Genomic DNA, 71,724 nt, shown 5'->3' with positions numbered 1-71,724 from the left:
ACAAGCTCATTTTCTTCTATTATCCATTTCCCCCATCCCAATCATCGAAACCACAACTCACAAGTGCACTTTTTTCTGTTTCATGCAAAAAGTCTATAAGAGGTTTCCAGTCAGCCACAGATGTGGATATTGTCTTTAATCAAGGAAGTCAATTTAGCCATCTCTGCAAATTCTACCATGTTCACCAACCATTCCTCTGTTGTGGGTAGTACTGAGTCTGTCCACTTTTCATGTAATAATTTTACTGCAATTGTCATATATAAAAACAAAGTTACCTACATGTCTTTTTTTCTAGCTGTTTGCCTAATAGACCCCCATATAGAAGCCTCTGGTTTCAATTATATATTAGCCTTTAAAATCTTTAAAATCAGTGTACAGAAAACCTTCAGCTTTGGACCACAATAGAGACCAGAATAAACACTGTTTATTTATCACTGTTGATAAACAGTGTGGTCATTAAGTGAGGCATCACATAACTGCACCTGATTTTATGATCTTTTATGCCCTGGTTATTACAAAAGACATCACATGACTGCTACTTGCAACTTTCCCCATTGGCTTTGCTTTTCAGAAGACAGCTGAGAATGTTGCAATTAGTGATAGGATGACCTTATTATTTTTTTATTTTATTTTATTTTATTTATTTGGTTTATTTGTATGCCGCCCTTCTCCAGGGGGGACTCAGGGCGGCGAACAACTCAAAGGGGAAAGGGAACATAAACAACAATACACATAATTAAAATACACGAAAATCACACAGCCATACCAGTCGAGAGGGGAGGGGAACTCATCAACCCCAGGCCTGCCGGCACAGCCAGGTTTTGATGGCTTTCCGGAAGGCCTGGAGAGAGGTGAGGGTCCGGATCTCCGCGGGGAGTTCATTCCAAAGGGCTGGAGCTGCTACAGAGAAGGCCCTCCCCCGGGTAGTAGCCAGATGGCATTGGCTGGTGGACGGAACCCAGAGGAGGCCGACCCTGTGAGATCTGACGGGTCTTTGAGAGGTAATTGGCAGCAGGCGGTCTCTCAAGTACCCAGGTCCAATACCATGAAGGGCTTTATAAGTTACGACTAGCACTTTGAAGCGTATCCGGAGACCGATCGGTAGCCAGTGCAGCTCGCGGAGGAGAGGTGTAACGTGGGTGTACCGAGGTGCACCCATAATTGCTCGCGCGGCTGCATTCTGGACGAGTTGAAGTCTCCGAATACTCTTCAAAGGCTGCCCCATGTATTAGCGAGCCGCAAGCATCATAAAGGTATGATGTCCCAAAGGTGCTTTTTTTCAAGAGGCAACTGGACTTTCTGTGTTTTCTTTGAAGACATTTCATTTCTCATCCAAGAAGCTTCTTCAGCTTTCTGACTGGAAACAGAGCTGAAGAAGCTTCTTAGATGAGAAGCAAAACATCTTCAAACAAAAATCAGAAAGTCCAGTTGCCTCTTGAAAAAAAGCATCTTTGGGACAGCCATGACCTGGATGACTGAGAATCTCCATAGACAGAAAGGTATGATGGTTGCCAAGCAACCAGATCCCAAGTATATAAGTATGGGGATGATGTGAAGGCTGTAAGTCACTTTTTTCAGTGCTCTTGTAATTTCAAACATTCACTAAACAAATTATTGTCAAGTGAGAACTACTTTATATATTTGCAATTCCAATTTTGCGGGAATTTTTTTCACAGCCACCAGACATGATAAAATGTTGCTTCATATTATTCATATTTCTAACATAAATTTAAGGTACCTTTCTACATTGTTTAATTATAAATCTAAGGCAACCATATACACTGTAAATTTAAGATACTTTTATGCATTGTAGACAAATACCAACAGCACATCATTTTATAAACATTCTCTTTAAGCCTAGAATACAATACAATTTGCAATCCTTCAACCTCATTTTCCCATTGATCCATCTTGTGTATTTTGACAAATGGTTAAAACAATTCTACCCATGTTTGATATCAATATTATACAAATAATACAAACCCCATCCATGTATGAAAAGATAGAAATGCAAAAATAGAAGCAGTTAGAAGCTCTTACATGTTTGAAGCAGTTAAGTCATTAGAGAGATTGTGGGGTCAGTGGCTTAACAGTTGTCAAAGGTGAATGTATATGAATCGCCATGAATAACAAATCTTTAATTGCTGATTACAAAACAAAGATAATTTTCCTCTGTGCCTTCCAGGAATGAACATTAATCAAAAGGTACCTCCATGTGAGGAAGGGCTGTGTGCTGATTCAGTATTACTCCCAGCTTTGTGCAATCACACAACTTAGGTTCATTTTGAAATTTGTGATTTTCTTTTTCCTGGCCTTGGCTGCTTTTTCTTGGAAACTGGATCAATGCTAATTCAATGCTTTGGCACTGCTGAGCTTGTGTCATTGGCAGAGATTCTTACAACACCCTGTGTCTTGGATCCTAGCTAGAAGGGAACCACAGCTCTTCTCACACCAACCTTTAGCCTGTAGGTCCTGGGGCCTGCTTTGTTTAGAGTGATTCTCCCAGTCACCATAGCATCATGCATCAGGATAGTCAGAGCTTCCAAAGTTCTTAGCTGCTAAAAGCCATTCATCATTTCACTATCATAGCCTTGCAAGAGGTCTAAAATGCAGGAGAAAAGGTGCCTTTCCACATGGAAAACTTTCCTTCATAGCAACTTTTCAGATTATTTTTTGCAGATGATCGAAGACCGACAGTGTCAACTAATGACGCTTTTCTATTGGTCACTGAAGGGAGCAAGGATGGCCTCATGTGTTTGCTGCCTATTCTCAGAATCTCAGGCCAGCAGCGGAATAGATGGACACAAAGAGTCTGCCATGCTTTGGAGGGATGAAGGGAAGGGAAACAGTGGAAGTGGCCAAAGTTAAGCCCTTTTAGGTTATATTAATTTAATTTGGATAGTTAAGCTTATGACTTACTGTAGTTTTCCCTTCTGAATCCCACGAGACCTTAAATGTATAACTCTCATTGAATAATCTCCTAAAAGGTTTACAGTTACACAATATAATCCAATTAACCAAATCATATTAAAAATGCTTTTATCATCATACTTTTATTGCCTTGTGCTTAAATATTAAGCTTCGGTATCCTAATTTCAGTCTATTATGAGTCCTATGATTCATTTTCCTCAGTTTAAAATTGGCAGAAAATGAAAAGGGGACACCTTTTCTCTAATACCTGTATTCTCCTTCCACCTGTCTTAACTGACTCCTGTGGAAATATAAATCTCAGATCTGTTGTTGCCAAAAATAAAAAACATTTATGGAAGAAAATCTGCCCCGTGTGTAGGCTGATATTATTGGGCCTTCCCTTCCTGCTGATTCATAGTGTTCTCCATCTCTCCTGGAGTGAGGATTCAGTGGTCCTTTTGTGAATCTCATTTTTGATTTTCTGATGAATGAGTTATTTAGATGAGCAGAGTGTGATATACAAAATAAGATGAACAAAGTTTGTTGAAAGCAAAAAATGGAAGAGGAGAGTTTGGCTTTAAGTTCTGCCTCTCCTAAAACCTCGATGGCATTTGGAAATGTTGTGCTTCTGTTGGGTTGGCGTTGGAAAGGTTTCTAGTAAATAGTAAAATTGTACCTAAGCAAATTACAGGTAATCCTCGAGTTACGACAACTGAGACCAAAATTTCCATTGCTAAGCAAGAACCTTGTTAAGCGAGTTTGCCCCATTTTACCACCTTTCTTTAGTGATAGGATTCAATTTTTTTACTATTGGATCTGTGGGTGTGGCTTGGTGGGTGTGGTGTGGCTTGGTGGGCGTGGCTTTGTGGGCGTGGCAGGGGAAGGATACTGTAAAATCCCCATTCCCTCCCAATCAGCTGGGACTCAGAAGGCAGAGAATAGATGGGGGCAGGGGCCAGTCAGAGGTGGTATTTACTGCCGGGCGTGGAATACGAGACGCCTAGTGGGCCACTTTTGGTAAGCAGAACTGGTGCTGTGGGATGAACTGAATGCTGGGTTAAGGCACCCGATGCCGACGCTCATCAGACCCTAGAGAAGGCGTTGGTTGATATGGACAGCAGGACGGTGGCCATGGAGGTCACAATCTGCTAAGGAGTGGATTCGCCAAACTACTCAAAATTTCCGTGGCACGACATAACTGTGAACGTCAAAAGCGCGCCGACAACACTGCGGCGCTAAAACCGCTATGTCAAAAGTGCGCCGACAACAGCGCGCCGACAACAGCGCGCCGACAGAAGCGCGATTTAACTTAAGGTAAGGTTTAGGGTTAGGTTTAGGGTTAGGTTTAGGGTTAGGTTTAGGGTAGGTTTAGGGTAGGTTTAGCGTTAGGTTTAGGGTTAGGTTTAGGGTTATTTTTAGGGTTATGTTACAGCGCGCTTGTGTCGGCGCGCTGTTGTTGGCGCGCTGTTGGCGCGCGGTTTTGACGGTGCGGTTTTGTCACCGCGCTTTAGTCACATGCGCTTTAGTCTACCGCGGTTTTGTGGTGGAACCAAAATTTCTGCTACCGGTTCTCCAGAATTGGTCAGAACCTGCTGAACACCACCTCTGCCTTTCTTGCCCCAGTTGTTAAGTGAGTCACCGCAATTGTTCAGCTACCAACAAGATTATTAGGTCAATCCAGCTTCCCAAATGACTTTGCTCAACAGAAGGTCAGAAAAGATGATCATGTGACCCTGGGGCACTGCATGGCAGTTGCCAAGTATCTGAATTTTGAGCACACGATCACAGAGCTGCTGCAAGGGTTATAAGTATGAAAAATGATCATAAGCCACTTTTTTTCAGTGTAGTAACTTCGAACTATCCCTAAACAAATGGTTGTTGGTCAAGGACTCCCTGTGTTATAACTATGTTTGCAAAGAGCTGCGGTTTACATGCGGTCCTTTTAAACTTCTGCTTCTCTTTCTTCCAGTTTCCCATCCATGTACTCGATGTAGATGATGCCACATTTGTCATTTTTTTTGTTGAGCTGGGGAGGGGGGAATGGTGAGGGAGGGGACAATGCAACTCTAAACCAGAGTCTTGGATTGTAAAGCGTTTTTTTCCTCCCCTTTTCTCTTCTGTCTCTCTTTTAAAAATACCTACAGCTGAACTAATTTGATGAAAGGGAAAAATAAAATGCAAGCCAGACTAAACACCCAAAGTTCCTACCTACAACCAGCACTAAGGCTCTTGCAGGCCAAAGTCAACACATGTCAATTTTTAACATGACAGGACTTTTAAAAAGAGGGTTGAGTGCTGAACGAGAAGCGGCTGGAAAACATTATTAATGGATTCTGTCAATTAAAGGCTGGCAAGTCAAGCTTTTTAACCAAGGGCGGTGCTTTTTTATTCTTTAAACTTGGAGCAGCAATGATTTATGAACTATTTGTTTATAGCAGAGACACACAACAGTGTTCTGTAGCTAGTGCACTATTGTTACTGGTTGGAAATATATTATTTGTGTGTGCACCTTAGAACTGATTTGCATAAACAGTCTGTGCAGTTATGACTTTGTATTTCTGTCCTCCTCAAGGTGGAAATGGCCATTCATGAAAACTAGAATGGCCCTCGTACTTACCTCAGCTCAAGGTGCAACAAAGATGAGATTTCCCATAAGGCTATCAGACAGCAACAGTCCAGGGCTGGGTTTGGGGAGGCTATTGACCCTCCATCTCAGTGGTGGGTTTCAAAAATTGTTCAAACCTACTCTGTGGGTGTGGCCTCCTTTGTGGGAGTGGCTTGCCACCCATGTGACCAGATGGGAGTGGCTTGCCGCCTATGTGACCGGATATGAAGATGCCGATGACACTTGTCAGAACCACCTTAAATTACCTCACACACAGCACTGGCATGCATAAGAATATGATGCAAACTTGTTTTTTAAAAGGCTTCTTTGGTTTGCGTTAAAACAACTTCAAAACACGCAATGTTCTGATTGCACCACAAACGCAGTAGTCATCCTTACCTTTCACAGAGGCACTGAGTTTTATAAATATGAGCATGATAGTGTAGAATAATCATATCCAAGAACCAGTGGTGGGTTTCAAAAAATTTTGGAACCTCTTCTGTAGGTGTGGCCTGCTTTCCGGGTCCACTGGTGGAACCTCTTCTAACCGGTTCGGTAGATTTGACGAACCGATTCTACCGAATAGGTGCGAACTGGTAGGAACCCACCTCTGCTCCATCTCACTCAAAGAAGTATGGCAAACATCATAGTGATGTTTTCCAAAGGATCTTTTAACTTCCCATCAGTTATGAGGCCAACCCTGTGAAATGCCTGCAAGCCATCTTTTCTTTTGGACTTCAGGCCTGCCACACTTTGTACTGTCTACTTTCTATTGTGGAAAAATGGGAGGGCAGATTATAAGGAGTTGGGTGATATGTAGCCATAATAACATTCTTCTTAGACACTCAAGGTTATCTTTGTTCTGTACCTGGCCGGAACTGGATGGGAGGAATCTGTCTTCATGGCTGTAGAAGATTGGACCATGTGATGAACTTGTAGGTGTTGAGGCAGGATCTTGAACTTTCAACTGGGTGGGAAAAACCTGGAAGCTTTCAGATTCAGGTTTTCCTAGATGTGCCAACATGGCACATCTAATAAATTGGAACTTTGAGGAATCCTTTGCCTCGGACTCTGATTTAATTTTAGATGCTATTTGGAACCCTGACATCCTGATCATCTTGCCATGTTGGATGATAGGGAGTTATACCTCAAATTACATGCACCTCAATTCCCTTTTGTTTTTGTGTGTGCTTCTTTGAGCCTTCAGTATGATTACAAAGAAGCAATTGGTGCTGTTTCCAACATTCTGAGGTTAAAAAACCCACAAAAATGATAGTGTGGCTTTGTCCACAAACTTCACCCCCGTACTCTCTCCAGTAAATGAAAGAAAAGGGAAAATCTTCTTTCATTATTACAAGTGATGCTTCTTTTCCATATTTTGCATTTGTGTCTTCCACACTGTTAAAAAAATATATAAAGTGTGACCTCCCCAAGCTGCCTAAAGTTTTCCGCTGCTAAACTGAGAGGAATTCGTTCACAAATAGAGTGATGCTGTATACTGACTCTAACTTTCGAGATGATGTTGATGTTATCCATTCAGTCATGTCTGATTCTTGGCCACGTCTCTAACTTTCAAGGTAGCATTATGCCTTTTTGCGATTGTTAAAATGAATGATCCAGCAATCAAGAAATACACCACAGATTAGCATTTGATGGAGTAGCAATGAAGCCTTAGAAGATGCATCCATACTTACGAAGATTAGAATTATAATGCCAACATATATACTACAGAGAGATCACTTTCACCTTTGAAAATGCCAACCATATGTAAGTATGCATGTATATATGTATGTATGCATTTTCACCAGTTGCTGGTAAAACTTCAGGATACCAAAGAATTAAATCAAGGCTAATTCTGGTATTAACTCAGAAATTCATCACCATTGGATTGACACAGGCCATAAAAACCTGCCGTTATATAAAGATTAAACCTGTTAAAAAAATCTTCATGGCATCTGATGGATGCAAATGTTAGACTTTGAAGAAGCTGGATATAAAAAGAACATTAATGTTATTGAACTGTGATGTTATTTAAGACATTTGAGGATACCATGGATAGCTAGGAAAACAAATACAGTAAGTAGATCATAGAACAATCAATTCAGAGTCTTTATCTAAAGTACAAATGCCCAGGATCAGACTATCATATTTTGAAGACATTATGCAAACCCCCAGTTCTTTGAAAAGTACATTTGATAGAAAAAGAAGGGAATTGTTAGCAGTAAGATTGACAGACTCAATTTTTATAGTAGTAAATGAACCTTTGGGGGACTTAAAAGCCCAAGCAGAGAGCAAATCTCTTGGTCACTAAGAGTTGTTAACAATTGGATGGCAATGAATCAATCAATATCAATCAGTTTAAACCAGGGGTAAAATGCTACCGGTTCGGACCAGTTCGCTCAAACTGGTAGTAAAAAAAATGCTATCGTTTTGGGAGAGCTAGTTTTTCCGACGATCAGCTGTGACACATGATTTATATTAGCTAGAAAGCAGGATTTCCTGCTTTCTAGCTAATCTAAATCATGTGGCACAGCGATTTCCCCCCCTCGCTGTTCACTTACCTTTGCACGCACACTCGATAGCAGGCTCCACCCACCCACCCAGATGTCATTTGGATGCTCTGTGAATGTGCAGAAAGTCCTACACATGGGTGGAGGTGGCACGTGCGCGTGCCACATTGCTACCAAATTAGTATCAAAGGTAACTGTGGTGGGTTGCTCCTGGTTTGGCCCAGATCAGTCAAACAGGTAGTGGCGGCGGCGGGAGGCTCTGCCCACCTGCCCGGACACTTTTGCACATGAGCAAAAGTATTGCGCGCGAGCGAACCAGTAGTAAAAATAATGGAAACCTGCCACTGAAAGGTAACAGGATTTCACCCCTGGTTTCAACCATCAGAAACTAATGAAAATTAACGGAAAATCTCAAATGTTTCTTCCACTGCAAAAAAATATATTCTTGAACTGTTTAGCAATTTCTTCGTCAAATGTTCCTAAGCTTCCTGTACTTTTTGGAAGTGGCAGAAGCTGCTTCTGCACATCTTGTTATGTCATATTTCTCATCTTTTCACCACTCAGGAGCTTCCCTGGTTGAGCACACTTCCCAGCCAGAAAACAGCCACATGGCAGGCCTTCCATTCCAATATAATTGTGTGCCTCCCTTGGAATTCTCTGAAGCCTTTGAAGCCTGCAGTCCACTGGGGGAAACCATAGCACAATGAACTATAGCACATTTATATTGTTACAAGGTGGTCTGTTGGCCATCTTGTAACAATATAAATGTGAGAACATGATAGCCCTTTCATGAAATTTTCACTGTCAATCTTTTCTCCATTGAAAGAAATTTCAAAAGCAAACTCTCTTTCTTTCAGTTGAACAAGAATTGATAGGAAACTGATCCCCCCCCCCCGAATGGCGGGAATTCTGAGAATATATGCAAATTCACATTTCTACGGTTCATTAGGGAGGACTATGGAATTAATTTAAAGCTCACTGTCAAATAGAAGAGACTTTTCATATTATCAAGTTATTTGTTTAAGAAATGTACAGATTCCTCTGAGATGAGCCAAGGTGGCGCAGTGGTTAAATGCAGCACTGCAGGCTACTGCTAGATCAGCAGGTCAGCGGTTCAAATCTCACCGGCTCAGGGTTGACTCAGCCTTCCATCCTTCTAAGGTGGGTAAAATGAGGACCCAGATTGTTGGGGGCAATATGCTGACTCTCTGTAAACCACTTAGAGAGGCCTGAAAGGCCTATGAAGCGGTATATAAGTCTACTGCTATTGCTATTGTTATGAATAAAATACAATAAAAATCTGCAAATAAAAAAACTTAAATATTTTAATAAGCTGAATGCAAACTTTGAGAAAGTATTTCGAATATTCAGAAATCTAAACCCATCTTTAGTTTTGCGGGAGTAAACCTGCCTGTCCACTTCAGATTATGAAGTAGATGCCAGGCAAGTTTTTTTTTTTGGAAACTTCAACTTTCCATGGAAGAAGAACTAGGAGAAGGATCAAAACTAAAAAATATCTTGTCTCAATGCTTTGTTTTCTTTGGCAACAGAAACATTTGGAGGGAAGTACAGAGAAATTAACTCTCTGATTGAGCAAGTTATGAATATAAAAGTAGCAGAGGTAAGTTCATTTCATTTCATTTCATTTATTATATTTATATGCTGCCCTTTCCCCCCGAAGGGGACTCAGGGCGGCTGACAAATCAAATCTGGGAAGGGGGGGGTACAGACAAAAAAATAAAAAACGAACATGACAATACATAATTTAAAAACACACAACAGTCATACCATTCGAGACGGGGGCAACAGCTCTTTAGCCCCAGGACTGTCGGAACAGCCAGGTTTTAACGGCTTTGCGGAAGGCCTGGAGGGTGGTGAGGGTTCGAATCTCCATGGGGAGTTCGTTCCAAAGGGTCGGAGCAGCCACAGAGAAGGCTCTCCTCTGGGTAGTCGCCAGTCGACACTGGCCGGCGGATGGAATTTGGAGGAGGCCTAATCTGTGGGATCTAATCGGTCTAGTGGAGGTAATTGGCAGCAGGCGGTCTCTCAAGTACCCAGGTCCAATACCATGAAGGGCTTTATAAGTGACGACTAGCGCCTTGAAGCGTATCCGGAGACCAATAGGCAGCCAGTGCAGCTCGCGGAGGATAGGTGTTACGTGGGTGAACCGAGGTGCACCCACGATCGCTCGCGCGGCTGCATTCTGGACAAGCTGAAGTCTCCGAATGCTCTTCAAGGGCTGCCCCATGTAGAGCACGTTCCTATCGGTTTGCACCAGTTTGACCGAGTAGGTAGTAACTAGTCTGCCCATGCCCCCAAACTGGCTCCGCCATCTTGTTTTTTGCTTCTGCATACACACCGAAGCAATTTTTTCACCACTGCGCATGCACACGGGCATGCAAAGCACGTTCCTGAGCAAACTGGCAGTAAAAGAATCTGGAACCCACCCCTGAAAAGTGGGTGTATGTTTCACACAACCTAGAATATTTATGCATCTCACTTATAATCATAGATTTAGTTAAATCCAGAGGGTGGGCTGCTATGGGTTTGCCTGGGTTCGGGAGAACCCATAGCTAATGTTATGGCTGGCTTGTAGAAACTCCAAATCCCACCTCTGGCTGGCCCTGCCTGCCCTGCCCCTCCCACCCCACCCATCCCCTCCCAGGAGTCTCCACGCAGCATGTTTTGGATGTGAGGTAAGCGCAGGGCCTGCATGGAGGCTCAAGAAGGGGGGGGAATGGGCCTCCTGGAAGTTCCAGAAAGCCGGAAATGGGCCTGTTTCCGGTCTCCAGAGCCTGGGGGAAGCAGTTTTCACCCTCCCAGAAGCATGCAGAAAGCCTCAGAAGCCTGGGGAAGGTGAAAATCCCCCCCCCCCCGCTATGGTGCCAGAGACTGACTAGGCTACACCAATCATGGCCACGCCCACCCAGCAACCAGGCAAAGAACCCGTTGCTAAAATTTTTGAAGCCCACCCCTGGACCTAAAGCATTTGCACTGAGCTTTAGTGGATCTCAAAATGGAAAAAAAAATCCCGCTTTTCTTTATTAGGGAAAAATGACAAGGGAAGGAAAAAAAGAAAAGCAAACTATATATGAGAAAGTTTCTGCATTATGCAGACTATCCATCAATGCGGTATTCTTCTGGCAGGACAAAAAAAAGCCTCAAAATCCTTGAAACATTTGTCACAACATTTTTGGAAAAATTCTGTCTTTGGGATGTTTATAGCAAGGTCTTTTCAGAACAGTCTGGGTGAAATAACCTCTACTTTGACTTAATAAACTTTCAGTTTCTGAGCCTTCTTCACCTTGGAGTCTGGAGTTTTGTAGAAATTACTTCCCAGAGTCCAGTTACAGTCTGGAGAGGAATGATTTTCTACAGAGAGAGGAAAGAGGGAGACGGAGGGAGGGAGGGAGGAAGAAAATGGGAAGAGAGAAAGAGAAACCCCACTAACGCTGTTTAGGGGTGTTTAGTGTTTTCCTTATCTTACAGAGCAACAAATTGCTTGAAACAGTCACATTCAAAATGAATGATAAAAATCTAATCCCATTTGAAACACTCCCAGGAGATTATACAGATCAGCTGTCTGTGAAATGAATTACAGTTTGAAAACTCAGTAACTAAAGGCAGAAGCAAATGAATCTTGATCGCTTCATGTTTTGTTTTAGACTCCTTTCCCGTCCTCCCTCCCCCCCCTAGGATCTCCCCCCCCTTTTAAAGTGGAACTGAAAAAGCCAGGGAAACATTGCTGGTTTCTTTAAGCGACACAACTGAATCTGGTCCAAGCACACACACATCAAATATACACAAGAAAACCATTTGGTGCAGAGTGGAGAAATTGCACACTCTCTCTCACACATATTATAAGATTTCAAGCTTTTGTATCACAAGGACAAGATGCTGGCAATGTTAAGAGCTGGAAGTTATTGTTGGCATGGAAAAGTTCTCTGCTTGCAGAAAAGAAGGCTGGGCGATGGGGAAGGAAACATTCCATGAAATGGAAATGGGCATCAAGGCAAAATTGCTTTCCCCTGAAGAAAAGGAAACATCAGGAAATGCCTGGTCTCAGAAATTCAGAGAGAAAGACACCTCGCTTACCAAAAATAAAAGCCATGGTTGGTGATGATTGACTCCAGAGAGGAAGTCACAGCTCATGACTTCTTCAATACATCCAGGGACCAAAAAAAAAAAAAAAAAAAAGCCACGTTTCCTTAGCTTTGTCCCATTGAGGATTTTCCCTAAAAATGTCAATTGTTGTGCCTTGTAAGGAGTTTTAAAAACCAAGATGAATCAATTAAGAAAAAATGCTAGATTTGGAAGGGGATACTTTGTGCACAGCTATTTCCCTATTTTGGAGAGCAGATGAAGTCACTACTCTTCTCCTGACATTATTTGGGATGGCTCTTGACGTTTATACAGTATGTTTGGAAGTTAATTCTGGACTTCTCTGGGAAGATTCTGGATGAATCTTCTGTCAGGAACTTAAAGGCATCCATATTATTTCTGTGCTTGATAAGCCATTCTTTTCTTTTCCATGTTTATATGGCAAAGATATTCCCATATTTTATAATTATCACCAGACTGTGACTTGATCTCATTTTAGAAGCCACTTCCCCGTATGCAATCTTAACACTGTTTGGCCTCTCATTGGAATCTGCAAGAAACTAAATCTAGTTTAATGAAAAGAACTAGATAGATAGCAGTATTCCAATGTCTCAGGGGCTGCCACAAGGAAGAGGGAGTCAAGCTATTCTCCAAAGCACCTGAGGGCAGGAAAAGAAGCAATGGGTGGAAACTAATCAAGGAGAGAAGTAACCTAGAACTAAAGAGAAATTTCCGGACAGTTAGAACAATCAATCAGTGGAACAGCTTGCCTCCAGAAATTGTGAATGCTCCAACACTGGAAGTTTTCAAGAAGATGTTGGATAACACTTTCTTAACTGAAAAACTCAGAGATTCTCAGATACAATATAAATGGGAAGTGCCATCTGGTATCACAGTCACATTTGAGAACCAAAAATATCGTCTCAATTCTGTTTGCGAAGCCCGAGATTTTTACTACAAAACTCTGAAGGCGGGACTTCCTGATTCACCCGGACTTGGAGAAAGACAAGGAGAAGGAGAAGATAAGCAGTGGGACACGTGGCTACAAGGCAGAGGGTGTTGCTTTCCCTTTCCGGAAGGGCAGAAGAGTAAAGAATAAAGATCCAGCTATGCCTTTAAAATACTTCTTAAATTTTTAATCTGAATAAAATTTCAGGACTCCTGTCTGGTATAAAATGACAAAGCTGTATACCGATGAAGAGATATTGAGACTGAAAGAAGCGGTGCTGAATTTGGACATATATTGTATGGGCTTTATATAAGACTTGTTTGAATCTTAATTTAAACTGCGCATGATCTATTCTTTGGGGCGAGGAGAGCGGAGATCGTAGTTTTCTTGGATTGTGGTTTGGGATGAATGGAGTCGGGTGGCGTGGGGTAGATGGAAGGGTAGTGAAAGTTCAATTAGATTACCTTGATCCAGAATGTAAGCTGATTTTTGTATAAATTGTTATTTGAATACAAGGTTAAGAAAGATTATCTGGAGAGCCTACACGAGGGTGGAGTAAATATGAGAGGAGCAATGGATGAGGATAAAATATATATGCGGACACGGGTAAAGGCAGGATGGGAGGTATAAAATTTATATGCGGAAGCGGGTAAAGACATTGTTTAAGATTTTAAAAATAATGAGAAGCTGAGTTTAATGTTAGAGAGTTTATTGACTTCTCTTTCTTGGGGGGGGTTCCCCCCTTTTTTTCTTTTTATTATTCTTTTCTTTTTTGTTCTTTATTATTATTTTTTATTATTATTCTGTAACTTCTAATCTATTTGGTTTCAATATACTCCAGACTTTGCTTGATAAAGAACAATGCCGGGAATGGGATCTGGGAAGTCGGAAGGGGGTCAGGGAGGGGGGTTCAGGGGGTGGGTGGGGGGGAGGGTGGAAATATAGACTCAATTTTCAGAACAATGAATGCACTTGGATACTGTTGCTTTTTCCCCCCTCTTTTTTTTCTTTTCTTCTTTCTTCTCCTTTTATTTTTCTTTTGTTTTAGTACAAAACAAATAGACCAATGAATACTAGAAATACACCGAAGTGAGGTGTAGAGGGAAAGAAGAGGGGGGAATTAAGAGGGAGTGAGAAGGGAATGTAAGGAGGGTGAGATGGTGGGAAGGGGAGAAAGGAATGGCTGAGGGGGAGGGGAAGTAGAAGAGGGGATTGTTGGAAGGGAGAAATGAAAGTTGGAGGGGTAGAAGGAAGGGTGTATGTAGGATAGAAGTGTTATGAGTTGTTTATTGCTTCTTTTTTTTAACTGCACAGTATTTAAGTGATTGTATAAAGGAAAATGAAAATGTAATAAAAGATTAATCTTGAAGAAGATGTTGGATAACCATTTGTTTGAACTGATATAGGCTTTCCTGCCTGAGCAGGGGGTTAGACTAGAAGACCCTTCCAACTCTGTTATTCTGTTAAATCTGCAAAGTATTCAGTGCTGCAGCTTTTTTCTGCCCTTTTGCTTTAATAATCAGACAAGCTGAGATTCTGGAAGCTGCAGCACATCAGGAGGAACCAAAACTCAAGACATTTAAGACAATGCCAGGTAAATGTATTACCCCGCCTAGCAGTTTTATGTCACTTTTTCTTGGTAGCACAAGGCAGAGCTATGCAAAACTTAGTCAATGTTATCAGGACAAATATTTTCACTCTCCAGTTGTTTAATTAAGATCCCCTTCCTTGCTTCCAGTTTTGGGGTGCTGCAAGTGTGATTCCATCAGTGATCCCGCCACTAACCAATGGCATTTAATAAATACCCCACCCCACCTACTTTGCCCATGAAATAATTTCATTCTATGAAGATTCCTCAGGTGATTTTCTTCTAAGCCAAGCTATAATAAGGTTGGCTCTGTTCAGTGGTGGCTTTCAAAAAAATTTGGAATCTCTTCTGTAGGTGTGGCCTGCTTTCCGGGTCCACTGGTGGAACCTCTTCTAACCGGTTCGGTAGATTTGATGAACCGGTTCTACCGAATAGGTGCAAACTGGTAGGAACCCACCTCTGGCCCTGTTTGTTCCATTTTCAATCCCTCTGAAATAATGGCATTGTGCCTTGTGACAGGATGCTAGGTGACTAAAATGTTACGTGTAGGGAGACGCTGGGCTGAATCCAGAGCAAAAGAAGTGGCATGGCTTTTGAATCCCTTCCAATAGTAAATCGGCCTGCTTACAACTTCTCCAGAGCTTCACATCACGAAAGGAGAATCTCTTCAACTGCAGATCAATGGACCACATCTCAGCTGAAATTGAATTAATTGGCAAGCAGAGACAATGGCATAAAGTCACAAAGGCCCAGCCCAATTCAGCAACTGTGGGAGTTCTTATGTTAAATGCTTTATCTGTTCTGTGGAAAGAAGGAAAGGGAATGACATCAGTCATTGCAATACTGAACTTTGCTTGGAATCTGCTCTAACTCTCATGTAGCAGTTTTCAGTGTTAAAATAACAAACTTTGTAATGGAAGAAACTCACCTTATTTTGATTCTAGCAAATGTTCTGAAGGTATTTTGCTACTTATGTTGGAAATACGCTAAAAACTTTATTTGGTTTATTTAATCTTTTGCTATCTAACCTGCAGTGTGAAAAACAATCCACGCTAACCAAGTGCTTTATTAGCAACATCTCAAGAGGACACATGTAAGAACCTTATTCAGAGTAGTACAAAGAAAATCACAGCAATGCTGAATATCAAAGAGAAAAGAATAAACAAGCAGTCTATGGAACATCTTCAATTATATAATAATCTTGAACTACAACAAACACACAAGGACTATAACAGCCACTATGTAAGACAGGCAGGAAGAAAATTAGCAGAGTGCCTCCATGTGAACTCCAGCTAGCATCAGAAGACACAGTGAAAACTCCTTAATCTCACAACACATGGACAAATTTAACCATAGTTTTAAATGGGAAACTGTGAGCATCTCAGACCCAGTTAAATCCAAAAATTCTAGGGGATTTCGAGAAGCTTGACATTCAGACAAATCAGCCATCAACAGACACAGAGAGAAAAAGCACATTTAAAGTAGACAATTAAAAAGTTAAGAAAGAAACAAAAAGATCAGAACATCTTTTTCTTATTTATTTCCAACAACCAATGCCCAGATAAACAGGGATTATCACCAGACAAACAATCAAGCAAGCAAGCAGAACACTTTATCCTAATCAAGAAACTACCACAGAGAAAATCACGGCCCCACTAATACTGACAAAGCAAGCTACTAAAGATATAAAGAGGGAGCAAACCCCCACACCCACTAGCACTGATGATGTTATCTAGTTGGGTAATGAAACATCTGCAAGCAAGCAATCAAGCTCAGAAAGCAACATGGACTTCACAGTTCAACCCTGTGCTACAAACATTATCTTCTATTGGTATCTGCAGCTGTAGCTGCACTTGTGTCTCTCTCTCGATTTCTCTATCATCTATGTATCTATTGTAGTACTTTAAGAAATACCACTTTAATCCCGGCTCATCCCAGACTACTGAAGCGTGGCCAGAATAATACATCAGTCTTATAGAAAGAAAAAGAGTTGACAAGGGAGACATAGACAGACATCAGTTGGCATAGGTTCATGGATATGCAAGCTATTTAGAAACAATAATCAAATACATTTTTAAAAAATGATTGAAGGGGAAAATAGTGATTGTGTGTTCAATCTGCAATCCACATGCTGTTGATAAACAGCTGGAATATCTACCACACCTTGTTATAATTACTGACGGTTCAGTGGGACTTCCATTAGACAGTCCTTAAAGTAGAAAGATACTTCGAAATAGAAGTCTGCATGAAAATGGCATTCGTGGTCTCCCTGTGCGCCACTTCTGAATCACGAAAATAAGTGCTATTGTTGGTGTTCTCATAGAAATATAACAAGAGACTTTTAGGATTTGGGTTTAGAAGTACAAAACTGTTGGCCTCGGAGTCATCTGGAGCCTAAAATGTAAAATGTTCTTCACTCAACCTATGTATTCCAACACAATAGAATTTATTTATTATAACATTTAAAAAGCTCATGTATTTTTAGAAAAAAAATTAAAGGCAGATTTATTTTATTGGGCTTTCAGTTGTAGCTAAGTGTGATTCCTGCTCAAGGAAAGGCAACAGAATGGGAACAATTTAATTTCTAATGAAAGACTATTCCAGGGTGTGATTTGTTATTGCTGGTTTATTATTACTAATATCTTTATTATTTCATTTTGTTGCATATAAAATGTTAACTTGTTGTAACTTTTGAGTTGGATGAACTATAAAAATTGTAAATGAAATGTTGCAAGGGCCTCCAGCTTGGATAGTTTAAAAATGAATTCATTTATTCACTTATTTTGCAGTACTGATAAACCCACCACAGTTTCAAAAGTCTCTGGGCAGAGAGTCTCTGGGTTGTGTTCAGAGGCAGACCCACAATGAAACAAAAATAAAACATAATCAATCAATCAATCAAAACAATGTCAGAATCCAAAAATAATCACACACAGAAAGCAAGATAGCCCTCAGATTAAAAAACCCAATAATCCTCAGAGGAAACTGCACACAATGGCTAAGACACTGAGCTTGTTGATCAGAAAGGTTGGCAGTCGGCGGCTCAAATCCCTAGTACAGGTCCCTGCGTAAGCAGGAAGTTGGACTAGATGACCTCCAAGGTCCCTATCAACTCTGTTACTGTAACTAAAAGTGCTCTGAAATAACACTCTGTCTCATTTTCAGAATTCAAACAACGTGATTGCATATTTTGGAAGTGGGCATGGAGACTATTCCAAACTGGCAGGAGAGACAGTTTGGTCTAGTGGTTAGGGAACCAGACTAGAAAGCAGAAGATTGTGAGTTCAAGTCCTGCGTTAATCATGAAAGCCAGCTGTGTGGCTTTGGACCCACCCGTCCCTCTCTCTCAGTTCAACACACATTACAGGGTTGCTGTGGTGGGGAAAACAGGAGGAGAAAGGTATATTGAATATGTTCGCACCTTGAGTTGTTTGTAAAAAACAATATTTTTTTAAAAAAAATTATAAAAATAAATAAATAATCATGAACCAAGGGCCGGGATTACAATCATATGGTTACAAGGATGCTGTGACAGCCACAGTTCACCTCACAGGGGTGAGGAAAATGGGAGGAGAAAGGTGTATGGGATATGCTTGTCCCATTGAGTTATTTGTAAAAACAGTAAAGGTGGAATACGGAAATACAAACAAATAAAATCCCAATAATCTGTGATTTATTCTAGAGAAGGCTTGCCTTCTTACTGATACTTGATGAATGTAGCTATGATGACTATAATCATGATTCATCACTTATATATTTTATTTACACTGAGAGCCTATGCACCAAAGACAAAATCCTTGTGTGTCCAACCACACTTGGACAATAAATAATTCTATTCTATTCTATTCTATTCTATTCTATTCTATTCTATTCTATTCTATTCTATTCTATTCTATTCTATTCTATTCTATTCTATTCTATTCTATTCTATTCTATTCTATTCTATTCTACACTGGCAGGGTTCTCTTGCCAATAACTGTATCAGTTTTCAGCTTCTGGATTGTATCCAGAGCAGAGGTGGGTTCCTACCAGTTCGCACCTATTCGGTAGAACCGGTTCGTCAAATCTACCAAACCAGTTAGAAGAGGTTCCACCAGTGGACCCGGAAAGCAGGCCACACCTACAGAAGAGGTTCCAAAAATTTTTGAAGCCCACCACTGGTCCTTGGATATGATTATTCTACACTGTCATGCTCATATTTATAAAACTCAGTGCCTCTGTGAAAGGTAAGGATGACTACTGCGTTTGTGGTGCAATCAGAACATTGCGTGCGTTGAAGTTGTTTTAACGCAAACCAAAGATGCCTTTTAAAAAACAAGTTTACATCATATTCTTATGCATGCCAGTGCTGTGTGTGAGGTAATTTAAGGTGGTTCTGACAAGCATCATCGGCATCTTCATATCCGGTCACATGGGCGGCAAGCCACTCCCATCCGGTCACATGGGTGGCAAGCCACTCCCACAAAGGAGGCCACACCCACAGAGTAGGTTCGAACAATTTTTGAAACCCACCGCTGATCCAGAGGCAGACCCACATACAGCATGTTGCAGTAATCTAATCAAGTGCTAGTCAGGGCATGAATATCAGCCATAGATCAGGAGTCCAAATCCAAATGCTACATGAGAACAAAGGAAGGTCAAGTCTGAGATACTTTCTCAAATTACATTTCTGCTTTGGACTCAGACTTTGTTTTTTGAGACCACGATCTTAGTTGTGAACCTTCCCCCCTGCTTCTCAAGTTTATTCCTTCTTCCCATTACAATAAGTTACCAAAGTCAGGATTTCTTGATCCAGGTGAAACTGGTATATCAGCGGAGTTCAATAAATGCATAGGAAATCAATGACTTTTTAGTAATGATGGCCATATGTTTATCTGTTGGGAAACATGAGCAGGTGTAAAGGGGATGGCCTTGAAGGACAGGAAGAAGAGCTGCTACCAAAGCAATAGTCAGATAAGAGGGCTTGAGCCCCAACCAAGAAAGTAATTTGCAAAGTAGGAAAGTAATTTCCTACTTTACACAAAGATAAAATAAGGGAGGAGGAAGCACATTCAGACTTGCAAAATTCTGTCATTGTAGCTGTTATTATAAAAAAAATAGTCCTGGCCCATACGGCATTGTTATCTTAATCTGGGCTCATAGCAGGAGTGTGTTACATGCTGGACCAGCAATACTTTTGGTCTGAACCTGCACAACTCTGATATTGTTAAGGTGGTTCTTTAAAGCTACTTTAGATCAGGGGTGTCAAACTCAAGGCCTGGGGGATGGATCCGGTCCATGGAGTGCTTAGATGTGGCCCACGGGGCCACCCTGGAAACAGCGAAGGACCAGCCCACAGTGCCTCTGCCAATGAAAACAGAGCTCGGGAGGGCTGCGTGCGGCCCTCTTGAGCACCATTTTTGCTGGTAGAGGGTTGAAGTAGGCCATCGCAGCCAAAATGGAGCTCAGGAGCTGGCAGAATGCTCAGGCCACCACAGGCACCCCTGCCATGATTGACATCAAGCTGGCCACACCCCTGGCCATGTCCCCTCTCTCCTCCAAGGTCAAACTCAATGGTAATGCAGCCCTCAATCAAATTGAGTTTGACACCCCTGCTTTAGATGTAGGCAGAAAGCATACTTTTGAACTAAGGACCTCTCCCTGCAACAGTCTGAAGACTTACCTGATCCACCCAGACTCTTTACTCAATGCCCCTTTATTTATAGTTTTTTGTTGGCATCTCCCTAACAGTTCTCACGAAGCCAAGAAGACAGAGTTGTTTCATCATGCAACTGCCATGTAAAGTGATCGAAAAAAAGGAAACAAGAAAAACAAACACCCAAAACAATGGAAGGACCTTTTTTAAAGTCAATAGTTACTGCTTGTTAGCTTTGAGTAACCGTTTAAATCATTAGCTCCTGGTGGTTGTGAGCAAAGCCCATTCTTCTCAGTGGTGCAGTGGGTGACGAATGGGGTCAGCTCACCACCAGCCTCGTATTCCAACAGGACGAAAGCCAGTCAGCATTTGCTGGGATGGGTGAAAACGGCGAGGGAGTCTTGAACACCAGAGAACACAGGATGATGGATTGGCCTGGTAAGGTTGATGCCTGATAATTCACTGGTGGACAGGAAGGCTAAAGAAAAGCCTCATTTCAGAATGAAGCATTTCCTCTTTCTCCTGCCACACCGCAGTAGCCTTTAAAATGCTATCAGACTCTGTCTTCTGCTGCAACAGTCTACCGGCCCCATCTCTCCACCTGGAATGTGAGCTTATTATAGTTTTAAAGTATCCGTAGCTCCGTCTTCCTCAACCCTGCACCCTCATAATGTGATAGACTGCAATTCCCATTATCTCCATCGAGCTAAGGCAGCCATTTTGAGGTGGAATTTTGAGCCTGGAGAATGCGGTTGAATAGGCAGCCTCTTCTAATTGACAGAAGTCCCAAATGATTAGCTTAGGCTTTCAGTTTAGCCGTGCTACACATTTGCTATTCCCCCCCCACTTTGGGTCTTATTTCAGTCAATAGCTGCAAGATATACTGTCAGTCAAAGTTTGCTATTGATAAACTGTGCCAGTGATGGCTAACCTTTTAGTCGCCAAGTGCCGAAAGCGCGTTCACGCACCCATAATGCAATGCGTGTGTGACCTCCCTGCATGGGTGCATTATCCCCCATGTGCGACCCACCCCCAAGCATGTGCACATGACACCCTGTGTCCCCTCCACATGCATGTGTGATTCTCTGCAGGAACCCTGGCCATGTGCATGCAACTCCGCACATGGGTGTTTGACCCTCATGCATGCATACCCAACCACATGCATGCACATGTGGTGGCCCGCACATGACACCCCCATGCACACACACACATTTCCTGCATGCACCATTCTTCAAGCACATGTTCAACAGAGACCCCAAAACCAGATGGCCAGTGGGAGGCACGTGTGCATGCGTGGTGCCGCTGAGCTGGGGCGATAGCCCACAAGCTCACAGAGAGGGCTCAGCGTGCCACCTGTGGCATTTGTGCCATAGGTTCACCATCATGGTACTATGCCATCAAGGTCCATGCTCCCATTTGTCCCCTCTCCTATTAAAGAAAACTCAGGTCCTGTGATAAAAAGAATCAATTATCTACAAAGTTAATGTCTAAAACCTTCCAAAAGAGTTCTCTAAACTCTTTCAAGGAAATGCCATATACTCTGATAAGTTTATGAGGCTTGTAGAAAGCAACTGTTCTATGCCTCTGCACTTCCCTGGGTGGGCGAACCACGTAAGGACATTGCTTGCCTTTTTGTTCCCAGTTTCTTCCAGGAATGATCCTGAAGGAGGAAACTACTACCATCCTTATGATTATTCAGGAATAAACATTCACAGCCATTGAAATAGACTCAAATACCAACATTTTATGTAAACCCCATTGGTCCTTAATGGCATCAGAATTTATGCAAAATTTTAACATTAACTCTCCATGAATGGGGTCCAAAGTCATGACTGAGACAATGTCTGGTCTTGTTACCTGTGACTTTCTTTGACTGATGGACTCCAGTGAAGTGGATAGTAAGCTCTCTTTCAGCTGTCCCCAGAGAGGGAACACTGGGGATCTATATTGAGCAGGCTGTTTCTGGCAGGTAGTCCTTGCCTCGCTTTACAAGGGGACATTATTGGCAGGGCAATGAAAGCGACTGTGTTGCATCATTCCTTAAGAGGCCCATTGTGGATTTTTCTTTCTTTGATAGCTAGCACCCTGTCTTTAATCTTCGGTTCTGGGAGGTTATTTTTGTTGTGGTCAGAGTACTCTAGAAGAAGTGGATTACCAGCACTCTTTTTGGTCAGGATAGACACAAGAACATTTTCCCCCTGAACGCCATCGCTCTGCTAAAGAAATAATTCCCTCACCACTGTCAAACTATTCACTAAGGCTGCATTACTATTACTATTAGTCTTCTCATCATTCCTATCACCCATATCCTCCCACTAATGACTGCAGGACTATAACTTTGTTGCTTGTATCCTTACGATTTATATTGATATTGCTTGTTTCCTGATTGCTTATTTGTACTCTATGACTATCGTTAGGTGCTGTACCTTATGATTCTTGACAAATGTATCTTGTCCTTTTGTGTACACTGAGACCATATGCACCAAAGACAAATTCCTTGTGTGTTCCAACCACACTTGGCCAATAAAGAATTCTATCCTATCTATAGTGCACCCAACCTCTCCACAGCCTTTTCACCAGAGTATTATTCTGGACTGCCTGAAAGGGGTGGGGATTAGAGGGCCAGGTTTCCCATAGTTCCCCTCCTTTGTAGTGGGCAGTTCTGGGTATTGGGGAGGGAGAGATCAGTCAAGCAACTGCAGAGAATTTGCCCTTCCCCCCCCCCATGCTCATTTATATGAAGCCACTGGGAGAAGTCATCTGTCAGTTTGGGGTATGATGATATGTGAGAACCTGCTTGTGGCTCCCCCACAATTTCATTAAATAGGATAAATAAAGATGTTTTTATGGAACCGTCTTTCATTAGAAATCAAATTGTTCCTATGCAGTATTGTTGCCTTTCTGTAGATTATTAAAAACTAAGCCATTTCAAACCTGTTTGGGGTATGAAAGGTTACCAATTATTGGTTGAATGTATATGTAATAGGAAGTTGGCTAGATTGCTCTGTTTTACTCTTTGGAATAGAATAGAACAGAATATTTTTATTGGCCAAGTGTGATTGGACACACAAGGAATTTGTCTTCGGTGCATAAGCTCTCAGTATACATAAAAGCTATAAGTGATACATCATGATCATAGTCATCATAAAAATACATTCATCATAAATCATGATACAACACTTAGTGATAGTAATAGAGTGGATATTCTGTTGTATTTTTATTGATGTATTATAAACCATTAAGGCACCTTTTCTGACTGCAGTGGGGATAAATCCACCAATCAGTCAAACAATGTACCCATAGAGGAGATTGGAATTCTATCTGAATATATCTTTCACCCAATTTTTCACCCAGTCTTAATTTCTGTCATTGGTAGGATTGTCTAAAATCAAAGGCAGAAGTCTAGACTCTGGAGATGCCCACAACTAGTTCCTGATTAATTTAGCCAACTAGATATTCTAAACATAGTAGAATTTTCTAATCGATACACAATATTCCTTGATAGTTTACGTTTGTGAATTAAACAAGAACAGCTCATCTTCCACTGGTATTGTCTGATGTCTTGTTGTTTGGGTTTGGCTTGGCATAATATATAAATCTGATCATATAGTTTGCAAGCTATAGTTATATAGTTATACTATAGTTCTTGCTATAGTACTGTATGAATGTATGTATGTATGTATGTATGTATGTATGTATGTATGTATGTATGTATGTAACCATAAAGGGACAACTTCCTTGGCTTCCTGTTGGCCAGAGGCACATTCAATATCCAGTATCACAGCCAAGGCTAAGCAGTGTGTAGCTATAGATGCAAGCTGTGCATCATAATTGGGGTGCAGTCCTGGGTTCAGTCCCTGGCACTCCTATTTCCAAAAGGATCAACTAATACGTAAATGTTGTGAATACTTTAGCTGAAAGCAGAGGCAAGCAGTTGCCGGAATCTATGCTAGGGCTTCAGCTCTGATGTAGAATAGGGAAGGATCTCTGAATGTGTTATCAGTTCTGCGGGCCCCAATCACCCGAAAATAATTAATATTTTGATGTGGCTTGCTTTCCCGTGCTATACTATATTGATTACTATAAATATCTGCAAAGAACCCAATGTAAGTAAAGCCAGAAAAGAAACAAGTGTTAAATTAAAGTGTTATAAAAATAGTAGTCTGTTATAGCAAACGTAGAGTACATTCTGAGTCGTGCATGCTGGGTTGCCATTCAATCAATCAATCAATCAATTTCTCTAGCCTCCCATCTCAGTCAATAACTCTAGGCAGCTTACAATTCATTCCCCTGAAGTGTGGTTTATTGTCACCTGTGCTAAAGTGCGCATTGTGGGCAGGTGGTGGGTGAGACAAACAGGGCCACAATCACTGGCATGCTTTGGGCCACAATCCGAGCAATAAAGTTCAGCCAAAGAAGATGGTGATACCAAGTCAAAACTGAGAAAGCTCATTTTAAATTTAATCAAAACAATGTTAACCTGTTAATACAATTATTTCCCTTCCATCTAATAATTTTCCCTTCCAGGTGCATTAAATGTTTCACATGATAATACAGCTTGGAGGCTTTCAGAGATCACATCCCGAAAAGGGTTTCACATTAGCACAATTTCCCCCAGATTAAACTGTGCCCACAGCAGTCCCAGAGGGCCATATGATGTTTGTGCCATGCTGTGATTCCCACACAATCATCTCTGCTGGCCAGCTCAAGTGTTTTGATCTGGGCTGGGTCACAGTGCAAAAGGAATTGCTTCAAGGCACATTTGAAGGAGAAATGCTGGCGCTCAGGGTTATCCTAAGGATGACTACGCTGGGGGCTCACCCAATCAAGTGGAGGCTGAAATTCTGGGGCGTGACAATGATGGCAGAATAAATAGGAGTAGGAATAAAAGGGCAATCTACCTGCATATCCACCTCCATGTCTTCTACTGCAGTTTTTCTCTCTTTCTTTCTTTTTAATTTTTTAAACCTTTATTAAAAATTTGAAACTTTAAAATACAAATACCTTTAAAAATAATTGTGTATAAATTACAACCCTTGTTGACAGTGCTAACATTACCGTTTGTTATTCAAATACATTTTTATATATTCCCAATTATATCTATACACCTATGTTTCTAAGCTCTCTTTCTTTGATAGACTATTAATGTCAGAGGTAAAATAATAATAATCTCCACATCCTTGTATTGCTTAGGCAGGTTTTTGCTAGAGTATTGGCCTCTTCACATCCAAAGTTTTGAGGAGAGCTATAATGTTCTTCTTTCAAAACCTTTCATTCATTGTAAGATGTCTAACCTTTAAGTGTAGATTTGTATGAAGGCCACCTAGGAACAAAATAGACTCGGAAATGTGTGTGAGCTACAGAAGTCAGTAGAAAGGATTGGCTGGAGTTTACATATTGTTGTAAGCCACAGTTTGTTTAATTGTGGTAGAACAGGAAGCTTGCTGTAATCATCCCTGCTGAAGCTATAAACACATATATTTTCTTTTGGCTCAGTAGCTTCTGTTGTGAGACCATGCAAGGATCAGGCTGGCTAGCTGGAATGGAACTGTGTTAATTTCTAATCAATTGCAAAAAGGACATTCTGGAATAGTTTCCCTGCAACATGAAGAAATCATAAAATTCAATCAAAGAAAAACATGAGAGGCACTGGGTGATGAATTCAGTGATCCAGTGCACAAGGAAGCATACGATTCCACAGTTATTTTGTGTTTCTAGATGAGGTATCGGAAGTAGCCATTAGAGAGATGACATTGATGGGATGCTGCATTTTAGAATGGAAAATGTTTTAAAAACATGCCTGCTGTCAATTACCTGTCATTACCACACAGTGGATTTGAACCCAGAAGGCCTAAATAATCCAGCACCAATGTATTTGGTGGATCTCATGAGTTCTTCCTCCTTGCAGGAGGGTCAAATAGATCTTACATTTTACAGCTTCAATGGGACCAGCTGCACATGAACGTGGCCCAGTTCAGAAGGAGAGACAGGGACAGCAGCCCAAAGGGTGGAAGAGGACATCCCATGACACAACTCATCATGTTTTTTCTTGATAGTATGGAAGGAGAGCCTGCTTATTTTCTCAGAATAGAGGCTGTAGGGAACTGGTGCTATTTAACCTTCCCTGGCTGACACTTGACCTGTGCAAAGAGAACCAAGAGGACCTGCCTAACAGAAGAAAGGATTAGAGCACACCCAATTCATTAGAAAGCCAGTTTCATATAGGGCAGAGATGGCTAACCTTTTTGCCATTGCATGCGACCCCGCCATGTGCGCCTCACCCCCTGGCATGCACCCACAACTCCCCGTGTTTTCCCTGCCCCCTGTGCATGTGTGCATGAACCCTGCACTCCCCCAGCCCTGTGCATGCACATGTGACCCCCCCACATGTACCCTGCCCACATACCCTGCCCCCCTGCCCCTGCACATGTGCACACATTTCCATCATGCGCCCTGCTTCCCGTGCATACGTGGCAGGGACCTGAAGACTAGCTAGCCAGCAGGAGGCCTGCGTGCATGTACGGTGGAACTGAGCTGCAGAGAGGGCTCTGGGTGCCATCTGTGGCACACATATCATAGGTTCGCCATCACGGGTCTAGAATAACTCAGAATGTGCTTTCTAAATAATCAAATCAGGATCAAGTTATTATCCAATCCCCCCGCCCAACGGGGTCTTTGGAATCACAGGAAAGGAGATATCGTAGAGTCACCTGCCAATAACTTGGATAAGGAGATAGCATGTCTTGATAATGGAAATACTTTGTTTCTTTGTAAAAACGTTTATATTCTGCCGTTCTAGTTCTTAGCAGCCATTCTGGATGGTTATCAATGGTTGTAACCTATTAACATTTGATTTGGGTGTTTTGCACTATTTACAGTTCTGAAACCTGAATTTAACAAAAACTTCTAAGTATATTCAAAATGTCCTGCTACATATTAAGGTGGCGTTTCCTAGCCGATCTTGACTGATCCTGAGAAAATCCAGGCAGCGTGGGACATAATTAGATTGTGGATGGGAGACCACTGGGAAATCCCATCAGAGTGTTGAAATTGAAGAAACCTCCCTCAAAGAGAGCAGTGTCAAACTGCTTCTGTTTTGCTGCCAAAAAAAAAAAAAACAAAACCCAAAAACAAACAAACAAGCAAACCAAAGTAAGATCAAAATGGAACTTCCCATTAATCAAGATCAACTTGTGAAAGTCTTAACCTTTACTCCATAATAAAGCTACAACCCTTTTAAAAATAAAAATAAAAATAATAAAAAATGATCCAATGTCCTGGTTAGCAAACTGTCACCATCACTCCATAGGGGACCGGTAGGTGGCGCTCCCCACTTGCAAATCAGACCAAAGCCAATTACATGTTCAATATCAGTGGAAATCATTGCTGTTGATAGAGATAAATGAGTAACACACCACCTATGTAACAATAGTTTTATTTAAGATGAACTTTTCATCAGCTGCTAATCATGATTTTTTAATGCTTTGCTTTGCATTTTCTGTGGAGTAAAACCTCAGGAGAACCTACTCTTGTGTGGAAAATGAAAGGGCATTACAAAAAAAAAATGAATGTACATGGATTCTAAATATTTCAGGTTGTATGACTTTGTGTTTGACCTTAGCAGAAGATGAACTAATCCTGCAATATAATAGACTTTCATAGAGATATGGAAAATGGCTGCTTTTTTATCTCCGTTGCCATGGGAACCATCAGGGAGAAGGCCTAGCTGAGATGCAATAGGAGGTTATTAAATGTGTGCTTGTGTATATTGGAAAAATACAGCTTTTTGTCATCCTGTGTCACTCATAGGTCTTTAATATGTAATGTTTAGGTTATTAATAAACGAACACAGGTCCATTTTTAGAGGGAACAACTGTGAATGTAGCTGTAAAAAATGTACAAGTTGAACATTTGCAAAAACTCTTTTATTAGGAGCCAAAGTGGGGGCTTTTATTTAACCAAAAAAAAAAAAATCCCTTTGCCTTTTTTTTTGCTCTGGTTTTCCCCCAGTGGTTACAGTTTCTTCTAACTGGATTAAATAAAGAAACACAGCATGTTCCATTACAATAGCAAGATGATGATGGTATTATTTTCACTGTTTTGCTTTTCAGGGCAGGATCTATGATGTAACTTACACCCCTTCTTTTCCTAGCCCTAAAGTTGTGGAAGGTTTATTCAAGCAGTGTGTGTGTGTGTGTGTGTGTGTGTGTGTGTGTGTGTGTGTCTGTCTGTCTGTCTGTCTGTCTGTCTGTCTGTGCTATGATCTCTGTTCTGAATGCAGAGGGGAACTTCTGGAAGGCAGATCTTTGTGGAACTAAGAATCCGGGCTGCTCCTTAGAGTCCCTTCTCTCTCAGGGGCTTCCACAAAGAAGAGGGAGTCAAACTATTCTCCAAAGTACCTGAGGGTAGAACAAGAAGCAATGGGTGGAAACTAATCAAGGAGAGAAGCAACTTAGAACTGAGACAGTTCGAACAATTAATCAATGGAACAACTTGCCTCCAGAAGTTGTGAATGCCCCAACACTGGAAGTTTTAAAGAAGATGCTGGATAACCATTTGTCTGAAGTGGTGTAGGGTTTCCTGCCTAAGCAGGGGGTTGGACTAGAAGACCTCCAACTCTGTTATTCTATTCTATTATTATTCAAATCTCTTTTCGTGTCTTCGCTTGGATCAGCCAGCGTTATCAAGCTGGAAAGGCCTGTTCTGGAGCTGGACAGGGCAGATTTCCTTCTCCAAAAATCAGCAGACCCCCCCCCCCTCCATCTTCCCCTTTCCCCTGAGGTCATCTGAGTGCCAAGGCCAACAAGAAACGAGTACTCCTGATTTCTGAAGTTAAGAGTCTCTGTCTCAGCACAAGAATCGAGGGGGGCATGAAGGATTGTTTGCTAAAGAGGAGGTCACACAAGCTGTACATTTAAGACATCTCTCCCACCAGGACACAGGTCAATACTATCTATTGATAGTATCTATCCAGGAGTCCACTGGTGGAGGGAAGGAGGCAAATTAAAGAGCTTTCATCCAGCTTGGCAGGCTTGAGAAGGGGCTGGACAGGTCTTCACTTCCCAGGACTGGGGAGATGAGGGAAGAAACTGGGGGGAGATCACAAAGTTATTTGGAGTTTTTGTGAATGCATTGCCTTAAGGAAGGTTTGGAAACCCCAAAGGGGTGAGTGAGTGGAAGGTGGGGCTCTCTCTTCCTAACTCCATTGGTAAAGAGAAGTTAATCCTCCTTTAAAAAAAAACCAATTTATGTAGTTGAACAGGAAGGAAAAGTAGGACATTGGTGCAATCTTGCTTCTCAACCTTCTCTAAGCTGAGGTGGTGTGGTTTGTGGTCCAGGAGATGGCCAGATCTTTCCTGAACTACCCAGTGGAAATTTTTCCCACCAAGCACCTGAATCTGGAAAAAAGGGCAATTTTGAATTTGCATTTCTCTCCCAATCAATCAATCAGGCTAGAGTTGGAAGGGACCTTGGAGGTCTTCTAGTCCAACGCCTTGCCCAAGCAGGGACCCTATATATCATTTAAGGCAAGTAGCTGCCCAGTTTCTTCTTTTAAAAAAAACCCAGTGATGAAGCACCCACAACTTCTGAAGTCTAGCTGTTCCACTGGTTAATTGCCCTCACTGTTAGAAAGTTTCTTCTTAATCCAAGGTTGCTTCTCTCCTTGATTAGTTTCCATCCGTTGTTTCTTGTCTTGCCTTCTTCTGATGCTTTGGAAAATAATTTGAACCCCCCCCCCTCTCCTTTGTGTCAGCCCCTCAAATACTGGAATGCTGCTATCATGTCTCCCCTTAGTCCTTCTTTTCTCTAGACTAGCCAAGCTCAAATCCTGCAACCGTTCTTCCTATGTTTTTGTCCCCAGGCCTTTATTCCTCTTAGTTCCTCTTCAAAGACTTGGGGCTGCTGTGCCAGATTGACTTGGTGCTCAGGTTGGCCAAGGTGGGAGGACACCAGGCGGGCCTGAGTCTGGCGAAGCAGCAGAAAACTCCGGAGTCTCGCTGCCACAGATAAAACAATGACGAGAGCACCGGAAACTTAGTCGAGTCTTTTCCCTAAATCTCTGCGAGGAGGACCCCTCTCTTCCTCCCCATGGAACTAAGACAAACGCACCTGAGGTCAACCTACAGCGGCGTTCCTTTCCTGAAAACGAAGACTCTCTGTGAGTCTTCCTCCTCCTCCTCCTCCTCCTCCTCCTCCTCCTCCTCCTCCTCCTCCTCCTCCTCCTCCTCCTCCTCCTCCTCCTCCTCCTCCTCCTCTTCATTTTCTCCCTTCGGGCTTGGCCCCTGCAAACAGCCTCTTCCCTGCCCAGACCATCCATCCCCGCCCCGGGCCTTCCGGGGGTCTCCTAAGAACTCCTTCCCACCCACCCCCCATCCACCCCGAGAGATTTTCGGTGGAGCAGGCGGGCGAGCAGTCACCCGACACCTGGTCCTTCCCTTTCCTCGGGACCCCTTCGAGGCTCCCTGTTTTTAGCTAGCCCCCCCACCCACCCCCCGATCCTAACCAGCGCCTAACTTCGTTGGGTGTGTGTGTGAGAGAGATAGAGATGGAGACGTTTCTCAGGAGACTCCGCTCGCTTGTTGGAACAACCTCCCCCCCCGAAAAAAGAGCTGGGATCCCCTGAGATTTGGCTATCCATGGAAAGGGAGGTGCGCACAACCGCTATTAATAAAAGCAAGGAAGCCCACCAGAAAGATGATATCATCATCATCATCACCACCATCATCATCCTATTAATGCTGTTGCTGTTGTTGTTTGTTGTTATCATTATTATGATTATGATGATGGTGATGATAATGATGGTGGTGATGATGATTACTACTACTGCTATTATTATTATTATTATTATTATTATTATTATTATTATTATTATTATTATTGCTGCTGTATTATTATTATTTCTTCTCTCCTCGTGCCCGCCTTCCCGCCTATCTGCCGATCAAACGCGCCAGGATCTGCTCTGGTAAATGATGCATTAGATGCGGCGGCTGTATTTGTCGTGCGACTTTTGAAAGGGTCCCGATAATCTGGAGGCGAGAGATAAGAAGCAGCATTTATTCAGCAGCACTTTGGAACCAATTTCCAACCCTGCTCAACCCCATTCTCCTGCAGCCTCCAGGAGCCCTGGAGATAAGGATTGGACTATTCATTATCTTCACCGGGAACAAAGATTAGCTAGCAGAGATGAAAAATTACTCCTGGAGAGTAATAATCGGGGGGGGGGAGCACCTCGGGAGCTGCTGAGCACAGATTCGCCAGGCTTTCGGGGAGCCTTTTTCTATATATTAATACATGTGTGTATTATATATACACATACGCGCGCGCATATACAAACCCATATATATATATATATATACACACACACACATATATATCCCCAAAACGTTATTTAAACGGAAACAAAGCAGGGCTGAAAAAATTAGACTGTCTTTGAAATAGCACAAGAAGAAACAGAGAGACGGGGGAGGAAAAATTCTTAAGGCATTCCGTGTGCATCATATTTCCCCCCCCAGAATGTGGAAGGCGATTGTTTCCCCCGCGAAAAAGAAACGGCTACAAACAGCGTTTTCTGTTCTCTCTGGTCTCTGCCTCGGTTTGTTTGTTTGTTTTGTTTTGTTCTGTTCTGTTCTGTTTTCTGAATTTAATCCCGACGTCTTTAGTTGAAATCCAGCCAGGGCAATCGAGAAGAGTAAAAAGAAAGGAAGGAAGGAAGGAAGGAAGGAAGGAAGGAAGGAAGGAAGGAAGGAAGGAAGAAAGAAAGAAAGAAAGAAAGAAAGAAAGAAAGAAGAGAAATAAATAAATAAATAAATAAATAAATAAATAAATTAAAAAAGAAAAGAAAAGAAAAGAAAAGAAAGAACGGGAGCGCATACCGGAGATTTGGGTGGTGGGGATGGTGGGGGGAGAATGGGGTGATGGGGAAGAGTGAGGAGAGTGGAGAAGGAAAGTTGGGTGATTATGAAAGGGCCTTTCCTCGAAGCCCTGCCATCCTTCCGGAAACACAAATAATGGTGATGGTAACGAAGGTGGTGATGAAGGCTACGTTGATTATTTGTGCCCGAGCATGTGTCTACAGAGAGAAGGAAAAAAGGGGGCGCGTACATGTCCCGAACTCCCACGGTCACCAAAGGTTCCTCTCGCAGGTCCCGCGCGTTCAAGCCCCGCCTTGGGTGAAGAAAATCCCCCTTCGACTCCCTGTCCCAGCTTGGCAAATAATTTCAGGATTTATTTAATTTTTTTCCCCTCCCCGCTGAGGAAATATTCTGGCCTCCACATTAAGATTCCAGTACCTGAAATCTCCAACGGAGGGCTTTAAAACAGAACTTGGATAAATCTGGATGCGTATCTCATCTGCGAGAAGCGAGGTCGGTAATGACACCAGTTTCTTAGGCTCGGGGCTGTTTCGGCCTGATAAGCATTATCTGTAGCCTATCAAGGGGCCCTTTCCCCTCTGGAGTACATCACAAAGGCGGACAGAAATGCCAGCAAAATAGGGGATTTCTTCGCTCCGCCACCGCTGTTGCTTTCTGCCTTTTTTAATTTCTTTCTTTTCTTTTTAATTTTATAACCCACCTACTGTATTATTTTCTCCATCAAAATCCCCCCCCCCCCGCCTTCTCCTTCTCCGCCTTCCTGTTGTACGTTGTCGCCGCTGCAAACTTTTCTTACTCCTTATTATGAGTATAATGTATTTTGGGGTGTTTCTCCCCTTCCCCCTGGGCTCCCTGGTTTTTATACGATCCTTGCCATCGAGGGGCAGATACACAACCCTTAAAATGAGACTTGGATAGTGAACGCCTCATTCCCAGTATGGAAACACCGAGGTCGGTGGGACTTTCCTTCCGAGAACGGAGAGTGTAGTTAAGAAAGATTTGAGGTATTTAACCATCTAAGGAACTGCGCCGCTTCTCCCCGGACCTCAAGGTTAAGGGCGAGGAGAATTGGCCAACTCGTCTCCATCTACCCTCCTCCACAGGGTTGTTGTTTGGGTAAGAAAGTGCCACGAGGTGAGCTTTCGCCTGTTGGAGGAACGGTGAGACCAGCACAAAAAGAGATCAATAAAATGCAATAGATATTCGATTGGGGCTGCCTATCTAGGAGTGTGTGTGTGTATGTGTGTGTGTTTGTGTGTGTGTGTGTGTGTGTGTGTGTGTAGGAAGAGCAGGCGGCAAATAATAACAACTACAACCCCACTCTAACATCTTTATAGCCCCACGAGAAATTAAGAGCACAGGAAGGATTTAGCCGGCTTTAAAAGTGAAGCGGCAGCGTCTTTGATTTCTAAACATTTCCCAACCTATTAGTTCCGGTTGACTCGCCTAATGGACCAAGAATTTATGAATTTCAGGATTTTCCCTGCTGCCTTTTACTCAACAGTGGCGGGCGGGCCGGCGACTGCCTTTATCACTACCCCCCTCTTCTCCCCCCCACCCCCCCCACGCATCTTTCCTATCTGAAGGCGGAAGAAGTCCCACCATTGTCAGGGTCCCCGTCTTGGGGTTCAAGGGGATGGAAGGAGGTCAATGGAGAAGGTGACCACGCGGATGAAGGGATTCGGGGGAGAGGTTTTCCCCCTCCTTCCCCAAAGAAGGAGATAATCCGTGGGGCGGAACGCGGAAGTTATTCCCTCCCCCCTCGTTGAAACCATTGGAAATTAAGAGGAAATGTCTGGAGCGAAGGAGGGGGAGAAGGGATAAGATGCAGTGGGGGGGGGAACTCCCCGGACACGCCCTCCCCACCCCCATTCCCCTCCCCGCCACGGAAAACGGGCGGCTCGGTTTTCGGCTGCCTTGACTGGGCGCAGGCCCGCCCGGTTGTCCTCCCACCCGCTCCTGGTAAATCTGAGAGTCAAGTCGCGTCGCCAGTGACAGGAAAGGCAACAAAAGGTGCCAGGCGCAGACAATGCGAGGGGCTTGTAGAGATATTGTAATGATGCAAATGAAGGCGAAGGGACGAGCTGCCTTATTATGTACATAAATACACCCCTGGCTCGCCACACCAGCCTTGAACGCGGGAGAGTGTGAGCAAGCGAGAACCCCCGAGCTTGGCTGCCAGGTTGAAGGGGCTTGCCCACCCACCCCTTCTCGCCCGCCCTGGCATCCCTTCCTCCTCCTCCTCCGTCCTGCCCTCAGCAGCCCGCTGGTTGCCTCCCCTCCCCCCTGGCGGCTCCCCCTTTCTTCCCCCCACCAGGAGCGCCAGGACGGAGGCGAGAGGGCGGCGGCGGCGGCCGAATCCAGATGTGCCAGTCGCGGAGCCCGGTCTTGCTGGCCCAGGAAGGCAGCGCCTGATAGCAGAGAGCCGAGACTCTCCCAAGGGAAGAAACGGCCCTAGAGGAACTAAGGAGCGCGACCTCTCGCGCGGGGAACCGCGAAGGAAAGGTAAGGGGACGAGGCGGAGCGGCGGGGGGTTTTCTGCAGAGGCCACACCTAGAGGCGCACCTGGCAGACGCGGCCGGAGTTCTTTGTTCCTCCTCCCACCCGGGCTTTCGGAAAAAATAGGGGTACCGAAGGGGCGAGGGGGGACTCGGCCCGGCGAAGGGGTGCCTTTCCTTCAGAGCGCTGCGGACCAATGTCTGGCGTGGGCAAAGAAGGAGATTGCTGGAATTCTATAGGCACACCAGGAGACCTTTTTGCCCAGGCAGGACCTGGGGCGCTGTTGGGACAGGAGAACCCTTGGCCTGGCCTGGCCTAGCTTGGCCTGGTTTGCTCACTCTCTGGTTGTTTAAACCACTTCGCGAGAAGGTTTGGGTTTTGCCTTGGAATGAAACCTTGGAGAATCGGTTGACCTGGGGGGAGGCAGAGAGGGGGGGAAAAGAGAAGGGGGAGGGAGAGAGGGAGGGAGAGAGAAAGAGAAAGAGAGGAAGGGGGAGAGAAAGGAGGGAGAGAGAGAAGGGGAAGAGAGGAGAGAGGGAAGGAGAGAGAGAAGGGGAAGAGAGAGGGGGGATGAGAGAGGGAAGGGGGAGAGAGAAGAGATGAGAGGGAGAGAGAAAGAGAAAGAGAAAAGAGAGGGGGAGAGAGAAGGGAGAGAGAGGGAGACAGAGAGAGAAGGAGAGAGAGAGGAGAGAGAGAAGGGAGCGAGAGGGAGAGGGAGAAGACTAGGCTCCCCGTGTGAATATGAGCCTGCATGTATGTCCGAGCATTTGAGAGCAGACCTACGCATGTTGGGGGAGGGCTATATGCATGGATATAGAATCCGAGAGGGATCCAAGTCGTTTTTTCTTAATAAATAGGAAACAGGTCGTTGAGAAGTAAAATGCAGGGCAGGACAGAGTTGCTCTGCTGGCTGAGGGGATAAAAAGATCCCGAGCGGTCAAAAAAAAAAAAAAAAAAAAAAGGAAGGAAGGAGGCCGGTTCTTGGCCAGCAGTTTGGCAGTTCTCTGTGTCTGCAATTAAAGGCCCAAAGATTTTTTTTAAAAAAAACTTTACAGGATGGGACGACAACGTCTTGCAATCAAAGGTGTGGACAGAACCTTCCTCTGGATCGAGGCGAGAGGTGCGCGTTCTCTCTTTCTCTCTTTCTCTCTCTCTCTGTCTCTCTCTTGCCGCCGCGTCCTTTTCACCTTCGGCCCTGACGGAAGAAAACCTTTACCACTTCCATTTTGAGAACAATCTTTCACGGGGGAATCTGATCGTAACAAATAAATCCCAGTCTTGTTTTTGGCCGGGACCAGAAAAGGAAACCGCCGAATAAGGAAGCGCTCGATTCTTTCAGAAGGTTCTCCTGGATTCCAGTTTCATGGACAAATGTTTATGTGTGTGTACACACACACACACACACACACTCATTCCCAGGAGGCTTGTTATTGGGATTGGGTCACAGCCAAGAGAGAACTGAAGAGGCTGGGCACAGAAAAAGTTTAAAAGACTGCCGCGACACTCTTTCATTTTTTACTCTTTCTCCCCATCTCACCCCACCCCCGGGCCAACAAACAGACACACTTTCTTATTGTTCTGAGATTTGTGCATTTAAAAAAAAAAAGACGCGAGGAGATTTTGAGGGTTTTCCTTCTCCCCTGGAAACCCCCGCAGCTCTGAAGAGCTCCGGCTGGTATCCATTCTGCACCTGCCAGCTCAGAGAGGCTGCTTGGTCCCAGTCCCGTGCAGAAAATTTGCACAGCTTTGCATGTTTTAAAACTCTCAAACTCTAAGCTGCAGCCCCTTCTTCTACCATCTTCTTCTTCTTCTACTACAATCCTCCTCCTCCTCCTCCTCCTCCCCTTAGCTTTTAAAATATTTGTTTTTTAATTTCCCCACCGTCCACCATCTTCTCTTGGGAGAAGAATGGGGGGGGGGAAATCTCCCCCCACAAAATCATTCAGGCACGATTTGAAGCAAAAAGTAGAAGAGTTTAATAAGAGGTTATTCTGAAGGATAAAAAAGTAAACGTCCCAGGAATCCACCAAAGTCTAATATTGAGGAAGGCTTAACTAGCCATTTCCTATCTTTGTTACAGCGACCACAACTATCTACAAAAGCATTGCAGGTTCCTTTTTAGAACAAGTTTTAACATTATTTTCATGAGTAAAAAAAGTGTAATTAGACGATAGTAATAAGATATCACTTCTTTTTTTTAAAAAAAAAACTAACAATAATATGAGGGTTAGAATAAAAGCATTTCAAACAAGCAGAAATATACACATCTTTTTAAAAAGGAAGCTGTCCAAATGGAATAGAACTGATTGCCACTTTGTTTTATTTCAACTTTATCAATATGGCAGCATCCCCTATTTATTTGAATCTGGATTCATAAAACGCTGGCCGTTACATTTAGATTTAAGCAAGCATAAAAGCCTTTGGGGAGAAATATCGTACTACCGTCTTATACTTCTCTCTTTGAAGTTTTTATATACACATTGGCGCAATAGACAACGCGATATAATCACAGGAAGAAAACCCCCATGCCTTAAACATTTCATATATTCACATCGAAGAGTAGTTGTCTGAACAAAGGACCTATGTTTAAATTGCAACGAGTCAAGATTTCTTTCGCGGAGGAAAATATTCTGGATATTCCTTGAGACCGATCGGATTCTTTTCTCCCTGTGTCCAGCTCAGATTCTTCTGAGAAAACGAGTGGAAACGAAGAGTAGTGGGAGTATTAACATGAAAAGACGATTCGGACTTTAAAATTTAATATCCCTTCAAGAGATAATTGGTTTCGATTCCGAAACTCATAGGCATGTGGGCTCGAGTTTAGCCAAGGCGGCATTAGCCACCCCGGCGAGAGTTAAAAATCTGAAGCGGGCGGCTGACAAGCCAAATGTATCTTTTGATTCAGAAACCGCTGCAAAGCCAGCCGGAGACACGTCAGAACTCGGCTGGAAGGAGACGGGGGGGGGGAGGAGGAGGGGGAGGAGGGGGCGGGAGACTTTAGGGGCTGACAAATTGCGCGTCCTCGCAAATGTATTTGCAAGCTGTCAGGTGCATCTTTGGCCAGGGCTCTTTGAAAGAGAGCGAGCAAGCAAGCGAGAAAGGCGAACAGGTAGGACTTTAACGCTCAGCCAAAGAGAAGCGGGGCGCCAAAGGATTCTCTTTCCTTGGTAGGAAAGACCGAATGAGAAGGCGGAAGGCAAGGAGCTTTCTTATCCCCCCCCCCTTTCCCCTTTCGCCTTATTAGCCGGGAACATTTAAATATATGAAGGACTCCAACCTTCCGCTAGCTTGGTGAGAGGATGGGAGCATTTTATCTCTTTCTGTGAGCAACCATTTCAAGGCTTGACTGCGGGGAGGTGGAGGGGGGTGGGAGAAGAGAAGGACGGCAACCTCAGCCGCAATAACCGAGCCTTCCCGGTTCTTCACAGCCAGCCCTTCGGCTGCCACGGGAGAGCCAGGGGAAGGTTGCCTTGGGGCTAAGGAGGAAGTTTGGGAACGCCAAGGGCCTGGTTCTGGAAGGAGAGAGCTTAAGCCAAAAACCTGGGCCCGGGGGAGGCTTCTCATTTCCTCTCTGACTGGAAAGGGCAGCCCCCCCCATTCCGCCCTGGAAGGGACAAGCGACACCTTTGGGGGAGGGTGAGTGAGGTAAGGGGATCCCCTCCCTTTGGGCACTTCCTATGTGGCCGCCTCCCCCTGGCCGGGTCTCAGTTCTACTCAATGGACAAAGCAACGAAGAATCAGCAGCTACAGAATAAACTAAAATTTCCGTCCCACTAAGTGACTACTAGTGCAAAGGAGTTCTTAGCTCTAGGCCTCAGCACACCGCGCATTTACTAGGGAGCAACTCCGCTGGGCTCAACTGGGACTTTTACTTTGGAGTCAAGCACGCTTAGGATCTCCCGCCAGGCCTGCGATTCCAGGCGCAGTGGCCCCTAGATATAAGCTTCTGAGAGTTAACCCACCGGGGTTTTCGTTGCATGAAATGAAAAGGGGGGACGGGGGACGGGAATGGACTTAGGGGAACGAGAACAACGTGGAGGGGATTCCGAATCCCCCCTTCCTCGCTCCACGGTTATTTTGTGGTGTCACTGCCCTCCCTCCGGGGGGCACCGCGATCCTCTCAAGGCGAAGGGCGGCTCATTGCATCACTGCCACTAAGCGCGGCGCAAAAGCCCCGTGGCTGCTGCAGCTGCAAATGAGTTCTGGGCAGGCTGCTTTGCTGGACCCGGAAGACAAGAGCGGGGAGGAAGAAGTGGAGTATGTGTGTGTGTGTCTGTGTGTGTCTGTGCGCGCGCGTGCGTTTCTGACGCTAGTTGTACGTGATTCTATTTCTGTACCTGCCTCTGCCAGTTTGTTGGAACAGTGCGAGGGGTCGCCGCAGCCGCCGCCGCTGCCTGAGCCCCCCCGCCCTCCCCTCCGCTCTCCAGACCAGGCAGCCAGTCTCTCTCTCGGCTGCCACTCCTCCCGGCCGCTCCCCCTCCCAGCCTCTTTCCCTCTGCCCGCGGCTGGCATTGGAGCAGCTGCCTGTTGTCGCGGCCGCCACAGGCATCGGGCGCCCGGAGGGAGACCACCCTCGGTTTGCGGTGAGTATCCAGGCTGTCTTTTTGCTCTGCCCCAAAGAGAAGTCGGTCTGCCAGAGGCCTTTCCTCTGGGGTGCCTTGGCGGTCCGGTGCAAATCTCCAGTCGGGTTCTTCATGGGAGGTTATTTCTCTTTCCCTTCCCCTCCCCCGTTACTTCCTGATCCATCTCTCGGCTGACTTTCTCCGGGCGAGAGGCGAGTTTGTCAAGGCTGTTTGCAAGAAAGTAGGGAGGGTGGGAGGGCACGCGGGTGTACGCCCAAGTTCTTTCTTAGCTCTTGGCCTTTGAAGTTTGCAACCGAGACCCGCCCTAGTTCAGCGGGTCCGAGCGAAGCGGCCGCTTCCGAAGGCGTCCCCTTTTTCTGCGGGAGAATTCCCGCGGCAGCCGGAGCGAAGTCCTTGCTTTCTGGCCACCAAGAAGGGTGGCCGAGTTGGGTTGGTACTTGCAAGATGCAAGAAAGGTGGGGGGGGAAGGAGGGAGGGAGCGAGACAGACCCCCTTCGCTTTTCCTTTTGCAGAGAAAAGCGAGGGGGCTTTTAAAAAAAAAGGAGATCAAGCAGGGCCGGCTGGGGCGGACGAGAGAATGAACTTAATCTCAGGCGTGTGGCTGGCGGGACGTTTGACACCCAAACCAGGAGAGAGAGAGAGAGAACTCTTGAAGCGAGTGTCAGTGACAGGAGCCGCAGGTGACAGGACATCTAAGAAGGAGGGCGCGTTTTAGAGAATGAATAGCGCAGACAACTCCGTCTTAATCGGACTTCCCAATGACACGCCTGGCTTGTGGTTCTACAGTAGCTTCTTTCTGGTTCATTGTTTTTTTTTAAGTTTCTTAAACTGGGATAAATTGGGGGAGGGGAAAGTATGCAGGAAAGAGTGTGTGTGTGTATGTGTGTGTGTAAGAGACAGAGGGGATATAAACAAACGCGCTTTGCTGTGTCTGTTCAGGCACAGGTGTCTTTGTAGCTGAATAAAAGCCACAACTGAATCGTTGCTAATGTGTCTCGTCGGCCCAAAGATGGAGGAGGATAATCTCTCAAAAACATACTCCATGTCCGAGGAAAATATAACATTCCCAACAAAAGTTTCCTCTCAGAGCAGAAAAAAATGAATGGGGAGCAATTTGCAGCAAAATTAGGTTAATCATATATTAAATGGAAACGTGCCCCCCCCTCAAACCGTAAACCTGACAATAAAAAATCAAGGAGAAACAAAAAGTTCGTATTTTTCTAAGAGTGGCTGTGATATCGGTATTTTCCTTTTACAAATTATAAATCGGGGGGGGGGGGAAGCAGGGGGAGAGCCCTTCGTTTACCAGGAACGAACTATAAACTTACCCATCCCTCCGGGTCTTAAGTCCAGAGACCCGCGTCGTATTGTAAAAATAAATTATCCACATCCTCCTGCCTGTTAGGGAAACCAGCTACAACTTCACGCCGTCTGTTCTCCTTCTTTCCGCGGCTCCTCTTTCAGTTTGAACCCGAGCACGGGAGGGTTTTGGCGGGGGTGGTGGTGGTGGTGGTGGTGGTAGCGCAAGGCTGAGGGAGCGGTGGGGAATTGGCAGCCGGCTGGCTGCTTACCGTGCCGCGCACTCCTCTGCCCGTTCAAGCAAGTTCTCTCCAGAGAGGCGCGTTTAATGAAATGGACGGAACGGTTTGTTTAACCAGCCGTGGGAAGCGGCCTGTGGCTCCGTCCCGGAGAATGGGAGCTCTGAAGCTCTGCGTTGCGGGGTTCAGCGACGAGGGAACTAATTCAATCAGAGGCCCCACGACGCGCCGCCTTCACGGACCAGAAAACATCCTGCTTGGCGGCTTCCTTGTTCGGAGTTGGCTGCGCGGAGGCATTGAAAAGAGGGATCGTTGTCGTCCCCCGTCCCCACTCCCACCATCGCCGCCTGGGTCAGGACTCCTCGCCCCGCCGAACCAGAGCCGCGAAGAGCCCTCGGTGGCTCCCCGCTTGGGGACTGGAAGAAAGACGTTTAAGGAAGAGCGCGTAGGTTTCCTGGTTGCGAAGAAGGCGAGGATCCGATCTCCACTAAACCAGGCGCGATCCTGGCAGGCGCCCTTTGCTCCTTTTCGCTGGTAGGGAAGAACCGGAGGGAGCCCCTTCCCCTTCTTCTTCTCCCCCTCCTCTCCCGCCGCCCTTGAAACGCAAAAGAAGCCAGCTTTTAAAGGGCGAGGGACAGGCGAAGCGATTGGACCGGGCTCGCCAAATGTGCTGGACTCTTAGAAGTAGGACTGGGGATCTGATCCGGAGCCAGGAAGAGCACAAGGAGCTTGAAGGGCCGCGTCCTTCCTCGAGGCTCGGAAACAACCGCGGAGCTGCTGCTCCGGAGATTAAACCCTTTGCCGGTGGGCAAGGAGAGAGAGAGAGAGAAAGCTCAAGGAAGACTCTCCCCTTAAACTAGGGAAGGAAGGAGCCATTGCTGGTGCTTAAAACACCATTGCTGGTGTTTAAAAAAGAAAAAGAAAGGGCAGCTGTGATACTAGTAACAATATCGATGGTGGTGGTGATGATGATGATGATATTTATTGTAGCAAGAACAGCAACAGTAACCCGAATAATGTTGCAAATTCTGAATGTTTGAAAGCTTGAAAGGGAGAGTTGGGGTGGGGTTTTTTTTGTTTTGTTTTGCCTTTTAATACATGTTTGCAGCAGGGTGCCTTTTTTGCCGGCGGGTGCCCAGTTTTGTCCTAGAGAGGGGGCCCTAATTTAGCGCTGATCAAGAATTGGCTGGTAGGGTAACTTGACCCGCAGCTTCAGGGGAGTTTCCTGGGCAGTCTTAGGGTCTCTCTCTCTCGCTCTCTCCCTCCCCCCCTTCCATAAATCAGCCGGTTTGATTAATCTTTACCATTTGTCTTTTAAAACAAACAAGGGCGAATTATCAGCTCGTTAACTGAGATTTTATCACTTGTCTAAAACAAACCTTCTCCTCTTCCCCACAGAAAGCTCAGGCCTGTTGCCTGTGGGGAAGTGTGATAATTATTTTTTTAAAAAAATGATTTTAATTGATAATAGATTGCTACGAATGTATTAATGTCAGGATTAAGCGAATGGTGCCGTTAGCCGGAGGGATGCAGCGGTGACGTTTCCTTTTATCTCATCAGATTTCAGTGATCATCTCGATATGGTTGCTGGAATGTTTGGTGACATCTAATGCAAAACCCTGGCTCCCTTCGGAATTCAAATCTTGCTCTATTGTCCCTGAATCTCGCGGCGGCGTTGTTTAACTTGGAAGCTGGCAGGGGGAGAAAGATGCCCAGATCAAAATGTTTATGAACTTTTTTTTTTGCTTGAGTCTTATTTTCAGGGAGTTCTTAAATAATGACGCCTTTTCTTTCGCACCTTTTTATTTGAAACAACATTCGGTTGTATGTATGATGAAAAGAAGAGGGAAGAGAATTAAAAAGGGCAGTTTCTCTCTCCTCCATGTCTGGAAGGCAGAGGTAGTAGGCGAGTTTTCTTTAGTCCTTTGCTGTCTTGCTGAATTGTCTGTCCACTCGGGCTGGCCTGGTTTTGTTCCCCCATTCCAAGGCAAGGGGTCTCAGGTAGAGATGAGATCTTGTCCCCCCTCCGCACCTCCTTTCTGGACTCTCAATTTGGTAGATCCGAGCCTGCCGTTTCCGAATGTCACTTTCCTGGCGGTTGCTGCTGCTGCTGCTGCTGCATTGTTTCGATCCCCCCCCCGCAAGCGCGCGCACAGACAGACGCACGCGCGCGCACACCAATTACCACCTCAACATGTGTGGGTCTTTGTGCGTGCTTAGCTCGAGCAGGGGAACTGTGAAGTTCGGGTGAGAAGCAGAAGCCTGGTGGAAAACCAGAAAGGTTGGTTTGGAAAGGGGACTGGGGGAAAAGCAGCAGCAAGCTGCAGCAGCAGCCTCCGGGCCCGGGAGCGGCTTGCTTGCCTTGCAACCTAGGGCCGGCGGTGGATGTGCTGTGGTCCAAGCGGCACCTTTTGTCCCCAGGCGTCCAATGACCCTGAAGGGCAAGAGGCGCCTTCTAGACTCCACTCCCAGACCTCCCATCTGCCCGGCAGGATCTGCTGGCAAGAATGTCGCTTGTCTTCTCGGTTTCCAGCCGTGGGAAAAGAGGAGTGGCCTGGTCTGGCCGCGTGGATGCCTTCGCAGCCCCGGCTCAGCCTCCGTGCTTCTGCCGCAGGAGGGCTTCGTGGGTCGGGCGCCTTTGCCACACCGGTCCCCCCCCCTCTCCCACCCCCGCCCGGAGTTTGGCGGCTCCTCTCTGCTTTGGAGGGAGATCTTTGCTGGGAATAACATGCAAGGGGGAGGGGAGGAGGCTGGGAGCAGCGGAGGTGGCTGGAAAGGAATTCAAAGAGGCAGCGTCCCCGTTCCAGCAGGGGTTCCTTCCCTCCCCCGCACTCGCCCTTCTCCCCTTGGCGACCCGGGGCGGGATGCCCGCTAGGAAGCTCGAGGGCAGAGTAAGGGGCGCGGGGGGTGGGGAAGGCAGAGGGTCCAGAGCTCCTTCCCGCCGGCCTTGTTTTAGAATCTGGAATTGTTTTGTCTAGGTGGGAAGGTGACCGAGAGGCAACGGGCGGGCGGGAGAAGGGTGGCCGAGGGTTCAGAAGATCCCTGGCTGCTTTGGGGGTGGGGGGGGAGAAGGAAGGCAGCGAAGGGCGGCGTAGCGGTAGCGTTTGGGGGGCTTATTATTAACAAGTTCATTTCCGGGCGAATTTGGCAGCGGCGGGTGACGTCAGAGTCCAGGCGTCTCCCTGACTGGGGCCGCCCGGTTGGGAGAACTAGACTCCGATTGCCCGGTTGCTGGCTGTCAATCCTCCGTTTTCTCCTCCCTTCGAGGAAAGGTGGGCTTTTCTCTCTCCCTCCCATTATGCAGACTCCGAAGGCAGGAGAGAGGTAAAGGACCCGCCTTTCCTTGCTTCGTGTGGAAATGTCCACGGGGGAGGCAAATTTAGCCCAGACTGTCAAGTTGTTGGTCTCCTATTTCCCCAAATCTTTGGCCGTAAAGTGAAGGTTTAGGAAAATTAGCTTTCTTTCCCCCTCCTCCCCCTCTATCGCGGGAATGCGGGATTACATACGTTCTACAGGTATTGGGGATTTTAACCTAGCCTAATCATCTTCCCGTCAATAGCTACCTGATTTCAGCTTCCCCAAATTCTCTCCCCCGCAAAGCCTTTTTTAAACTTTCCATCCAAAAATTGAATTGCCACCTCAACTACTCTGGGAAGGGCGCTGCCTGCTTCATCAGCGCCGCCGATTCGGACACACGCACAATGTACGTAAGCTACACCGCTTTCGATGAGTGTGTGTGCTGTGCACCGACCGTATCGCCATATAAGGAGAGAATCCATTTCATTCTTGTCCAAGATCACCTAGAAGTGCATTGGGAAGATTATGCCCAGAGAGAGGGGGGGAGGGGAGGGAGGGAGGGAGGGGGGTGTATGGTGGACGGGAGTGGGTGGGAGAGGAACATACAGCCACTATTTCCATTTCGTCCGGTGGGCAAAGCTGCAAGCTTTCCAGATGCACAGGACTCTTTGGGGAAAAGGAGGAGAAAAAGGGAAGAAAAAGAGTCCTGCCTAAACTGAAAGTTTACACATTGTCTCCCCCACTGCTCCAATAGAATGCTAGCGTTTGAAAGAGTTGAAAGATTTTGTTGTGGTTGTTTGCCTGCCCCGTTTCACTCTCCTGCTCATTTTATCCTAGTTAGATAATTCATACTGACACTCGTTTCATTTACACCTATGAATTTATACAAAATGGATTATTTCTCCTTTTGTGACCTAAATAAAAGGCGCCATAGCTGCTTTCTGTTTATAAGTCCGGGGAATGTTAAGAGAAGTGGGTGGAAGGCCAGGCGGGGTGGGGGATGGGGGGTGGGGAAGGGATTCAATAATATCCAGGAGGCCAATATCAGGGTCACGATAGATCTCACCCCTTTGTGTTTACTGCTAATATTGGATATCAATTCTGCTACTTGGAAGAAGTGTGTAGTTTCTTCCCCTGTTATATTTTGGTGGATATGTTGATTCATGCTTAAGCCCCATTTAAAACAATCAAGCATCCATTTTAAAAATAGTCTCAACCTCCCCCCTCCCCAAAATTGATCCACAAGTGGTGAAACTTGAACTTTTCTTAGGGTACAAGTGGTTAAAAAAAACACGGATGTATTAATCTGGTCCATAAATTTAAAAGCTGATTGATTCCGGGTTTACCTTGTGCTTAGTGCTTAAGAAGAGACTGGGAAGAGTCACTTGACACAAGGGTATTGCATTTTGGAAGAGTTTGTGTGAGTTCTTCCCAACTGTTACCAAAAGGTGATGGTGGTTTGTTTTTCAAAAATTAGGTAACGCTCAGGGTGACAAAGGAAGAAAACTGTGTTGGGCATTTCTGACAGATTTGGAATGAATTCAAACCCCCAGTTTCTTAATCTCCTTCTGGGAGAAAAGTTGCAATTCTCTGCAGATCCTGTTTTGCTTAAAGTAATCTGGTTTTCTGGAGCATAAATAGATCTAAAGTTGCTTTAGGTAATCCCTAATTTACAACAACGGAGGTGCCTGATCTGCCACAATTAATCTTTTTTAGACTTTAAAAGATGCCACAAGCTCCATTGTTGTAAATCATACTGCATCACTTTCCCTAAAAGAGGGAAAGACAGACAGATAGGCAGAACACTTGTTCCTAGGATCATGGAAAGTTTTATTCTAGAAAGAAACCAACGATTTTGAGCCAAGAAACAGTCTTCTCGGGAAGATCCTTTGCAAAGAACGCGGTGCATTTCTGTCTGTGCGGGCCAGCCTATGCCTATGTTAGGCGCCTGAGTACCTTCTCCTGAGGCCTCAGAGAATTAAAGTACTCTGGTTTTATAGGGTGGCATCACACCGGATTACTCTCCCGTTCCTAACTGGATCTTCCACTCCGCCTTTCCACACTGTCCTACCTACAGGTGGGAGAACCTGGGTCTTTGCTGTGCGTGAGTTCCGGTTGATCTGATCGCCTTTCAGGATTCAGAAGAGCAGGCAAGAATCAGAAAGGCCTACAGTCGCCTCTTCAAATATCCGCCTAGCCCAGGGCCTGCCTGCTTTCCGGAACAGGAAAGGGGCCAAGGGGCCAAAATAAAAAATAAAGGAATCCTCTCCTGGAGAAAAAGCGCGCGGCGGGGCGGGATGGTGGGGGGTGGAGGAGAGCTGGGTGGTTTTTTTTTCTTTTTTGCGTTGAGGAGAAACTCTGGGCAACTTCGCTGAGGTCGGCTTCAACAAGCGCATCTTCGCTTGCTCTGCAAACCGGCTCCCTCTTTTCTTTGCCACCCTTTGCGCCGGTTTAGCTTCGAATGCAGTAACCGATCCCGCCTCCCTTTGGGAATAAGGAGGGGATCCAAAGAGAGGGGCTGGCGAAGAGCGGGAAGGAGACTTGATTTTGCTGTCAGAAGCTCTATCCGCACTTATAACCGAAATGGGTTAAATCCTGCCCCGATTGCGCAAGGGAAGGCAGGGACAAACGACGACAACGGAAAGGAAAAGGGGACATATTAAAAACCCTGACTAGGGGGGATTAAGCTGTGTTAAATTTACTCAAAAGCACCCAGGATTGGGGCTGCGCGAAAGTGAAAGGAAAAATCTAAGGTATAGTTTAATGGGGAAAGAACAAAGAAGTCACTGGGTTTATTTGCCGTGAATCTAAGTGATTTACCCACCCCTTTCATCTACCTACCCACCCCATTGACGGGTAGGGGTTACAAATACGCCTCATTTGCTGCCTACCAGGAGTTCCCGCTCCTCAAAACCAGCGAAATTTGGCTAGGGGGATTTTTTTTCTGGGTATGTATGCAAGGGGGGGATTTGTGTAGCAAAACCCGAGGTGGTGAGCAGATGCTAAAGTATGCGCGGGGAGAGGCCAGAGGCCCCCGATAATCCGGCCACAAGTGGCGGACGTGAATGGCAGCCGCGGTCGTGTGCGAGCAGAGTCTTCAGAAGCACCCCTGAAAGGGGAACAGACGGAAGTAGTAGGCTGTCATTAAAATGGAATCGGGTGAATACAACAATGGATATATTAAAAAAAATAACCTCCGTCCGGTAAAGAGTGAGAGTTCCTGGAAGTTCGAAATTTTGTACAACTCTTGCCGGGCATCCCCAGGGCTCTGCGGTGGAAGAGATAAATCCCCTCCCTAGAACGAGATAAATCCTTTAGAATATCCGTCCATCTCGCTGCCCATCGGCATTAAGAGTTTAGGAAGCGGAGGACGGAGGAGTGGGGAGGAATTCCTGCTCCTTTCTTCATTGGGAGAAGGAGCGAAGGGGAATCCGACCTCCACTAATAAACAGGAGCCGGGCCAACCCGGCGCGATCCTGGCAGGCGCCCTTTGCTCCTTTTAGCTGGTAGGGAGAACTGGAAGGAGCCCCCCCCTCTCCCGCCGCCCTTGAAACCTAGAAGAAGCCACCTTTTAAAGGGCGAGGGGCGGGCGAGGAGCCAGAGGGCCGCGTCCTTCCTCGAGGCTTGGAGGTAACCAATGCGCTGCTGCTCCGAGGATTAAGCCCTTTGCCGGTGGGCAAGGAGAGAGAGAAAGCTCAGGGAAGATTCTCCCCAGGAGGAGGGTGGGTAGCCGCCTCCATTGCTGTTTTGCTGCTTTTTTTAAAAAAAGAGGACATTAAGTATCAATACGATTTTTTTGGGGGGGGGGAGAAAACTCGACTTAGTGGCTTAATGTAAAAAAAAATGCCGCCAAATCATTGGTGTCCTCAAGTGGGAGATTGATTCGAAGGGGAGGGGAGTGAATTATTTCGAAACAGGTTTTTCGCTAATCCGTTGTTTTATGGGTTTCGAGGCGACCCTTCCTCGTCGGTTTGTCTTACCTTGGAAGGCGCCGAGAGAAAACTACGGAATCCGCCCGCCAGATCTTTCTAGCCACCCGACTGGCGGCTTTTAGGAGCCGTTTCTTAAGCGGAGGGGCTGAAAGTCCCTTATTCGGCCAGCGGAAAGGAGATTTCGAGGGCTTTAAAACACAAAGTCGCTAGGCTCTATCCTCAGATAGCCAAAACACCTCTTGAATTTATAAATAGGAGGGCCCATTCTGTCAAACCGCCTTCGGTCAGTATAAGAAGTAAAAAATAAAATAACATTGGTTTGATTTTTCTTTTTGACCTCTATATGTCCTGATTTCCTTGGACCTTACTGGGTGCAAGGAAATTGTAGATCAGGTATTAGTTCCAGTTGGTTTTGTGTGTTTGTTTACATAAAGGCTGTTTTCCTAAAGACTTATGTTTTCAAAGTAAATCTGGTGTTTCTGTCTGAACCAAAATAATAAGTTTTTTTTAACAAAAATTAAGAATTATACTTATTTATACTCAAGGGTCATGCCAATAATTACTTCCAAGTTGACTACTTGTGTTGTATTTTGTTTTCTACTCTAAAGCTATTTGCTATTTCAAATAAGCGAGTTTCTTACCACTTCGGAAGAAAAAATACACTTCAATACTAGCCTTGAATGTATTTACTTCTTCCACAACTAATCGCATTTGTGTCTATGCAAGGGGCTCATGAAAGTTGCAATTCTAGAGAGTGAAATAATACAAATACAATGAGCTACCTACTATAACTGGGAGAAAAAGAAACGGGGGTGGGGTGGGGTGCACAATATGATCCTAAAGTTAAAGATTTTATTCACACCTTAAACACTAACTTCAAATTTCAGTTGTGGTGTATTTTCATAAACTACCTAACAGAAGTGTTTGACTTAAATCAAGCACAATAATGCAAAAAAAATTTTTCTCTCTCTTTAAAATGTTGGGTCAGTAGGATTTTTTGCGAGGGGAGGGGAAAGAAAGGGTCTCTAGCAAATATTCTGTTTTTCAAACCTCGGGGATATTTCGTAAGCCCCCCCTCTATTCTCCATCCTTTGCTCTGCCTCCCAGCCGCACCTGGTGAAATACCTTTGCTCAAAGTCTTAACCACCGCCCTCAAACCACTTGGGGTTATTTAGTGCCCGCCGCGGACTTTATAAAACTTCGATGTGGCCACTCAAGTTGGTTGAAATCCTCTTGGTTTTTATTTTCTTGTTCTTTTTTTTAAAAGAAGCTCTTCTGATAGAGAAGAGAGCTGGAGTGGGGCTATCTCAGAAGTTATCGCAGAGAAGTCGAAAAGGCAGTGCAGGGTGGGTGGGTGTGCGCGCGCGGTGGGGGGGGGGAGGCGGTGGGGAAGGGGGGGCGGTGGCGAGCGTCTTTCTCTTTGGCGGGTTCAGCACTTTTTAGCTGTTTGGAGCAAAACGAGGGAATGGATTTTTCTGGGGCCAATCGCAAGGCGAGACTAGACGCCGAGCTGCTGATTGGCTGGACGGAGGTTCTTAGCCTGTGCGTAGCCCCTAGTTCATGTCTACTGAACTGAGTCCAGCTGGCGCCAGAGCTGACACAGGATGCTTTGGGGATGTTACAAAAAAGGCCAGAATAAGTGGAGCTTGCCATCTGAGTAAGAGCCTCCATCCAATCCTCCTCTCTCTCGCGCTCTCCTTCGACTCTCCCTCCCACACTAATTTTTTTTTGGCATTTCCATCCTCCAAACAATCATCCGTCACCCCCCCTCCCCATTCCCCCTCCCCCCGTCTACAACCTAAAGAAACTTTTCAAACATTTGGAGTTCGATTCAGTCTGCTTGGAAAGATCTCCTTGTAAGTATGTTGGTGAGCTGAATGCGGGTTGGTATGGGGGTGGGGGTGGGGGGTTAGGCGGGTGGGGGGGGGGGGAAGAAGCGATGCCTGGTTTTTATTTTTTCAGAAATAGAAGTGCTTCCAGTTTCTTAACCCCCTTTTAGGATCTTTTGGAAAATGTCAGCCTGAACTGTAGGCAAATGTAGACCAGAGATCTGTCTTCTGTCTCGTATTGTTAGAAGGACGTTCTGGCCGTGTTATTCGCTGCGAGGGCAGCCTAAAACGAGGATGCAAAGGCCGGGAGGGGACAGAGAGTGTGGTGGACGCAATGGGATCGCTTTCGCTGTGCTCTTGTGCCTGCCTCCCCCCCCCCCCGCTCTTCCGCGTTTCCCTGAGTCCCTGCCGCGGTTTCTTCAGTGCAACCCCTTCCAAAGGCCCGCCGTGTACTCATCGTTCCTTCCTTCTTACAGGTGGCGATCCCAAGCGTGTGGCAACCGGAACCTCTCTCCGCAGCTTCCCGCCTTCAAAAGAGAGACACCTTTGCTTCTTTCCCCCCTTTTCCCCCCTTCCCCTTCCAAGGCCACCTCGCGGCTTCTGAGATCTCTGCGATTTGAAGCCAAACGAAACTAAAGGCAAAACGGTTTGGGGTCGGAGGGAGGCGGGGGGGCCCTAGGGGCGGAGTGGGAAGCAACCCACCGAAATGGAGGTAGCTACGGACCAGCCACGCTGGATGGCCCATCACGCCGTGCTGAACGGGCAGCACCCGGAGACTCATCACCCGGGACTGGCTCACAACTACATGGAACCGGCGCAGCTCCTACCTCCGGACGAAGTGGACGTCTTTTTTAACCACCTGGACTCCCAGGGCAACCCGTATTACGCCAACTCGGCCCACGCGAGAGCCAGAGTTTCCTACAGCCAGGCACACGGTAAATGTTGGCCTCCCCCGTTGCCCCCTTTCCTCGCTTCCCGTTTTCTGCTTTCGGCCTTCTCCTGCTGATGGTCTCGGTTGGAGAAGCGGCCGGGAGGTCTCTGGCAAAGCGGCAGTAAAGAGAGGAGAAGAGTGGGGGGAGGGAGCCCAGGGTGGGCTTTGAATCCTAGGGAGGGTAAAAAGCCTTAGCTCGCCAGTTTGAGCGCCGCTTTTAATCGGCTGCGGGGCTGGGGGTGGGTGGGGGAGAAGAGAAAAGGGAAGCGACGTCCTTGTGCGTGGAGGAAGAGAGGGTTATTAAATGCATTTCGCAGCCGCAAGACAGGGCCGTTTTTTTTTCCAGGCCCGGATACGAAGCCTTAACGTAATTTGAAACATTTTTAAAAAATACGTTTGTCAGTGTCTGTAGAAAAACTGTGGGGGTGCCAAGAACTCAATTTTTGGGAAAATTGGAAAAATAATCGCAAAACAGGCTCCATGCAAAACAGCGTTCGCACACCGCCTGTCTGCATGCTTCTTTGGGAAGCAGCGGCAAGCGTACGGAGTTGGGGGGCGAGTGGGGGACACGCCTGTTCTTGGCTTGTCAGCTTACTCGCGTTGGCGCTTTACTTCCCTCCACGTTCCACCTAGTTTTGGCCTCCGATGGTGGAGCAGTGGGGCGCTATATGACGCCTGCCCGGCTCTGCTTTCCGTCACTTACGCTTGATCAAGAGTGGAGAGGGGGGGCAGCTGAACTGGGGGGGGGGGAAGGAGAGAGGCAGTGGACAAAGTATACGCATTGGCATACTTTTTCTGCTCTGATTTCCCCCGAGGAGGCCCTACTAGATGGCTTTTGAAAGCCCACATCTTAAAAAAAACCAACACGTTTTGCCTATTTTATTTTTGCGGGAGAAGTGGGGGGGGGGTGGACATTTCAGACGGCTCCCCTCCGCGGGTTCAAGGGAAGGGCGGAAAAGGCAGCTCAGCCGCTGCCTCCTCCAATTCCGACCCGCGTGGGTGATTTGGGAGCAGAGCTTCACGTTGGCGGGTTTGGGACGGACAGGTCAAGGAAGGGAGGGGGGCCGTCTGCGTGCCCACTAAGCCCTGCTCCAGCAAGAGGGAAACCTTGGAAAGGGGGGTGGTGGAGAGAGAGTAGGAGACAACTTTTTTTTTTACCCCAGGCTTCGGCCTGGCTGACTGGCGCCTTTTCCTCCTTTCCCAGCCCGTCTGACCGGCGGCCAAATGTGCCGGCCTCACTTGCTCCACAGCCCCGGCCTGCCTTGGCTGGACAGCGGCAAAGCGGCGCTTTCGGCGGCTCACCATCACAACCCGTGGACGGTGAACCCTTTCACCAAGGGGCCCTTGCACCCTTCGGCGGCCGGCGCGCCGCCCGGCGCCATCTCGGTCTACCCCGGAGGCAGCAGCGCCGCCTCGAGCGCCGCCTCGGCCTCCTCACTCACGCCGGCCTCGCACTCGGGCTCGCATCTTTTCGGCTTCCCGCCCACGCCGCCCAAGGAAGTCTCGCCGGACCCCAACGCCGGCAGCAGCGCGGCCTCGCCGGCCTCCGCTTCAGCCGGCGGCGGCAGGCAGGATGACAAGGAGCCCCTCAAGTACCAGGTGGCCCTGGCCGACGGCATGAAGATGGAGAGCGCCAGCCCGCTGCGCAGCAGCCTGGCCGCTTCCATGGGCGCGCAGCCTTCCACGCACCACCCGATCCCCACCTACCCTTCCTACGTGCCTGCCGCCCACGACTACGGCGGCAGCCTCTTCCACCCGGGCAGTTTCCTCGGGGGGCCCGCTTCTAGCTTCACCCCAAAGCAGAGGAGTAAAGCCAGGTCCTGCTCAGGTAAGACCGCTGCTCCCCCTTCCCAAAGCTTTGTTGAACTCGTCCAGCCTTTGAATCGCGGGTGGGTGGGTGGGGGAATCGGGGTAGTGGTGGGATGGAAGGATCGAAGGTAAAAGTTTTTCTGGTGGGAATGGTTTAATTAATGCCAGACAAGCCTTAGAAATCGTTTTTGGGTCTTTAACTTTAGCTGCTTGTCTTTGCTGTCTCTTGGAGAAGGGTGGCATCAATGTCGTAAGTTTATTAAATTCCCCTGATATAAATAATTGCCATCTATTGTTAATAACAGATGCGGTAATATAAGGATGGGCCTCAGAAGGTTTTTTCTTCCTTATGAACTTCAGGAATTTGTTCTCTTTAAATCATTCACAAAATAAGAATGGGAAAATAAGTCGGTAAAAATCTGTACAAGTATTTAATAAGAGCAACAGTTTTGATTTAAATATTTTAGACATGATAATATGGAACATGTTTCTTTCCAATTTAAAAATACTAGCCCTCTCCCCAAATATATTTTGACTAATGAAGTAGTTAATTTTTTAAAATATATGCAAATTTTAACAGAACTGAAATGAATGCTTAACTACTAATTCTCTCTTCAGTCCTAGTTTAATAATTCCAAATAAATGAACCACCACTTTGATCCTGTAACTGTAATAATCCAAGGGAGATAACAATCATGATTGCAAGTATCAGTGGGCTTCTGGAGCTGGGTCATTTCTTCAAAAAAACTCCTTGATCTGTGGTTAAATATGTTAAAGGATAAGCATTAAAAACTTTTAGAAATAACTAGCCAGTTTTAAAATTTCCTGATCAGATTTGAATGGATTTTCATATTCCTACATTTTAGTGAAAACATGTAACAAAATTAAATTATCAGTAGTTTTTTCTGAGAATGTGCATAAGAACATTTCCAGTTTGTTATCGTTCATAATTTTACTTTTTGCTAATTAGTTGGCAAGCCAGGTCCCTCTTTTTGTTCCAGCCACTGATCTCCATAGAATTCATTCATTGCTGAGCCCCAAAACTGTCATAATCCATGGGGAGAAAAAAAAAGACACCCAAAGTTCATAGATCAGAATTATGCAGATAAGAGTTTATATTGGTAAACCTCTTAATTCAACCCCATGAAAGTCTGGGGCAAATGAATTCATTGGAAAAGCCTGATATGCCTTGTACTCTTTTGGGTGGGATCTCCATTACTGAAAATTTTAGTTAATTTGTTAACTGCTTAATAAAGATGAACTTTATTGTAAATTTCTGTTAACTTTCAATAAAGTTCATCTTCATTAAACAAGGGGCTTTATAAAGGCTCAGCTGTTAAGAACTGAAATTTACAAGGTCATTTTCTTAGAACTTGTACAGAACTTTGCTTTCTCCAGATACATACAAAGAACAAAGTTCAAACATAGTTTACATAGGACTGCAGGCTTCCAAAGTACCTTTTAAAATTATAGTTTTAAATGAATCCAATAAAACTGGAGGAACATCATATGTCTTAGTTAACTCCTGTTCATCTATTTGTTAAACCTGCAACTTATTTGCCTGTCTTACCTTTACAGATTTCAAGCCAAACATGCTCTTACTTAGATTTCTTTTTAAAAGGACAGCCAGTAATAAATAATACTCACATGAAACCAAACTTAGAATAATTTATATTCATTTAATATTGTCGTAATGGCTTTATCAGTAAAGATGAAATTTATTGTGATATCAAAGGAAAACAAAATGAGATACATTTGCACCTCTTTTCAACATGGCTAGTAATTCAGAGACACACGTCTACTTTTAGGAACATTGCAAGAAAAGACTTTTTGTTGCTTCTCTGTTTGGATCATCCTCTTTAAAGAAATCCTGGAATTTTGTGTTCTATGCAACAGTGATAAAAGATTTTTTTTAAAATTGGCTACTTTTATAAAGTGCTCTCCATTGCAATGGGAATGGGTGGGAAATTTGGTTTCAACCTTCCTCCCACGACTCCTGTCCTCGTTTGCCATATTCTACACTGTTTATTAGATGTAGAAGTTTCCCTACATTTTGCAATGGAGATCCTGCCTTGTAGATGAAACTGGGGAAAGTTCGTGACCATTTAATGTTTTTGTAGGAGAAGCAAGACTCACGACAAGGCGACTCCTGCAGCTTCCTGCTTAAGGAGGGACAAAAGCTAGGAACTCCAGGCTTCACAGAGGTCCCTCATTTTTCACTCCAGCCAGGACTGTTTAAAAACCACCCACTCCATAGATTAAAGGAGACACAGACACAGCTGAACTTAGTATGGCCAGCTCAAGTTACTGCCAAAGTGTATTTCCTCTGCATTAAATACTGTATGATTTGCATAAGCTCTGCTCAAAGAATTTCCTTGCCCTCAAACAAATGAACTTTTAGTTAATATTCTTTCCCCCCCAGCCCCCCTTTTCCTTTTAAAAAAAAAGACTCCTGTTGAACAAGCAGCCGTGTTTAAGCATTTTGAGCCAGATCAATCTTAAGCCCATAACAAAGAGAATGCATAATAAATTAGATTTTGGATATGAGGGTATATGGAATGCCCAGAAACAAAAGTGAATTCTGCTTCATTCTAAAGAGTGCAACATTTATGAGAGAAAGGGGGGGGGGGGAGAGAATTGGGCAAGCCAGAGGAAGAGAATTTTTCTCTAACTCCAAAACATTAATGAACAAAGATTGTGTATTCTTGTTTCAGTTCCAATATTACTTCTTAGATGTTGGAGAGAAGAGAGAGGAAAGAACAGCTTATGACTCTACATTTTGGAAGAGAGTCTGTTTTCTCATGTGGCAGCTGTAATAAAAAAATACCACTGTCTAGGTTAGACGGCGTTATTGTTACATGAGAAAGTAAATGCTTGAAAACGGCATGTCCCTTATCTTTATTGTATGCACTGTAAATGTTGTCTCACTGACCTGTCTTTTTCCTTCCCTTTTAAATAAAATTGAATAATAACGTGCTGTTTTGATATCTGGAATCTACCTAAATGGACAATGCAAAAAGCTTTTGTGAATTTGTTTTTAAAGAAAGAAATCCGGTTTCTTCGTGTTTCCATTTAGAAGGCAGAGAGTGTGTCAACTGTGGAGCTACTGCTACGCCTCTCTGGAGAAGAGACGGTACCGGGCATTACCTGTGTAACGCCTGCGGGCTGTACCACAAAATGAACGGTCAAAACCGACCTCTCATTAAACCTAAGCGGAGACTGGTAGGTGCCTGTTTCTCTATCCGGTTCGGGGCAAAATGGTTTCATGGGACCATTCCTGCATATGAAGGAAGAGGGTACCACCTGACCCATCTGTGGGATTCAGAACTTGCATGGAAGCTAGATACTCTATGCGCGCGAAGGCTGTGTCACTGAGAGGCCTCAGAGTAGCCTAGGAACAAGCGGCTAGGGTCCCACCCGTAGTAATTTACACTCCAGGATATAAAACAGTAGCTGTTTCATATGGGGATATGTATATGCATTTGTATACTCTTCGTATACTCTTGACTACAGCTTTAGAAGTGATTTGTTGCCTGCACAACAATCTTGTGAAGTAGGCCAGTGGCGCAGACTTGCATGGCCTCACATGCTTATGTTCTGCCTGTCTGTATCTTTGCAGTACATTCCTGCCTGTTTGAGAGTACGTGCCCAATTAAATCAGCCTACTTCTTCCTGTGCATTATTCTGCCTTAAAAGACAGCTTTAATTCATTTGACCTCTTGGACAGGTCAGATGGACGCTCAAACTGAAAGAATCACTCTTGCCTGCCTGCCCTCCCAGCTGAAAAGTACAAAAAGTGACCAAAAACAGAAAGTATTAAATATATATATATATGTATAAAAATAATAGATGAGTCAAAACTCTTTCTGTCATTATTTGGATAGTTTTGTAGTCAGAGATTCCATGATAAAACTAACATTAGCCTTCTTTAGAAGCGATCCCCTGATTGCCCTTTTCAAGAGCTGATGATTTTTCCATGGAGTCACCTATACTTTGTATTTTCATTTCAGGGTTGTTGATTTTTTAATTTTTGAAAAAAATGCGGAGCTCCTGGTAGTAGTTTCCTATCCGGATATCTGTATTCTGAAGATAAGGAAACTTTGTGTATCTGTTTCCTGACTCTAAAAGCTTTAAAGCATTTCTATAGGCAGGCCATGCTATTCAGGCAGTCTGTTTTGAAATTGCAAATAGGCTCTGCTGTATAAATATTTGTTTAAAAAAGGAGAGAACACACACACACACACACACAGCCACACACATGGAACAATGTGATTTAGGGGGACCAAAAAGGCCCTTGCTCTTTGGCAGGGTACATTTTTCCAGAATGAAATCTAAGGCTGAAGGAATGGTTCTAATGATCTAATGCTGGGACAGGATGCAACGGATTTTGAGGGTCAGAACTTCAAGCGGGCAATTGTCTTAATGACTTACTTTTCTTCTGAAGTGATTGACACAACTAGAAAAATGTTAAGATAACAAGGAAATGTTATTGTCTCTGACAGGGCAAACTCCATGCCAGACTAAACGGGATAGGGTGCAGAGTTAAGGGCCAGTGTCTAGTAGGACACTGGGATAAGAAATAAGGAATCCCAAATATGCAAACATACTGTGGCTCTTTCTTTCTTTTTATTCTCACAAGTATGGCTTTTAGCAGGTGAGTTTCTAGAGGTACGTGTACGTGTTAAATTTTGGATCAGAGAGAAGGCAATTTTAAAATTTAGAACAAATCAATATAGTCATCATTCTGATGAAAAATAAGATGCATTTTAAAACCCGATGTTATCTTGCCACATTTTGAAACAAGAAAAAATCGAATAGAAAGGGATATATTCATATATCTCATTCTAAGCCTATAGCTTTATAAAAGAGTATTATCCAATTTTAGCAGGAGCTTCATTGCATCAATTGATGTACTGGTTTGGCATTTGTTAATTCAGTGTTCCCAAACTTGGCCACTTGAACATGTGTGGACTTCAACTCCCAGAATTCCCCATTCAGTCAGCCATGTTGAAATCCACATAGCTTCAAGAAAAGGAAGTATACTTGACTAGTTTAGGTAGTCAAGTTTAAGCCTTGTTGCATTTCCAGTGGATCAGCTCTGTAAAGTTCTCTGGCTTGCAGTCTTGCAGATTGGCAATAGTTGTAGATCAGTGGTAGAGCACATTTTTTCATGCAGACAGTTGGAGGTTCAATTTTTGGTAAATGAAAAAAAAAAAAGATGCATGGGAGAGTTTTTTCTTCAGGACCAGGCTCGTATTTGGAGTAGACGGAACTATATGGACAAAACAGATACAACTTGTTTTAAGGCAGCTTTTTACAAAGAGCATCAGAAAACTCTCTTAGTTAGCAAAATGATGTCATTGCGGCTTCTCCAGTGTATTCCTTGTCCCATTAAAAAAATTAAAATAATAGTCTTTCTTCTCTCATGTTGTTGTTTATACGCCAATTAATTCCAATTAGATTTATGTAGAAGAATTGTCCAAAGGATTGTGTCTGTTATTCTCAGTTATCCTTAAAAGTATTTTAAATTCTGCTAGATGCCACATTCAGCTATACTGAATTTTTAAAGGGCCAGTTATATCCTACATCCCTTTAATGTGTCTACTAGTTACAGTCATTGATTTTCCATTCTTACTGTTGAAGTGCATGATTCTATTATATAAAGTTGTACACAGCCTGGGTTAGTGTGAGTCCCATTGAAACCAGTGGACATCAGTAATAGTATTTGTTGAAGTAAAGGAATATCTTTATACATCTCTTATTATTATTCTTGAATTTGTAAAAGTAAGTTGTGCAGGATTAATGAAAAATTGAATGTGCAAGGTAGATAATTCTTAGTATATATTATAATGGGGAGAGTATTAATATGTGGCATACCTAGTAAAATTAGGCTCTCTTAATTGCCTTGTGCTTTCAGATTTGTTAGGCTACAATTTCCATAATTCTCAGACATGATCACCATTTTTAGACTATACATAGTATTTAATTGTAGATTGGACAGAATATTAACAAAGCCTGTTTTATGGGACTCCAAATTTAGATTAAAGAAAACACTTCCACCACATTTATTTGTGGACACTTCAATTTGCGACATCCTGGGCTTTCTTCCCTGTTTTTCAGTCTGAGATTTTTGAAAAAAATAAGATTTAAAATTGCATAGTTGTCGTGCTTTAACACCAATAGCAGAAGGACAGGCTCCATCTTTATTTTCAAGAATGCGTCTTCTTAGTCTCAAATAAAAAAAGATGAGTTGTTGCATAATTGGGACTCTGTTTGAGAGTAACCTTAGCTGCTCACAAAAAGGGAGATAGTAAACAGAGGAGGAATTTTGAGAAATGGAACTTTTAGATAGGGTTGGTTGGATTTCTGGTGATCCGGTACCTATACCTAGCTGTTTCCCCCTTTGTAGTAAATCAGTGAGGTTTTCTGAACCAAATCATCAAATTTCTCCCCTTTTATGACCGTGCCCTCACCATTTTCTCAAGGTTAGAATGAACCCACCAGCCTTTATACTGATCTAAATGATGAGAAATATTGGTCTGATTTACATTCTCAATAAATCAGGGTTATATAGTGGCTAGTGGTATTATTGCATGGCTGCTTCCAAAATCAGCAGAGAAATTAATTTGATTTTGACAGCCCTCTCTCACAGACTAAATATTTTATGTGGAGAAAAAGCACCTATATTTCCACATACTGCCTCAAAGAGGGGGCCAAAATATTTCCTGAAAAAGGAACCCTTTCTTACCAAAGATTCTTTTGTAAAGGAGAGGGTGCATTTTCTTCTACTCTTCAAAACTTCTGAAATGACCCTATTGTTTTCAGGGTTATGGGTCACTCCGCCAAGAACTAATTTAAGGGGGAAAGACATTTTGTCTGAATGTAAATCTTACTTTCATGTACAAAATCAGTCCTGTCCCGTCTCCCCCCCACCCCCGGCTGCCCTTAGGGCCAAGCAAAAAATTAATGCAATTCCTATTGGAATCCATAGCACTCTTACCATATATTAGCACAGCAATGTATTATTCGTATAGGTCATTTATTTAAGCTGCTCAAAACTTCAGCCTGAATACAAAGATTTATAGAACAAATGAGCTAATCAATAGATGCTGCTGTTAGGCTGGCATTTGTTTGCTAAAGCATAGCAAATTCCTGGGGCCAATTTCATTTACTTCTTTTAAGATACGAAGAGACAGTTATCAGTTATATACCAAAGCAAAAGCTGTGACACAGCTGTCCCTGCATCATCTTTACAAACATGGCAATTATGTGGAAGAAAATATACTGAACTCTTTTTCAGTGTAGAATAAGAGATCCCTGTTATTACAATTGGATTGCTGAGGCAGGAGTATTAAGTACCGGAACAAGTAGCCTAAATATTCCAAATCCTTAAATTGCAAGTTATTAAAATTAAATAATTAAATTTGTCTTTGAAAGGATTAAAGCATTTTGGTCCTTATTAATCAGAAACGGGGCATTTACACAGAGTTTAATTTACCTTGTTTTTTTATGAGTGATGGTGAAAATACACTTGCTAATTAAAAGTCTGATATTTGTAATGTCTTGGCCTTTGAATACGCCATAAGAATAGTAAACAAATAAATGCAGATGGGAGTTAGAGTCAATGAGACAATGCAATATATTAACATAATTAAGATTCTGTATCCGGTAATGAATTTAAGGACTCCTGACTAGAGAGAGCAATGTCATGATCACACAAAGCAGTCATGTAGATATTCAACAGAAGGGCCTTCTTATACCAAGCCCTGAGGCACTCCACAAATGAGGAACCATAAGCTTGACCTCTCCCCAACAATGTTGACTACGGAAAAAGAGGAAAACCACTACATTGCTGCTCCCCAACTTTCAGACCCCACAGTTAGGATTCTTACATCCAGTGACAGCCCCTCATGGGACTATATCTCCCCTCCTTCGAGGCCAAAGGAACAATACCTTCTGTCACCGTCACATGGATCTAACTGTAGGTCAACTCCTAGGCAGATTTAACAGGTCAGGGGACCTGGATCTCAAACACAAGTGACTTTGCTTCCAATTCTGAGGACTGTCCATTACTTCAGGAGGCAGAGATTCAAATTCATGCTGTATCAACTCAAAGACCATGCCCATGGCTCCTCAGTCCAACTCTGAGTGTATCTGAGACTTCATCCGCCAGTTAACTTGAATATTCTTCTTAGTGATCCTATAGAGTTTCTTGAGACTCCCCCTCATATAAAGCAAGATTCTGTTTTGCCATTTTAGTGTCCAGATTTCTTAGTTAAGGGAACTACTGTAGATTCACCCGTGCTTAGCTTTGTCTTCTGCTGCTTTAAGCAGTTTTCACCTACTCCTGTTCTGAGGCTGGCTGGGAAAAATGAGTTAAAATGATGGAATAAGAAAAGGGAAGAATAGCGTGTGAATGGTTATCTGTAGAATTCAGCTACTTAGCCTACATATTTATCCTTTTCCAACTTGCCACTCTTCACGTGTGATATAATAGTTTTAAGAAGTTGAATTAGAATTCTGGGAATTGTAGACCCAATACATCTGGAGGGCATTAGAGGTGGAGAACGTCAATGAAAAGAATTATCCTCTACAGGCCTGACACATAAATAGTATGTAGATGACTGACAGGCCCTGTCTCTTGATTTTTAGATGTGATCTCATTTAAAGAACACCAACTTTCTCTAGTTTCCGACATAACTCTCGGGTTCTTCATGTATAGTTGTATTTTATTATTCATTGGCTAGTTTACTTTCTCTGTCCATGTGCAAAGGATGAGAAGACAATTGCTTGGAAGGGGAGTAGGGAGACAGGGTTTCTGTAAATGCATGAAACAATCCAAGACTGGCAAGAAAACATTAATAAGCATTTATGATTTTGAGTTGGGTGTGGAATTCGCATTATCCATGAAATAGTCCATGTATGTTTGAATGACATATAGCCACAAAGCAAAATAAATAAAAAAAGACTGAGAACTTTAGTAGAAAGGTGCCTGAATATTTAATATTTAATTTAAAACTAATGCAACAGTCAAAACTGAAATAACATCTTCTCCAATATCTATCTATTTTCATCTTTAATTAGTCAGCTGCTAGGAGAGCAGGAACCTGTTGCGCTAACTGCCAAACTACCACCACAACTTTATGGCGACGTAATGCCAATGGGGATCCAGTTTGTAATGCCTGTGGACTGTATTACAAATTGCACAATGTGAGTATTTTCTTGCCTTGTGTCTTCTTTTGCTTGCTTAGCTGAGATTGATGCCTTAACTGCCTGCTGTCCAGTAGCCTTTGCATTCATTGCAAAGGGACATATTGGGAAAAAAAACACCACCAACAAGCCTCTTTAATGTTCCCCCGGGAAGTCATAATAATTCTTTGTTGGCATAGTGATGCTGAGTTCAATAACATTACAATGTGTTAGCTTGGCTTCTAAAGCCCAGATAATCTAGGCAAAAGAGAGTTATAATTCACAGTTATTGCTAAAGCATATTCATTTCTTCCCTACTGTACCCAAGAAATGCAAAGGATGTTTAACACACTTGTTGTATAATGAATGTTGTTTATGTAAGATGGTGCTTTAAAACAAAACAACAAATTAATTTTAAAAATCCAGACTAGGTTCAAGGAGAAAATATTGGAAGGTGAGGGAGTTTTAAAATTCCAGGTATGAAGTCAATGTGGAAATGTGTGCATAATATTCTGTGTATATATACAGATAGATAGAGGTGAAGATACATATGCAAATAGGAAAGGCAGTTTGGTGTAGTAGTTACAGACACTGGATTAAAAACAGAGAGATTATGAGTTGTAATCCAGCTTTAGGAATACAAGCCATGTGAGAGGTTTTGGGTCAGTCACACTTTCAGCCCTATCAAGGCTAAAATGGCAAATCACTTCCAAAAATATTGCCAAAAAATGCTGCATGAACCCTGTCTATTTAGTTGCCAGGAGTCAAGACTGACTTGAAAGTGTATGTACCCCCATACACACAAATTATCTAAGGATATAGAGTTGATTTATTGTTAAAGAGCCAGAGTATGGAAAGGAAGATTGAAAGCAACCAGTTCATACTTGAGTTTGATGTGTTTCTATCCAATAAAGTTAAGTTATAAACACAAGTTGCTGGGAGAACAAAGTGAGAACTATATAATGATGGATTAAGGGGAAGAGGGCACAAAATTATTGCTACTTGAAGAAGATTTAGGGGGGTTGTTCAAAAAGTTTTCTTTTTGCACAAAAAATACCGCTTTGTTTGCAGGAGCCTGATTTTCTCATTTCTTGCAGGTGAACAGGCCACTGACCATGAAGAAGGAAGGGATTCAGACCCGAAATAGGAAAATGTCCAACAAATCCAAGAAGAGCAAGAAAGGCTCTGAATGTTTTGAGGAACTGTCTAAATGCATGCAGGAGAAGTCCTCACCTTTCAGTGCTGCTGCCCTGGCTGGTCACATGACACCAATGGGCCACTTGCCACCCTTCAGCCACTCTGGACATATCCTCCCAACTCCTACTCCCATTCACCCATCTTCCAGCATCTCATTTGGGCATCCACATCCATCCAGCATGGTCACAGCTATGGGATAGAGTTTAATGACTCTTGCAGACTTCCAGAACTGGGCTTGGCCTAAGAGGACAGGAAGGAAAGACTTTGCCCAGGAAAGAAAATATAAGGAAGAAAGAAAGGAAAAAGTAAAAGGGGATTTTGTTCCAGTAGAATTCAACTCCTAGTGCTAAATGGAAACTTTGCAATGATGGGTCTTCTGCAGAAATGCTTAATGGTGCCTGTTATGCACTTTGCTCCCTCAGGTAAAAGGAGAAAGAGGAACTCATCTGTTTGATACGATACCTGCTTGTCCCAGTGGAAAGGAAGGGTGGCCAAAGTAGTGAAAGAAACTAGAGCCAGCTTTCCTTTCTTTTTGTTCATTACTGTGAATATTGTAAAGCGATTAACCATCTCCTGAAGCAGAGGAAGTTCAGTAGTAGCCACCCTTGCTGGATTTCTACCATGGATTGTGTTTTGTGGGGAGGAAAAATGGACAACTTTATTAAAAAAAAAATCTACTTTTTAAGGAACCAGTCACATAAAAAAACAATTATTTATTTTGCTCTTGTGCTCCAGAAAGAGCTTCAAAACTCTTGCATGAATTTATGGATTTTTTGTTTTATTTTTATTTTGTTAAAGAAACATGCAACCTAGTAGAAAACAGTTTTTTTCCTAATTATTATTATTTTTATTGCTTAATGGCCACATTTTTGTTTCTCTTCATTGCTGTTAGTTTTTTTTTAAAGAAATCTACTAGGAAGGGGATGTGTGTGACAGAGGGAAGCGGTTGGTTTTATCATTGGTTACAAATAGCCTCAGGCATGGATTATTCAGACATAATTTCTGCAGTCTCTTCCTCATTATGAATATCTTGATGTGTGGCATTCTACAAGGGAGCAGATACACTGGACAACTGGCTGAAAGGTTTTCCATGGGGAATAATCTTGCTGTGGCTGGAGAGTAAAATAAAGGGAATCTGGATGTCTTTCTCATCATACTTGTGTGTGGACAGCTAGTGGGCTGATAAGGGCCCTTCCCACCTCAAACCATTTAGCCTCGTCTAAAGGCTGCCTCTTTGCTCTCTTGATTGCAAGTCAGCATAGACATCAGGTAGCTTCTCATAACTTATTTCATTGCCTTAGCCCAGACTCCCTCAGCTTGCTATCCTCTCCCCAGTTAGGCTACAGTTACTGTCCCCTCAATCTGTATGACTCCAATGGCTATTGTGTTAGAGAGCAGGGACATCTTGAAACATCTCGCTGACAAAGGCTGAGAGGAGATTACCCTCCTATTTATTTAATGCAGAGGAGCTAAATGAAATCGGTAGGTGGGCCTTAACAATAATGCAGGGCTCTTTTCATCGCTCAGTCTGCTGGGTTGAAAATCTGCAATAATATCTTGCATTAGGACCCACAATTTCTCTTCCGAGGCATTTCTCCCATTCAGGTTTATGACGATTACCTGTATTACGCAAAGACAGATCGACACGGTAGTGAACTGCCTTACACAGACCAGACAAAACCATGCTGCCGATTGCAGCAGCTGTATTCTGCAGCAGTTGTCTTCTGCGGCTTTCCCTTTTTCTCCTGTAAGATTGGTTAACGAGAGGTGCCAAATACTGAACCTATGAAAATTTTGACAAACAAAACATCTGTGCTGCTAGGTAACCGTCGCCTGTTCTTTAGTACAATGTTTCTTAACCTTTAAACACATCTTTCAGGTTTGTAGACCAGCCAACTTGCTAGCTGGGGAATTTTGGGAGTTGAAGCCCACATATCTTGAAGTGCCAAAGTTGAGGAACATTGCTCTAGAGGTCTATATTCTTAGAGTTAAGATATAATTTCAGTTCATGGCCGGAGAAGGAAAACCCTTTTAAGATGATCAGCCTGAAAGGAACCATCATGGTGGTTCAGTTTAATCTGTTTTCTTAAGAAATTTGCCCAAGACATATAAATATAGAGTTCATCTCATGCTCTCTTATTAACACTTTGGCCAAACAGAGGTGGAATTTGCCACCTGTGGGCACAGATGTTGTGACAAATGCTCTGCTTGACTAGAGGTGAAAAGCAAATAAGTAAATGAAGATCTGCAACGCAGTAGGGGGAAAAAGATATTTTCAACTCTTCTGATAGATCAGATGTAGCAACATCAAAGGGAAGTTATCTGCTCATGGGGAAAATGGGGTATATGGTTTCCTATAGCATATATACATATATATATGTAGATAGATAGATTTGTTTTTAAAGAAAATCACAAGTGTTCAGAAACAAAGTTGTTTCCCATTCTGAAACCATACTGTACGTAAACAGCTGAAGAATAAAACTCTTGCCAGTGTGAAATGTATTCTGTTGATTGTTATGCTCTGATGACTTTCATGATCACAAGGTCCAATATAACATATGATGTACATATGTAGCTATATTTCTGATGGGAAAAAATGACCCCAATTAACAAAGGGGATTGATAATGTAAATCACATAAAGCTAACTCTGTGGCAAGTTTTTAAATGTATTATTTTTCACTTTTTTTTTTCCAAGTCAAGCCCAATTTGTATCTTTAACTGCAAAAGTCTGCTTAAAACAAAAATCCAGGTGTAAATTGTTTTTCGCTTCCTCCTAAGTCTGTAATTCAGTTTTTGGTACAAAGGATCAAGCATTCCGAGCAAATGCCTTTTCTCACTGTTTTGGTTTCTGTAGGCATAATGTAGTTGCACTTTGTGAAGAAATAGAAATGACAGAATGCCCCCCACCACCACCACAAATAAGCCCCACAAGAACCCTCCTCCCCAAGACCAAAAACTGAAAGAAATTCCACCTGGGATAAATATTAATTTCTGTTAGCCAAGATGGAAATTATTTACTCCTTTTCCTTGATTTGGGTGCATGTGTGTGTGTGTGTGTGTGTGTGAGGAAAGGGGATTTTTTAACGTATATGGTACAGTTATCCACCTTTTGTAGTAACCTGTTCAAATTCTGTGAGGGTCAGAAGTGGGTGGGAATGGCTGGGTGAGAGAATGAGGGAGATAATAATGCTAGGAAACAAATCCACCCAGTACCACTGCTGCCCTCTCAAAGGCGAGGCCTACTCATGCCCTCCTTTTAGGAAGACTGAGGCTGCACATCACAAATGCTTGCTGGACTAAGTCCAAGGTTGACAAAGTGCAATAGATTGTCAGTCACTGCAGCATAAAAGTACCACAGTCAGGATTTAAATTATTTTGTACTTATATCAGCATAAAGATTTGGCAGTATTTTTTGGGTTTTTTTTAAAAAAAATTGGCTTAATTTTTGGATTAGTGAACTAAGTTATTGTTAATTATGTACAACATGTTTATATATTGTCTGTAAAAAAATGTATGCATCCCTCATATTCCTTCAAGGTGAATACTGCTAAGAATAATAATAATAAAAAAGATTACCCCCTTTTTGTGAAAGCAATTCTTGTTCTACTTCCTGGATCCTGGATTCTCCTGTTCCTATGACCTCACATCCGTGAGGTGGTAGCTTTGGTGTAATGGTGATGGTTGGGGGACACAGATAGAATACGGAAGGTTACAGATGGAATAGAATGGACAAGATTCTAGAACAAGGTTAAAATGTATAAAATAGTTGATGTCTGGAAAATGTCGCTGTGCAATGAAGATACACTAAACCTTCTTCAATATAGCTCCTAAGTTGATACTCAAGAATCAAAGCTAGGGATTGTCTTGCTAACTGGCTCAGGCTGTTTTATATTGAAGAAAGTGGATCAGAAGATCCATGGTACTAAATTGAAGTGAAGAAGGTAGATAAGTAGATCTGTGGCATTAAATTGAAGTAAAGAAAGTGGATCAGAAGATCCATGGAACTAAACTGAAGAGACCTAGATAAGATGTCCTCTGGAAGTCTCGTGCATTCTTCTGGGCTTACCATCTAGTTTCTTAGTTCTGGTGATCTTTCATTGTCTGTTCTAAATGGCAGTGATTCTGGAACATTTTGTTTCATGTGTTTTTAAAGTACTGAGAAAAATACAACTGTAACTGTGACTATCAACTTTATTGTTTTGTAAGACATGGAGGAGGATGGCACACAGAGAAACTGCACTCTGAGTGCTAGAACTTTTTTATATGCGTTAAATTTATTAACTACAATCATAAGGCTGCCCAACTCAAATAGTGGAACTCTGGTCAGCATACAGCACAAAAACAAATGATAAAACAAAAACAAGGATACTGCATGGGTAAAAATGCGGCATTTCTGTTCCTCCAATCCTCAATCTAATGTAATTAATTAAAAATGTTTGGAAACTTATGGAATGACTAGTATAGGAGCCTATTAATTCAAAATAATCCTGGAGTTTAAATTTTAGTTACTTACTATGTTCATAATAAAAACATGAGCCTAATGTTTGAAAAAATGAGATTCCGAGTCCCTTAATAAAAGAAAATCGTATATAGAGTAAGAGAAGAAATAATCAAGCATTTCTCCTTGCATAAGAAAACCACATACGTTAGAGAGTACGATGCCTCAAATCCAGCGAGCCACAGACAAACAAATCAGGCTGATTTGGAGGCCAGGGAATTTAAAAAATGCTCTGAGAACCACCAGCCCAGGACTTGCTAGTAGCTGATTTTTGTATTAAGTCATTCAGTATAATTTCAGTATTTTAAGATTTGCTTCTCTTTATAATTTGAGTTTCACTTGCATGGTTTCTGTCAGATATAAATTCCAGGTAGACAACCATTTTAATCTAATACATATTCTGATTAGTGTAGTTTTACATTTGCATTTTAGAACAATTCCTATTTCTCTGAAACACACTTAGGTAACATTCAAATGCTCTAATTGTGGATTGGGTAGTAATGTAATTTAGAATTTGGCAGTTCTACCAAGAACATGAGCTTTCATAATGCAACATATTTCATCCTATTTGTTTCTGTTGGATGAAATCCAAAGAAACAGGATGAGCTGGAACTTAATCACAGTCTTAAGCATTTAAGGCTTTTTTTGTCCTAATGAGGATTTCAGTTGTTCCAGATTTCTTTGGACTGAATCTTAAATATTGGTGGTGCCAATAAGGAGGGTCCAATCTTACCTCTTGCCTCCATGGTGACTTAATCCGGTGTGTGTAAATAATTCCAGTTTTCCCAAAAGCTATTATAGGGTAGCAAGAAATCAGGTCATTATGCAAACTAAGGTATTTAAAGAACACACTTAGATATTTTGTTAAAAAGTGTTTTCAGACGTAGGGGACTCTTAGAAGCATATTTTTTCTCTTAGGGACTGATTTTAATTGGGCTATTCCTCCTGAAATTTCCTACTGTCAGGCTAGCAAAACAAATGCCAATTTTTCTTCATTGGCAAAAGTTCCTTTGCAGCGACTCTTTACAGTACAATTATATCTGTATTTTCAGCAATAGGATATGGAAAATTCAATGATATTTGCCCTTAGGAAAGTGTAGATAGTAGCCTTCCCAAGGCTGGAAGTGAGGATTGACATGCATGTCAAACTCCATTTTGCATTAATGTTCACTCAGACAAAATTTAAGGCAGGCCTTATTCTCTAAGGCAGAGACCTGCTTTCCTTTGGCAGTGCTATCTTCTGAAACATAGAGGCAGTAACTAAATACCTGCACAACATATCTTTCTTTCATAAACTTCACCACAACTGGCATCCACATATAGGAATCCAAATAACTCTGAATGCTAGGTTAGAAGGATAATTTCAAGGCAAGCTTTATTTCATTATTATTGCATTTACTGAAAGAAAAACAAATTCAACTTCTCTTGTCATACTAAATTGACCAGTTCCAGCTGAAATCAATCCTAGTTATTGTACTTTTCAGAGTATAAGATGCACCCCCCCAAAAAGGGTGGAAATGTTGGTGCATCTTATACATCAAATACGGTCATTTTTGGTCTCCTGAAATCCGGCCCCGCGCATCCCATTTTCACCAAAAATAGGCCTGTTTTTCACAAAAACGGGATGCACAGAGGATTTGGGAGGCCTGCAGAGTGCTCCTGGGGGTTGGGGAGAGCAAAAACTTTTTTTTCTTGTTTTCCTCTTTGAAATCTTGGTGCGTCTTATACTCCAGTGTGTCTTATAGTCTGAAAAATGCAGTACTTTGTTTTTCCTAAGAAATGTGTGGCTAATGCACTGTACATATGTATGCATATGTCTGTTTTAATCACTCATTCTCACATATGTACTTTTTCCTCCTTTCAAAAGAAGGAAAACAAAGATAAATCAGGGGAATAAAAATAGAGGCATGGTTGGAGAAGAGGACGGTGGAAAAGAAAGAAATTTCTATATGGATTGGCCCAGTATCTGCAGAGAGAGGAAGACGAAATGAAATTTCTGCCTCATTAAAAGTAAAAAAATACTCAGTGTTCTGGTACAGTAGATGTTCTTCTTCCAGCATGAACTTTTTGACATGTTATTTTTAGGGAGACTGAATCTCCCTCTCAGTATTGTCACCTTCTGTTCTGCAAGTGCAAGACAATTCTTCCAGTTCAAAGACAATCATTGAAGAAATTCTTCCATCCTCTTTTGTGTGTGTGTGTGGAATGGCAATTGCTATCAATATATCATTAGAGTTTTTCCTTGTTGGCACCAGAGCTAGAAAAATTAAATCAGCTTGGCACTAAAAACTGACCATCTTTGAAAAATCAAGTCATCTTTCTACAATCTGATTTTAGTGTTTGAACATATTTCTTATTGATGGTGATTTAGGATTATGTGTCATGAAGTTGTTCTTGACTCTTAGCAACCACACAGAGATACTCCATAATATTTCTCCGTAACCTAGTCCTTTAGTTCTTCCAACTGTGCTCTCATTGGTACTCTAACAAAGTCCATTCACCATGCTGCTGGTTGCCCTCTTCTTCTCTTTTTATCAACTTATCTAGCATTAGAATCTTATCCTGACAGCTAGTTCATGGTATAATGTATCCAAAGTAGGATAATGTGAACCTGGTTATTTGCAACTCAAGTGAAATCTCTAGATTGGTTTATTTGATGGTGCATTGGGTTTTTTTTCTTGGTTTCCTTGGGTAGCAAGACAATCTATCAGCAAGAATCTGCATTGCCTGCTTATTGATTTGAGGTGGGTAATTTTTATTTATTTATATTCATACACTGCTTTTCTGCATTCAGAAGTGGTAAGGATTAAAAATACAATACTACAATAAAATTAAACATCAAACACTTTGCAAACAGCTGATAAAACTAAGCAGTCTGGAGATAAGGTTCATAAACTGAGAGAGAATATAAAGGCTGAAAAGAAAGGGAAACAGGTTTTTGCTCATTATCTCAAACCTACAGTAAAAGGTAGATTCTCACTTGAGACAAACTTGACTCCTGATGACTTTGTTTTCCTAGCGATGCTATCCAAGTGGTTTTCCACTGACATTCTCTAAGTGTTTTATCTATTTTATAGTTTAGAGCAAATGCATTCTCTTTTTCTCTTTTGTGGGACAGAATTCTGCTATGCTTGTGCAATATTATACCTGTTTTGTTCCTGTTAGAGCAGTGGTGGGTTCCGGATCCTGTTCCAACCGGTATGGGCCCGGCGGCGTCCACATGGATGCACACAGTGTTCGCGTGCACATGCGCAATGCCCGCATGTGTCTTAGCACCTCTGCGAGCTTCCGTGATGCTCCAGCTGCTCAGTGGAGCATCATGCAGGCACTTTATGCACCATGCGCATGCATGGAAGCGCCAAAGACTTAAAACACCGGTAAGGAGTTCGGGCGGGTGGGTGGGCCCTCCGGAATGGTATCCGGTGCTCTGGGCAGGCTCTGGTATGCCTATACCGGGGCGTACCGCTTGCAACCCACCATTGTATCAGAGTCACTTCTTAGCCAACTGTGGCAATTAAAATATTGAAAAATTGACTCCATCAGCTTAAGTCAGTAAGGATGGGAGAAAGCCTTGCATCACCAGTCTTAAGCAAAAAGGAATGAGTCCAAAGAAGGATATGTGGATGTGTTCTACAAGAATGTGTCCGCTACAAGGAGGAAGGATTATGATTATGCCTTGGGAAGAGAAAATTGAGATTCTATGTGATAGTAATTTTCAAGTATTTTTCACAGTATGTCCTTAAGTCACATGGAAGCAAAATTATGATCAATTTTCTATCATTTGATTGTTGTAAGCTTCCCAGAGTTGTTGAAAATATAATGCATTATTATTATCTTCTACAATGTATTAATGATAATCTTAAATTACATGAAGGCAGGGTCTGGTTGAATGTTTTTAAAAAAATTAAGTGGCACATGCATAAAATTAAGAGTAGTTCAACAGTGGAACTAATTATCAAGGGACATTTTTAAACTAAGGTTGAATGATCATCTGTAAGAGATAGTTTACTACAGGTAGTCCTCGACTTACAACCATTCATTTACTGATCATTTGAAATTACAACGGCACTGAAAAAAAGTGGCTTATGACCAGTTTTCACCCTTACAATTATTGCAGCATCCCCATGGTCACATGATCAAAATTCGGGAGCTTGGCAACTGGTTCATACTTATGACCGTTGCAATGTCCCGGGGTCATGTGATCACCATTTGTAATCTCCTCAGATGGCTTACCACGAGAAGAGTCAATG

At 43.6% G+C, this 71,724-nt stretch overlaps 1 protein-coding gene across 3 annotated transcripts; it reads left to right on the top strand.

The window, feature by feature from the left end:
- Positions 1 to 39,152: 39,152 nt before the first annotated feature.
- GATA2 (GATA binding protein 2) lies at positions 39,153 to 66,558 on the top strand. 3 transcript variants are annotated; one of them, XM_087708985.1, is made up of 6 exons: positions 39,153 to 39,253; positions 50,326 to 50,784; positions 51,985 to 52,608; positions 55,666 to 55,811; positions 61,674 to 61,799; positions 62,876 to 66,558. In XM_087708985.1, exons 2-6 carry the CDS (start codon positions 50,556 to 50,558, stop codon positions 63,173 to 63,175), a joined length of 1,425 nt encoding a protein of 474 aa, XP_087565111.1. In that variant the 5' UTR covers positions 39,153 to 39,253; positions 50,326 to 50,555; the 3' UTR covers positions 63,176 to 66,558. The 3 variants fall into 3 exon arrangements, with proteins under 3 accessions (XP_087565111.1, XP_087565109.1, XP_087565110.1); XM_087708983.1 differs by having other exon boundaries at positions 55,633 to 55,811; XM_087708984.1 differs by lacking the exon at positions 39,153 to 39,253 and adding an exon at positions 49,578 to 49,876 and having other exon boundaries at positions 55,633 to 55,811.
- The last annotated feature ends 5,166 nt before the right edge of the window (positions 66,559 to 71,724 follow it).

The sequence above is a fragment of the Thamnophis sirtalis genome, unplaced genomic scaffold (genome assembly GCF_051295495.1).
Source record: "Thamnophis sirtalis isolate CommonGarterSnake01/CBP01778 unplaced genomic scaffold, rThaSir2_p1.2 scaffold_3, whole genome shotgun sequence".
In the NCBI taxonomy this organism is placed as follows: domain Eukaryota; kingdom Metazoa; phylum Chordata; class Lepidosauria; order Squamata; family Natricidae; genus Thamnophis; species Thamnophis sirtalis.
This window is presented reverse-complemented; position numbering and strand designations above follow the sequence as displayed.

Bases quoted from the DNA above. Each gene is read 5' to 3' on its own strand.
- GATA2 (XM_087708983.1), top strand. From the start codon at position 50,556: ATGGAGGTAGCTACGGACCAGCCACGCTGGATGGCCCATCACGCCGTG. The intron at 50,785-51,984 runs GTAAATGTTGGC...CTCCTTTCCCAG, and splicing joins TTCCTACAGCCAGGCACACG to CCCGTCTGACCGGCGGCCAA. The intron at 55,812-61,673 runs GTAGGTGCCTGT...ATCTTTAATTAG, and splicing joins TTAAACCTAAGCGGAGACTG to TCAGCTGCTAGGAGAGCAGG.